The sequence below is a fragment of the Trachypithecus francoisi genome, unplaced genomic scaffold, assembly GCF_009764315.1.
Source record: "Trachypithecus francoisi isolate TF-2019V2 unplaced genomic scaffold, Tfra_2.0 Lachesis_group13, whole genome shotgun sequence".
In the NCBI taxonomy this organism is placed as follows: Eukaryota; Metazoa; Chordata; class Mammalia; order Primates; family Cercopithecidae; genus Trachypithecus; species Trachypithecus francoisi.
Window position 1 is genome coordinate 70,076,434 of NW_022681458.1, and position 63,890 is coordinate 70,140,323.

General features: G+C 45.4%; 1 protein-coding gene and 1 pseudogene across 1 annotated transcript; both read left to right on the forward strand.

Moving 5' to 3' along the window:
• Window positions 1–2,009: 2,009 nt before the first annotated feature.
• On the forward strand, window positions 2,010–2,120 carry LOC117095543 (annotated as a pseudogene).
• A 54,867-nt stretch (window positions 2,121–56,987) lies between these two features.
• Window positions 56,988–60,426, forward strand: DLX2 (distal-less homeobox 2). Its single transcript, XM_033231124.1, has 3 exons — window positions 56,988–57,746; window positions 58,237–58,421; window positions 58,938–60,426. Exons 1-3 carry the CDS (start codon window positions 57,347–57,349, stop codon window positions 59,337–59,339), a joined length of 987 nt encoding a protein of 328 aa, XP_033087015.1. The 5' UTR covers window positions 56,988–57,346; the 3' UTR covers window positions 59,340–60,426.
• Window positions 60,427–63,890: the final 3,464 nt, after the last annotated feature.

The following is a 63,890-nucleotide window of genomic DNA, read 5'->3' on the forward strand; positions in this document are numbered from 1 at the left end:
AATAGGCTGAGTCCTTAATATAATATGACCGGTATCCTCATAAGAGAGGAGAAACAAAGGGACACAGACACACAGGAAGAAGGTAGCCATGTGACAATGGCAGCAGAGATTGGAGTGATGCATTTCCAAGCCAGAGAATGCCAAGCATTGCCAGGAAACACCAGAAACTAGAAGGGGCAAGGAAGGATTCTCCACTGCAGGTTATAGAGGGTTGCCAACACCTTGATTTTGGACTCTAGCCTCCAGAACTGTGAGATAATAAAATTCTATTATTTTAAGCCACCCGATTTGTGGCATTTTGTCACAGCAGCCCTAAGAAAGTGTCCCTCAGACATTTCTTTTCTTTTTCTTTTTTTTTTTTTTTTTTCGAGATGGAGTCTTGCTCTTGTCACCCAGGCTGGAGTGCAATGGCACAATCTCAGCTCACTGCAACCTCTGCCTCCTGGGTTCAAGCGATTCTCCTGCCTCACCCTGAGTAGCTGGGATTACAGGCACTCCCCACCATGCCCGGCTAATTTTTGTATTTTTAGTAGAGATGGGGTTTCGCCATGTTGGCCAGGCTGGTCTCGAACTCCTGACTTTGTGATCTGCCCGCCTCGGCATCCCAGAGTGCTGGGATTACAGGTGTAAGCCAGCATGCCTGGCCCCTCAGACACTAAAAAAAAAAAAAAATTCTTGGGGCTTCTTTGAGAATTCTTATTACTGACCTTGGTTATTCATTCCTAATTTATCTAATTCTGAGATCAGAGAAGCTGACTATTCATATATCTCAGAAAAAAAAAGTAACTAAAATTTGTCGTTAAGTTGATTTTATTTTAATGTGAATGTGCCCCAGTAGCAATGTACTAGCCCCTGAGCCATGGTTTATAAATGTCAGTCCCCCTAAGAATCCTTTGATGAAATCCTCATTCCAGGTCTGAAATGGAAAAAAAGTGAGCCTGGGACATTTTGTTGGACCAAAAAGCAACGAAGTGCTCAAAGACCAACCAAGACGTGTCAAAAGATTACAGGAACCAGCTTGAAAGAGCTCCTGCTACACAAACTTGGAAGAACTGGAGCAGCAAATAGAATAAAAGAACAATGAGGCCGGTCGCGGTGGTTCAAGCCTGTAATCCCAGCACTTTGGGAGGCGGAGACGGGCGGATCACGAGGTCAGGAGATCGAGACCATCCTGGCTAATACGGTGAAACCCCGTCTCTACTAAAAATACAAAAACTAGCCGGGCGAGGTGGCGGGCGCCTGTAGTCCCAGCTACTCGGGGGGCTGAGGCAGGAGAATGGCGGAAACCCGGGAGGCGGAGCTTGCAGTGAGCTGAGATCTGGCCACTGCACTCCAGTCCGGGCGACAGAGCGAGACTCCGCCTCAAAAAAAAAAAAAAAAAAAAAAAAAAAGAATAATGATAGTAATGGATGATAACACAATGAATTGCCTAAAAAAAATCCACAGTCCATGGTGATACTCAAAAGAAAGAGGGAGAAAGAGAGATCTTACAGAAATGTCAACTAATAAATGTGAAAGGAATGATAGTATTAGAAAATGATCATTTTGAGATCACATTTCACATCACATCAAAGCTGTGGAATTTCCTCTCTTCTAGGGGGAGCCTTGTGAAGATAAAGATGATTTAAGCTGGTGGAAGCCATGGATGTGGAACCCACGGATATGGAGTGCCAACTGTATAAATAACTATTTTACCAAGTTTCCTATGAAGATGAACAAGGGAACTGACTTGTCAAAGCAACACCAATGAGTAGAGGCAGAACTGGAATCAGAATCCAAGACCTCTCTTGCACCACCCAGCACATGAGGGCTCTCTCCATGGGCATACTCCTCCCTATCTCCTACTGACCTGCCCTGTGCTGTGGGTAATAGATGAATTGCAGTGGTCCTCACCTTTTTTGGCACCAGGGACCGGTTTCATGGAAGACAATTTTTTCACAGATCAAGGGAGAACAGAGAGTGGCGGGGATGGTTTCAGGATGACTTAAGTACATTACATTTATCATTAGATTCTCATAAGGACTGTGCAACCTGAGCATGATGATTGGGTGATCACATGCATGTGTGAGATCTGCCACCCTTGAACCTTGTTATGACGTTAGCACATTACTCATCTGACCTGAAAAAAAAGAGGAGTGCGCAACCTGGATCCCTCGCATGCGCAGTTCACAATAGGGTTTGCACTCTATGAGAATCTAATGCCACTGCTGATTTAACAGGAGGCAGAGCTCAGGCGGTAATGCTTGCTTGCCCACCACTCAAGCAGCCTGCTTGAGTGCAGCCCAGTTCCTAACAGGCCACAGACCAGTACCGTGGGGACCTCAGGTCTAGTGGACTCCAAGAAGGACATTGGAAGAAGGAAATGGAGGAACGAACAGACTTCAGAATAGTATCAACAAGCCATGGAGTTAGATAATGTGAAAGTCCACTGGTGAGTCTAAGGGATCTCCCTAGATGTATTTCGGAGTAACCGAATGATTATAAGGAAAGCTGTAAACTGGCAAATTGGACTGAGAAAAATCTGCCAAAATGCAGAAATAGGATAGTATAAATCCAAGTGCAAACAGAAGGGCACAGATCATTCTGGAATGTAGGTTCCTGGTTTCAAGTATTCCATCAAGCTTTGTTTCCTGATTTGGAGTTTGGAAACAGAGTCCCTCTAAACTTAGATGGAGTTGAATGCAGCATGAGGACTGGACAGTGAGTTTCCAAAAGGGAGAGAGCACAAAAAAGAGGCACAAACAAGCTGATCCCATGAGGGAGCCAAACACCAGATTTTGCCTCGACCCCCAGGAAACTTGTGAAATCACTGCCTTCTCTTTCCCCTAATTCCATTGATTTCACAACATCTTCTGGGCTTTTGTGTGAAACACTGTGCTTGGTGTTACAGGGATTGAGGGTAACAGGGCGTTGGGGGTGGTTACGAGGTGTTGGGGTGATATACAGAATAAATAAACTGAACGAGGTCCTGCCCTCAAATTTTAGTCTTATAGTAAGAAGTGATTCACACATTGGACTGTGATTTCATGCCCACTGCTCAGTCTCCTGATTGCTCATTCTGCTTCTCAGCTTAGTCCTGGACAGATAAGAGTGTGTAATGTGGGGGAGTCTGTGTCCATAGTCACTCAAAGATAACTCCTGACCGTGGATTCAGAAATGTGCATTATAAACTTTTTTTTTAAATGACCATTTTGGAAACTATGATATTATCAATTCAGGCAGTGGATACTAAAACTGTAAAGGAACCATATATTCACATGGACTCAAAGTATCGCTGCACAAAGGACTTGATAATTGTAAAGGGAGGAGTGGCAAGATATGGCAAACACCTCAATTGAGCGATCACACTCAGTAACATGCTATGTGCCTTCTGGTGTAACAGAAAAAGAGATACACACAATTTCATAAGTAGTGTTTGCACCAAAAATGTTTCCCCAAAGGTAATCGTGAGAAAACAATCAGACAAATACAGAATATGGTACATTCCACAAGACAACTAGCTCGATCTCCTCAAACAAGCCAATGTCATAAAAGAAAAAAAAAGGTAGGGCAACTATTCTATATTAAATGAGACCAAAGCCATAACAACCAAATATAATGCATGAATTTGATCGGATCTCAGATTGAGGGAAAAAAAGTTATAAAAAAGGCATTTGAAAGGAAATTTAATACACATTATACATCAGAATCATTGCTAATTTTCTTAGGTGTGATCATGCTGTCATGGTTAGGGTAATGACATTACTCTCAAGAGATGCACACTAAAATGAAACGTCACAATGTTTGCAATTTTCAAATGTCAACAATTGGTAAATAGAGATGAAGGATGTACAGGTGCTAATTGTATTATCCTTTCAATTTCCCTGCAGGTTTGAAATTTTTCAGATAAAACAGAGAGTGGAGACTTGAATGTGGCCTCAACGTTGCTTTTTTTTCCCTTCATGATGCTGGGTGTGAAAGCATTTTCCATGTCTTCTTAGACTATCTTTTCTTTCAAATAAAAGAAACAACACACACCTGGTCTAAGCCAAAGTATTGTTTCCACTGCCTGCAAGTGTGCAGGGATTTCCTCGTAGCAGCTGTCTCGCTGGGAGCATTTTCTGTTTCGGCACCTCACATGTTTGACATTACCTCATGGATGTAGGGAGCTTTAGGAATATGTCACTGTCTCTTTGAAACTTAAAGATGAATCATTCTCTCAATCTCTAGGGAAAAAGATAATGCCACGGATTCCCTCACTGCTGTATAAGAAGGGGCCATGCCCAGCAGATTCCAGTGATGGCTTCTGAAGTTTATAACAGATGCCAAAGTGTGTTGGGAATACCACTGGGCTAAAAATTGGGAATCTCCTGGGGAAAGTTATTTCACCTTTCAAGGCTTCAGTTACTTCATCTGTGAAAGGGAATGATTGCAATGAATGCTTTTAAAGTTCCCTTTCAGCACTAACGGTTTATCACTGGAGTTTCTGCTTCCCGAGACATAGCATCATGGCCGAAAAGAGAAAGCAAAGGGTCAGTTCTTCTCCTTGAGCACGGTCCTCAAATTCCTAGATGCTCCAACAGGGAAGCAGCACCCTCAGCCCTTCCTCTCGGGGCAAAATAAAAACATTCTTTAAGCCTAATCCACCACTGCACCTGGCCTACACCTACCTTTTTTCTAGAAACAAATGTGTCAGTTGGCAATTAGTGAAGCCTCAGAGGCAAAATTAATTCCACAGGTACTTAGCACACTATATAAAGAGAGGATCAAAGGAGGACCGTCTGTGCAGAATGTGGTTATCTGCTTCCTGTATTCTCTCCAGCTGAGCATTGTCTGTTGGCTACGGGACCCTTTGGAAAACTCTGATAGGGCAAAAGGAAATGAGTTGACAGAAGATTTGGGCAGACATTGCAGAGGAAACGGGCAAACTTTCATTCAGGGTGTAGCCAGAGTGGAAAAAGATGAAAAGTTTAAGATGCCGGTAACAAATGGAGAAGAAAAAACAGATTTTTCTTTCTGGAGGCAGATTTGTTTCCACTTTAAGTTCAACGCCCTTATGCTATAATGGTATTTTCTATCTCTAGAAAAGTCATTTCTACGACTTTTATAATAAATAATGATGCAAAAATATTTAAACTACATTCTTCCCTGGCTAACCATTCAAGTCAAGCAGAGCTCCACAAACTGTGATAGTCTTCAGCATCAAGAAGAACTAACTGCATTCTTTTTTTAATTTATTTTACTTTAAGTTCTGGGATACATGTGCAGAACATGCAGATTTGTTACATAGGTATACATGTGCCAAGGTGATTTGCTGCACCCATCAACCCGTCATCTAGATTTTAAGCCCCAGATGCATTAGGTATTCGTCCTAATTCTCTCCCACCTCTTGCCCCCCACCATCCCCCTACAGGCCCTGGTGTGTGATGTTCCCCTCCCTGTGCCCATGTGTTCTCATTGAAGAAATAATTACATTCGTGTGTGTGTGTGTGTGTGTGTGTGTGCGCGCGTGCGTGTGTGACAGAGTCTCGCTTTGTCACCCAGGCTATGCAGTGGTGCAATCTCGGCTCACTGCAATCTCTGCCTCCCAGGTTCAAGTGATTCTCCTACCTCAGCCTCCCAAGTAGCTGGGACTACAGGCACGTGCCACCACACCCAGCTAATTTTTTGTATTTTTAGTAGAGACAGGGTTTCACCATGTTAGCCAGGATGGTTTCAATCTCCTGACCTCATGATCCACCTGCCTCGGCCTCCCAAAGTGCTGAGATTACAGGCATGAGCCACCATGCCCGGCCGAACTAACTGCATTCTTATGATTTGCTAGTCAAGTTCAGATTTGGCCAGCATGATGACATCCAGAAGTAGGCCTGGTCTACTTCTGAGGACACAGGCCAAATCAAACCCTCCTGTCTTTCCCATGACTTATGCAAGAACACATTTAAACAAAGGAAAAAGAAGAAACATTTCCACTTAAAGAACCCATTAGAATCAATATTGTGAAAATGAACATACTGCCAAAGCAATCTACAAACTCAATGCAATTCCCATCAAAACACCATCATTCTTCACAGAACTAGAAAAAACAATCCTAAAATTCATATGGAACCAGAAAACAGCTCACTTAGCCAAAGCAAGACTAAGCAAAAAGAACAAATCTGTGGGCATCACATTACCTGACTTTAGACTATATTAAAAGGCCATAGTCACCAAAACAGCATGGTACTGGCCTAAAAATAGGCACATAGACCAATGAAACAGAATAGAGAACCCAGAAATAAAGCCAAATACTTATAGCCAACTGATCTTCAACAAAGCAAACAAAAATATAAAGTGGGGAAAGTATACCCTATTCAACAAATGGTGCTGGGATAATTGGCAAGCCACATGCAGAAAAATGAAACTGGATCCTCATGTCTCACCTTCTACAAAAACCAACTGAAGATGGATCAAGGACTTAAATCTAAGACCTGAAACCATAAAAACTCTAGAAGATTACATTGGAAAAACCCTTCTAGACATTGGCTTAGGCAAAGACTTCATGACCAACAACCCAAAAGCAAATGCAACAAAAATAAAGATAAATAGATATGACTTAATTAAACTAAAAAGCTTCTGCACAGCAAAAGAAACAATCATCAGAGTAAACAGACAACCCACAGAGTGGGAGAAAACCTTCACAATCTAAACATCCAACAAAGGACTAATAATCTAGAATCTACAAGGAACTCAACAAATCAGCAAGAAAAGAACAAACAATCCCATCAAAAAGTGGGCTAAGGACATGAATAGACAATTCTCAAAAGAAGATATAGAAATGGCCAACAAGCATATGAAAAATGCTCAACATCACCAATGATCAGGGAAATGCAAATCAAAACGACCATGCAACACCACATTACTCCTACAAGAATAGTCATAATGAAAAAATCAAAAAATCATAGACGTTGGCGTGGATGTGATGAAAAGAGAATACTTTTACACTGCTGGTGGGAATGTAAACTAGTACAACCACTATGGAAAACAGTGTGGAGATTCCTTAAAGAACTAAAAGTAGAACTACCTTTTGATCCAGCAATCCCACTACTGCGTATCTACCCAGAGGAAAAAAAGTCATTACAAAAAAGACACTTGCACATGCATGTTTAGAGCAACACAATTCTCAATTGCAAAAATATGAACCAGCCCAAATGCTCATCACAACAAGTGGATAAAGAAATTGTGGTGTATACGTATACCATGGAATACTATTCAGCCATAAAAAGGAATGAAATAATGGCATTCACAGCAACCTGGATGGAATTGGAGACCATTATTCTAAGTGAAGTAACTCAGGAATGGAAAACCAAACAGTGTATGTTCTCACTCATAAGTGGGAGCTAAGCAATGAGGACACAAAGGCATGAGAATGATACAATGGACTTTGGGGACTCAAGGGAAAGGGTAGGAGGGGGCTGAGGGATACAAGACTACACACTGGATACAGTATACACTACACTGCTCAGGTAACTGGTATACCAAAATCTCAGAAATCACCACTAAATAACTTATTCATGGAACCAGATACTACCTGTTCCTCGAAAACCTATTGAAATAAAAATAAATACATGAATAATAAAGAAAAGAACCCAGTACTCAGGGAGTTCTGACCTTCGCAAGTGAGAGCTAAGGTGATTTACAGTGCCCCTGTTTGCATATTTTCTTACCAGTTAAATTAGATTGATCATGCACTACTCACCTCACAAATTTACTATTGTCAGTGTATTTGTGGTTTTAAAAAAAAAACTTTGGGCACTTTATATACCTAAATAATAGGGGCAATCAGAGATCTATCACAGAAGAAGTCAAAGGGAAAGGCTATTTCCCTTGGATACTTATTGTTAGCCGTATTTATTTAAATCATTTGTTCCGTTTATTCTTTGCCCACCTCTTCCATTCAAATGTAAATTCCATAAAGATGGGAACCGTATCTCTGTTTTTCACCATTGAATCCCCACCCCCTAGCACATAGCACAAATGCAGTAAGTAGTAATGAAGAAGGACATGAAATTTTTAGACATATACAATCAGAAAAAATAAAAGTATGGTATGGTTCTTCATTCTTATGTTTCTTTATTCACATCTTTCTTTATAATGCTGAGCAAATTTTTTTTGGTTTTCTTTACATAGATTATTCCTGAGTATTTTATGAGTTTAAAGAATGTAATCTCTCTATCCCTGTTTCTCCTCTCTCTCTCTCTCTCTCTCTCTCTCTCTCTCTCTCTCATATTTTAAAGTTTATCAATGCTGGCATATGGAAAACATTTTGATTTGAATATATCCTGCTTGCAGCCAACACACTCAATTCTCATTAAATGCAATAGTCGGGGCCAGGCACAGTGGCTCACACCTGTAATCCCAGAAATTTGAGAGGCAGAGGAGGAAGGATCTCTTGAGCCTGGGAGGCTGAAGTAAGCTATGGTCAGGCCACTGCACTCAAGCCTAGGCAACAGAGTAAGATCCTGTTTCTTTTTAAAAATCCAATACTTGGAGTTTCATTTTGCTTGTTTTTTTTTTTTTTTTTTTTTTTTTGAGATGGAATCTCGCTCTGTCACCCAGGCTGGAGTGCAGTGGCACGATCTTGGCTCACTGCAACCTCCACTTCCCAGGTTCAAGCGATTCTCCTGCCTCAGCCTCCTGAGTAGCTAGGACTACAGGCTCCCGCTACCACACCCAGCTAATTTTTTGTATTTTTAGTAGAGAAGGGGTTTCACCATATTGGCCAGGCGGGTCTCGAACTCCTGATCTTGTGATCTGCCCGCCTCAGCCTCCCAAAGTGCTGGGATTACAGGTGTGAGCCACCATGCCCGGCCCTGAATTTTTTTAGTAGGCTACATATAAAATCATGTCATCTGCAAATAATAAAATTTTGTCTTCTCCTTTCCAAAGTTCTAAATCTTATTTCTGTTTCATCTTTAATTGCACTCACTGGCTGCAAACTGGGAAAGACATCAAATGATAATGGAAATGGTGGGTGTTCCATAATCCATTGACGCTTCTAAGAAAAAGGCCTCTGGTGTTTCTCATTCTCATTTTCACAACTAGAGCCCAGAAAGCTTCTCATCTGCTCATTTCCGTTCACTTTACCTTATTACAGACCACTTAAAATAATCCTAATGTAATAATGTAAGTTTTAACAACACCAGGATGGTTAGCCCTCAAAGAAGTTTCCTTTTCCGTCCCTAAACCACAATGCAAGAGCATGCCTTTCCCTCTATTGAATGCACACACACACACAGCCGATGCAGCCTGTCCAACCCCTGCTTTCTTCTGATTCGTGGGCTCTGGGGGGCATGAAGCAATGCTGATGCCTTAAGGGCTCCGGCATATCCGCAGTACTCTGGCTAGGGCAGTGCTGGCAGCTCTGAGAACATCAAGAGCACCCCTGGCATAAATATGTGCATTCCTATGGCAGTGCTGGCAGTCCTGGCAGTGCTACACAAATAAATAGATAGCCACTGTGGGCTTGCCCTAATCAGCATAAGAAGTGAACAGGATATTGAAATGAAATAAAAATAATTACTTCTACTCCTGCCCCGAGACCAAGTCTGGTGAATTCTGGCTCTTTCATTTGGTCCACCCACCCATCCATGCTAGAGGAAATTATTTTGTCTGTTCCCGCTATTTGATTCAAAGCAGGCTGAGACTGCCTTTCTAGAGTCTCAGACCTTCTCCACCTGCTACACACTTCTCCTTCTCTACAGAACCAAGCTCTCCACTAGCTGCCTGCAGGTTATGAAAACCATGATCACAAACACTGGGGACCACTCACCAGGCACAATGGTACCAGGACCTGATGCACCACCTGGGCAGGGGTCCTCCCTAGACAGCCATGTCCTCCCCAGCCCACTGTCCAAGCTTTGGAGCTGTCGGAGCCGTCAGAGCTGCCTGGAGGAAGATTAGTATTGAAGGAAATAAAAATATTAGACCCCAAAATAGACTTATTTGGCATACTTTGAGATGGCTGTTCAGAGGGCCTGCAATCATAAGCAGCCCTGCAAAGCTGTCTTTTGACAGGGTGAGATTTGCATCTGCAAAGAACCTGCATTGATGCAGCCAGGCTCTCTCAGAGGCCTTCCTTTGTCCAGATCTAGGAGAGATGAACTGAGAGTCTGACACCTTTAAAGATCTGAAAGAACATTCACCATCTCTCCACTCTGAAGGCTGCTACCTGTGAGGTTTCACCTGCATAACATGACCACCTTTGCTAGCCAGGCCTTCTCTTCTCCCCCTCCCATAACCTGTTTTGCCAGGATACAAGCCCCCATTCTTTCTATACTTTCAAGAGGATATATAAGCTTCTGAACCCCATTGGGGTTTGGGGTAATCACTCTGTGGTTCTTCCCCATATGAATGTTAATAAATTTGTATGTCCTTTTTTTTTTTTTTTTTTTTGAGACGAAGTCTCGCTCTGTCACCCGGGCTGGAGTGCAGTGGCCGGATCTCAGCTCACTGCAAGCTCCGTCTCCCGGGTTTACGCCATTCTCCTGCCTCAGCCTCCCGAGTAGCTGGGACTACAGGCGCCCGCCACGTCGCCCGGCTAGTTTTTTTTTTTTTTGTATTTTTTAGTAGAGGCAGGGTTTCACCAAGTTAGCTGGGATGATCTCGATTCTCCTGACCTCGTGATCCGCCCGCCTCGGCCTCCCAAAGTGCTGGGATAATAAATTTGTATGTCATTTCTCTTATTAATCTCCTTCTGTGAGTTGATTTTTCAGCAAAACTTCAGAGGGTAAAGGTGAAGTTTTCCCTTGGCCTCTACAGTGTCATCTTCACTGTCCTGAGGATCCAAGACTACTCTCAAGATTTTTCTTGGGTTTTCCCAACTATGGAGATAAGAGAACCGTTAGGGGTAGGAGACCTGGGAGGCAGATGACAACAGCAGTGATTCTTACCTGTCAGCCAGCCTCTGGCACTGTCTCTACAGCCACCACCAATCCCAACCCATGTTGGAATAGCTCAGAGCCCTCCCTCCCGCTTCTTAGCCCTCTCCATGACTACGGACACCCTGGTCTGGCTGGCAAGAGCGGGGAGTGGAGGGGAGGGACAAGAGTCTGCACATGTGTCCATACTGGTACTCAAGGTTTGGGGGCAAAACAGAAGCTGCCTTTGCTTCCACCAGGTTCCCTCCCTGATCCTCTAACCCCTCAATGAAAGTCTGGGCCAAGCTGTACTCCAGCACCAACCCTAACCTCATCCATCCTAATGCTTGTCCCCAAATCTGTTTAATTCCCTGGTTAACTTCATTCTGGGCCCCAGACCTGCCTGAACAGTGCCTGCCCCTAATACCCAACTCAGCAATGCATGCCCTGGCCTTGTGCTAATCATTACTAACTGTAGCTAACATTTATAAATGTACTTTTTCACTTATTTATTTAATCTTTACAGCAATCCTCTGAGGTAGATAATATTATTATTCCCATTTTACAGATAAGAAAACTGAGACTCCAGGAGATTAAGTGACTTGCCCAAGGTCACATAGCTTGTAAACAACAGAATAGATTTGAGCCCAGGGGTCTGCACTCCTAACCTCTAGCCTGTACCAACACTAAAAGTTTTAGTCCCTGCCCTCAAGACAGTGTAAACCCAACCCCCAGCTCTGATGGGAGCCTGAGCTCCTTAATAATCCAACTGAGCCCCACCGCTCTGCCACCCAAAGTCAGAAGGCAGAGTCTGCCCACCTTGCCCCATCAGGGCTCTCTCAGTATACTTTTTCCCCTCCACCAATGACAGAACCTGAGTCGATGAGAGGTCAATACTATGCAGGCTGAGGTGGTCAGCTCGTGGAAGCCTGAGGGAGCCCAAGCAGAAAGCATCCCAGCCACGGACAAAAATGAGCTCCAGACACCCAGGCCCACCTTCCAGGGCTGCAGAGGAGGCCACCCATCAAAAGCATTTCCATGTCTGGAAACACCTGTGAAATCCAAGGCGTGGGCAGTGGAAGAGGGCAGTTGTGAGCAGCACAGAAGACCTGAAGGTGAGACTCCGTGGGAAAGAGGCCTGGCAGAGGCTTTCCTTCCCTCTGCAGGAAGCAGCACTAAACCATTCATTCCCATTCTGGTGGAACTCCTGACATTGACTTCTCTGAGCTGTGTGCCAGCAGTTTCAGGCTACTGTTCCTCAGTTTTCTGGGCCAAATTATCTCTTCCACTTTATGTGGCTTTCCCAGGAGACAGGCTTAATTTTATTTTCAAATGGACTCAATATCCCTCAAGTCTATCCTGTCTCCCTCCCACCCTCGACCCCCATGCTTGCAGATCCCTTTGAAGCACTTCCGAAGGCATTCATCAATGTAAATTATTATCAATAATCAAATGTACAATTTGTTAAGAACTTATAGGAACCAAGCTAACTCATTTAGTTCTTACATTCATAAATTAATTTAGTTCTGCCGCGCGTGGTGCCTCAAGCCTGTAATCCCAGCACTTTGGGAGGCCGAGACGGGCGGATCACGAGGTCAGGAGATCGAGACCATCCTGGCTAACACGGTGAAACTCCGTCTCTACTAAAAAAAAATACAAAAAAACTAGCCGGGCGAGGTGGCAGGCGCCTGTAGTCCCAGCTACTCAGGAGGCTGAGGCAGGAGAATGGCGTAAACCCGGGAGGTGGAGCTTGCAGTGAGCTGAGATCCAGCCACTGCACTCCAGCCTGGGCAACAGAGCGAGACTCTGTCTCAAAAAAAAAAAAAAAAAAAATTAATTTAGTTCTTTGAGGTAGGTAGTGTGCCCCCTTTATGGATGAGCAAGTGAAATCCTAAACTCAATTGCCTTGGGGCAAGCGATTGGCATAAATGTTTTTAGAGGATCAGCATAAGACAATAGTTGACCTCTTTCATTGAGATTATGGTAACTTTGCTTTTGGATAGGCTGGGCAGGCAAAACAAAACTTACCCTCTGGCTTCTCCAGCCTTTGAGCCACCAATTTAAGATCACTAAGTTTAGAAACTCAGCTCAGCCTGGCTATGGGGTCCATTCTCTTAACTCCTAGGCTATCCCACTTCACTATTAGTCCCTTTGTTCCTAGTCAGTCCCCCAGATGTAAATTGAGTTGTGTGGGAAAGAGGTAAAAAGCCAATACTGAAGAACTCTCGGTATAAACTCAAAGGAGAATTCCCACCAAATAACTCAAAAGACAGAACCTGGTAATTTTAAAGTTATGGGATTGGTGGAGGATAGGGGGCTGGAAGGTAGGAGAAAAAACACTACCTAATTCTTTAAATCCCAAGGACAAGCAAAGCTTGCTTTAAAAATTAAAAAAAAAAAAAAAAGCCAAGACATCAGAATAATTCATGTCTATTTGATTGTCTCATTAAGACAATGCTTTCCAACCAGTCAGTGGACAAGTAGGTGGAAGAAAAAACACAAAGAACAGGCTGGGCACGGTGGCTCACGGCTGTAATCCCAACACTTTGGGAGGCCAAGGAGGGCAGATCACGAGGTCAGGAGATGGAGACCATCCTGGTTAACACGGTGAAACCCCGTCTCTACTAAAAATTATACAAAAAAATTAGCAGGGCATGGTGACGGGTGCCTGTAGTCCCAGCTGCTCGGAGGCTGAGGCAACAGAATGGCGTGAACCCAGGAGGCAGAGCTTGCAGTGAGCCCAGATCAAGCCACTGCACTCCAGCCTGAGTGACGGAGCAAGAAACTGTCTCAAAAAAAAAAAAAAAAAAAAAACACACAAAGAACAAACATGAAATACGCTCTAGGGAAATGAGTTCTAACCTGGGGCCATGGAATCTTCAGTGGGTTTCAGGAGGTCCATGCATATCTTGGAAACATTCTAATTTTATATGCACATGCATTTTTCTGGAAAGACTTTTCCATAGCTGTCATCAAAAGGCCCACCACCTGAGAAAATAAAAAATAAAACACTGAAACCACTAAATAAATAAATAAATAAATATCTCCTAATAAATATTATTAGGAGAAATAAATATCTCCTAAATCCAACAGGATTTTCTTAAACCTAACTGCTCCTCCTTCCTGAAAATAGTGGCCTGTCCCCCACTGGCTCGTGGAGGAGCTGAGGGAGTGAGCAATACTAGGCTTGGCAGATCACCTGGAAGTTCCTACCCTACCTGTGCCTGCCAGGTGATGCTGGGCCTCTCTAAAGTTATGAAGACCAAATAGGATCCTGCAGCGCCCTAATTAAGCCAAACGGAATATTCAAAAAGCTGAAAGGAATAGCACATGAAATTTCAACATTTGATCCCCAAGAGAACCCAGCTGAAGTAGCCTGAGAAATAGCTCAGGGAGGGCTGGAATCGCTCAGGGAAACAGATGGAGTTTCTGAAGTTTAGGGAGGAAGAGCGTATTACGTGGATTGGGCTTGCAGGTGTGACCAGCACGGATCAGAGGCACAACTGATTAAAGCTACAGAGATCCTGGAAAGGAACTGAGGGACTGGTCCAAAGTCAGGGAAGAAATGAAAGGCTAGACGAAGTCCTATCATCAACCAACATTGAGAGATGAGGCTTGGACATTTGTACAGAAGATGCCAGAGGGTTGGACAGATGCCAGTGGAGAAAGAGATCACATGACTAGACTCTTAAAGACTGAGAAGTGGGGTTTACATGAATAGAAAATAGAAGAAAGATGTGATTACTGAGAAGAGAAATTGGTTAGCACATGAAGTGTTGGTATTAATACTGAAGGCACATGGTAGATAAATGAACCAGTCAGAGCATGATTTGTGATCTCCCTTGCCATTGGCTTAGGTGTACTGGGGACAACATTCAGAGAGCCATTTGGAGTTGACAAGAGCAGATACTTTTTAGTCTGACCTCTTTTACAGGGTGGGGACTGAAATCGCATAGTGAGTAAGAGATTAGTCAGATGTTTCATTTTATTTGCCTGTTCATGCAACTAAGTGTAGAGTGTGAATTAGATGCTCAATCAATGTTTTAATTGTCTAAACTGAAAATGCAATAAACCCCATTATCTAGCAATCTGTTCATCAGGACTTCATTAACAGGCACACTTGTGCACATACAGTACATGATAATCCTAAAAAATTATACAACTCTAAAGTACCTTCTGAATAAAAAAGATTGAATTCTGTTTATTGTCTATTCATTTATTCATAATATACAGAGTATCTCCCATGTGTTAGGTATATGTATATGTATGTATGTGGGTGTACTCAGATGTTTGTGTGTTTATACATATATACAAATCTGTATGCTTCTGCTCTCAGGGTAGGGGCTTCTGTTCCACTCAGAGGAGACAGGAAATAAAAATCATAGAATCTCAGAGCATAATATATCATTAAATAACTTTAGGTGCATGATTTGAATATTGGTGATCTATACACAGCATATATAGCACTAATCTGCTTGCAAAATATTTGATAACCAGAATGCCTATTCCTTGATATGTCAGATAATATTCACTATGCACAAACTGCTAAGAATGAAAATAAATCAGGGAAGGGGACAGGAAATGTGTGGTACGTAGCCACCATCCTGTCTGGGAGACCTCTCTGAGGTGTATTTGAGTAAAGAACTGAGGAGTGAAGGAGTGGGGAGGCCGCATCTCTGGAGGAAGAGCATGGCAATAATGCAATCTAAGGCTCTGAGGCAGCAGCGCACTGGGAGAGTTCCGGCTCGTGGAGAGGGGTGTGCAAAACTGCACATTTGAAGCTGCTCTACTGATTTAGGTAAGAGACTTTGCCCTAGTTTAAAAAAAAAAAAAAAAAACAGGCACACAGCACATCCTCCTCCCTCTGCTCTCAACAATTGCTGCAGGTAGAAAGGCCTTGGAAATGGAAAGCAAAGAGTGCAGCTGGTTTTGAATTTGAGAAAGTCTGTAAGGGAAGCCAGGATAGGGGTGTGTCACAGAAGAGCACCTCTACAGCCTTCACATTTTTATACAACAGGCATCCAGATGCCTAATTAAACTTGTCAGGGGCCAGGTGCGGTGGCTCACACCTGTAATCCTAGCACTTTAGGAGGCTGAGGCAGGCAGATCACTTGAAGTCAGGAGTTCAAGATCAGGCTGACCAACATGGTGAAACCCCATCTCTACTAAAAATACAAAAGTTAGTTGGGCACGGTGGCGGGCACATGTAATCTCAGCTATTTGGAAGGCTGAGGCAGGAGAATCGCTTGAACCCGGGAGGCGGAGGTTGCAGTGAGCTGAGATCATGCCACTGCACTCCAGCCTGGGCGACAAAGTGAGACTCAATCTTTTAAAAATAAAATATTCTTTAAAAGTCATCAGGGAGCCGGGCGCGGTGGCTCAAGCCTGTAATCCCAGCACTTTGGGAGGCTGAGACGGGCGGATCACGAGGTCAGGAGATCGAGACCATCCTGGCTAACACGATGAAACCCCGTCTCTACTAAAAATACAAAAAACTAGCCGGGCGAGGTGGCGGGCGCCTGTAGTCCCAGCTACTCGGGAGGCTGAGGCAGGAGAATGGTGTAAACCCGGGAGGCGGAGCTTGCAGTGAGCTGAGATCCGGCCACTGCACTCCAGCCCGGGTGACAGAGCAAGACTCCGTCTCAAAAAAAAAAAAAAAAAAAAAAAGTCATCAGGGCCAGGCACACTGGCTTATACCTATAATCCCAGCACTTTGGGAGGCCAAGGCAGGAGACTCAGTTGAGACCGGGAGTTCCTGACCAGCCTGGGCAATGTAGAGAGAACCTGTCTCTCTTTTTTTTTTTTTTTTTTTTGAGACGGAGTCTCGCTCTGTCGCCCGGGCTGGAGTGTAGTGGCTGGATCTCAGCTCACTGCAAGCTCCACCTCCCGGGTTTACGCCATTCTCCTGCCTCAGCCTCCGGAGTAGCTGGGACTACAGGCGCCCGCCACCTCGCCCAGCTAGTTCTTTGTATTTTTTAGTAGAGACGGGGTTTCACCGTGTTAGCCAGGATGGTCTCGATCTCCTGACCTCGTGATCCACCCGTCTCGGCCTCCCAAAGTGCTGGGATTACAGGCTTGAGCCACCGCTGCCTGGCCAAACCTGTCTCTATTTAAAAATTAAAGTTGTCAGCCGGGCACGGTGACTTACACCTGTAATCCCAACACTTTGGGAGGCTGAGGTGGGCTGACCACCTGAGGTCGGGAGTTCGAGACTAGCCTGACCAACATAGTGAAACCCTGCCTCTCCTAAAAATACAAAATTAGCCAAGTGTGGTGGCGCATGCCTGTAATCCCAGCTACTTGGGAGGCTGAGGCAGGAGAATCACTTGAACCCGGGAGGCGGACGTTGTGGTGAGCCAAGATCACGCCATTGCACTCCAGCCTGGGCAACAAGAGCAAAACTCCATCTCAAAAAAAATAAAATAAAATACTTAAAGTTATCAGAGTAGAGACCAAGTTTATATACAAAGGAAAAGTTTGATGCAGAAGTCACAGGAGACAAAGTAACCTAAAAACTGAACCAAATGTAAGTCACAGGTGGTATACAAATGGATGATTAAAGAAGTACAGGCACACCTCAGAGACAGTGCAAGCTCAGTTCCAGACTGCCACAATTACATGAATATCACAATAAAGCAAGTCACACAAATGTTCTGATTTTCCAGTGCACACAAAAGTTATGTTTGTACTATACTGTAGTCTATTAAATGTGCAATGGCATTATATCTTTAAAAATGTACATATCTTAATTTAAAAATTTTTTTGCTAAAAAATGCTACCAATCACCTGACCCTTCAGTGAGTCATAATATTTTTGCTGGTAGAGGGTCTTGCCTTGATGTTGATGGCTGCTGACTGATCAGGGTGGTGGTTACTCAAGGGTGGCATGGTTGTGGCAATTTCTTAAAATGAGACAATACAGTTTTCTGTGTCGATTGACTCTTCCTTTCATGAAAGATTTCTCTGTAGCATGAGGTGCTGTTTGAGAATTTTACTCACAATAGAACTTTCAAAACTGGAGTCAGTCCTCTCAAATCCTCTCATTGCTTTATCAACTGAGTTTATGAAATATTCTCAATCCCATGTTGTCATTTCAACAATGCTGAAATGACAGCATCTTTACCACAAGTAGATTCCATCTCAAGAAACCACTTTCTTTGCTCACCGTAAGAAGCAACTCCAGCTGGGCACAGTGGCTCGTGCCTGTAATGCCAGCACTTTGGGAGGCCGAGATGGGTGGATCACCTGAGGTCAGGAGTTCAAGACCAGCCTGGCCAATATGGTGAAACCTCGTATCTACTAAAAATACAAAAATTAGCTGAGCATGGTGGCGGGCACCTGTAATCCAAGCTACTCGGGAGGCTGAGGCAGGATAATCACTTGAACCCAGGAGATTGCAGTGAGCCGAGATTGTGCCATTGCATCCCAGCCTGAGTGACAAGAGTGAAACTCCACCTCAAAAAAAAAGGGAGCAATTCCTCATCCAGTCAAGTTTGATCATGAAATTGATGAAATTGCAGGAATTGAGTCACATCTACAGGCTCCACTTCTAATTCTAGTTCTCTAGTTCTCTTGCTATTTCCACCACAGCTGCAGTGAAGCCTTGAATCTCTCAAAAGTCATCCATGAGCATTGGAATCAACTTCTCCCAAACCCCTGTTAATGTTGATGTGTTGACCTCCTCCCATGAATCACAAATGTTCTTAATGGCATGTAGTATGGTAAATCCTTTCCAGAAAGTTTCAATTTACTTTGCCCAGATACATCAAAGGAATCACTATCTATGGCAGCTATAGTCTTATGATATGTATTTCTTTTGTTGTTAATTTTTGTTTTTGGGGACTGGGTTTTGCTATGTTACCCAGGCTGGTCTTAAACTCCTGGCCTCAAGCAATCCTCCCACCTCCCCCTCCTGAGTCTCTGGGATTATAGGCACAAGCCACCAAGCCTGACTCCAAATATATTTTTTAAATAAGCGTTGCCAAGGGTGGTGCCTTATATCTGTAATCCCAGCACTTTGGGAGGCTAAGACAGGGAGATTGTTTAAGGCCAGGAGTTCTAGACCAGACCAGCCAACATAGAGAAATTTGTCTCTACAAAAAATAGAAAAACTTACCCAGGAGTGGTGGCACATGCCTGTAGTCCCGACTACTCAGGAGGCTGAGGCAGGGGGATCACTTGAGCCCAGAGTTTGAGGCCATAGTGAGCCCTAATTGTGCCACTGCACTCCAGCCTAGGCAGCAGAGACCTCAACTCAAAAAAAAAAAAAAAAAATTAGCTAGATATGGTAGCATATGCTATAGTCTCAGCTATAGTCTCAGCTACTGGGGAGGCTGGGGCAGAAGGATCACTGAAGCCCAGAGTTCAAGGCTGCAGTAAGCTATGATTGTGCCAGTGCACTCCAGCCTGGGTGACAGAATGAGACTCTCTCTCTAAACAAATGAATAGATAGATAGTAAGACTTGAAAGTCAAAATTACTCCCTGATCCATGGGCTGCAGAATGGATGTTGTGTTAGCAGACAAGAAAACATTAATTTTCTTGTACCTCTCCATCAGAGAGCTCTTTGGTGACCAGGTACATTGTCAATGAGTAATAGTGTTTTGAAAGGAATCTTTTTTTCTAAGCAGTAGGTCTCAACAGTGAGCTTAAAGTATTCAGTAAACCATGCTGTAGACAGATGTGCTGTCATCCAGGCTTTGTTGTCCATTTATACAGCATGGGTAGAGCAGATTTAGCATAATTCCTAAGGGCCCTAGGATTTTCAGAATGGTCAACGAACATTAGCTTCAACTTAGAGTCACCAGCTGCTTTAGCCCCTAACAAGACAGCCTGTCCTTTGAAGCTTTGGAGCCAGTCATTGTCTTCTCTTCTTTAGTTGTAAAAGTCCTAGATGGCATCTCCTTCCAAGGCTGTTTCATCTACATGGAAAATCTTTTGTTTCATGCAGTCACCTCCATCGATGGTCTTAGCTAGATCTTCTGAATAACTTGCTGTAGCTTCTATATCAGCACTTGCCGCTTCACCTTGCACTTTTATGTTATGGAGACAGCTTCTTTCCTTAAAGCTCATGAACCAACCTCTGCTAGCTTCCAAGGTTTCTTCTGCAGCTTCCTCACCTCTCTCAGCCTTCATAGAATTGAACTCTCTGTATTAGGCTTTGGCTTAAGGGAAGGTTGTGGCTGGTTTGATCTTCTATCCAGACCATTCAAACCTCTTCTATGTCAACAAAAAGTGAAGTGTGTTCACTAGAGTAGCACGTTTAATTTCCTTCAAGAACTTTTCCTTTGCATTCACAACCTGGCTAAGAACTTGGTGCAAGAGGCCTAGCTTTTGGCCTGTCTTGACTTTCAACATGACTTCCTCACTAAGCTTAATCATTTCTAGTGTTTGATTTAAGGTGAGAGATATGGCCGGGCGCGGTGGCTCAGGCCTGTAATCCCAGCACTTTGGGAGGCCAAGGCGGGCGGATCACGAGGTCAGGACATCGAGACCATTCTGGCTAACACGGTGAAACCCCGTCTCTACTAAAAAAATTTTTAAAAAAACTAGCCGGGCGAGGTGGCGAGCGCCTACAATCCCAGCTACTCGGGAGGCTGAGGCAGGAGAATGGCGTGAACCCGGGAGGCGGAGCTTGCAGCGAGCTGAGATCCGGCCACTGCACTCCAGACTGGGCGACAGAGCGAGACTCTGTCTCAAAAAAAAAAAAAAAAGGGTGAGAGATATGACCAGGCGTAGTGGCTCATACTGGTTATCCCCAACACTTTGGGACACTGAGGTAGGAGGATCACTTGAGCCCAGCAATTCCAGACCAGCCTGGGAAATGTGGCCAAACCCCATCTCTACAAAAAAAAATTTTTTTTTAATTAGCCAGGCATGGTGGTGCATGCCTGTAGTTCCAGCTACTCAGAAGGCTGAGGCAGGAGGATTATTTGAGCCAGGGAAGTCGAGGTTGCAGTGAGGTGTGACCATGCCACTGCACTCCAGCCTGGGCAACAGAGCAAGACCCTGTCTCAAATAAATAAAATGAGAGATGTGATTCTTCCTTCACTGGAACACTTAGAGGCCATTGTAGGGGCATTAATTGGCCTAATGTTTTTTAACTTCCATTTTAGATTTGGGGGTACATATGAAGGTTTACTACATGGTTAAACATGTGTCTTGGGGGTTTGTTGTACATATTATTACATCATCCAGGTATTAAGCCCAACATCAAATAGTTATCTTCTCTTCTCCTTCCTCCCACCCTCCCCCATCAGGTAGACTCCAGGGTCTATTTTTTCTTTTCTTATGTTCATAAATTCTTATCATTTAGCTCCCACTTATAAGTGAGAACATGTAGTATTTGGTTTTCTGTCCTGAGTTGGTTTGCTAAGGATAATGGCCTCCAGCTCCATCCATGTTCCTGCAAAGGACATGATCTCATTTTTTTATGGCTGCATAGTATTTCATGGTGTATACGTACCACATTTTCTTTAGTGTACCATTGATGGGCATTTAGGTTGATTTCATGTCTTTGCTATTATGAATAGTGCTGCAGTGAACATTCACGTGCATGTGTCTTTATGGTAGAATGATTTATATTCCCCTGGGTATATACCTAGTAATGACATTGCTGGGTCGAATGGTAGTTCTGCTTTTAGCTCTTTGAGGAATCACCATACTGCTTTCCACAATGGTTGAACAGATTTACACTCCCACCAACGTGTATAAGTGTTCCCATTTCTCAGCATCTGTTATTTTTTGAATTTTTAATCACAGAATTGACCTAATTTTAATATTCTTGTGTCTTAGGGAATAGAGGCCTGAGGAGAGGAATAGTGATGGGGAATGGTCAGTGGAGTAGTCAGAATACACACATTTACCAATTAAGTTCAATGTTTATATGGGCATGGTTCTTGGTGCCCCAACCCAATTACAATAGTCACATCAAAGATCACTGACAATAGATTATCATAACAGACACAATAATAATGAAAAAGTTTGGAATGTTATAAGAATTATCAAAATGTGACACGAAGACATGAAGTGAGCACGTGCTGTTGGAGAAATGGTACCAATAGACTTGTTTGATGCCAGCTTGCCACAAACCTTCAGTTTCTAAAAACCGCAATATTCGCAAAGCACAATAAAGTGAAGCACAATAAAACAAGGTGTGCCTGTATTTGTTGGCTGTAGTTAGCCCTTAAAAGAGCACCCATAAAATGCAAGTTACAAGTTTGCATTAGGGCTGATGTTTGCAAACTTGTTCTGTAAAGGACAAGATAATATATATTAGAAAACCATACTACTCAACTCTGCCATGGCAGCCCAAAAACAGATGCTGCATAAATGAATGAGTGATGTCTGTGTTCCAATAAAACTTTACTAATAGACACTGAAGTTTTATTTTTATATAATTTTTATGTGTCACAAAATGTTATTCTTCTTTTGGTTTTTTTTTCAACCATTTGAAAATGTAAACATTATTCTTAGTTCCCAGGCCATAGTTTGCTGACCACAGCCTTAGGGAATGGAATTTAGAAGGTTATAAAGATCTTAGGAGACACCGGGAGCTGTGGCTCATGCCTGTAATCCCAGCACGTTTGGGAGGCCGAGGCGGGCGGATCACTTGAGGCCAGGAATTCGAGACTAGCCTGGCCAACATGGTGAAACACCATCTCTATAAATACAAAAATTAGCTGGGCATGGTGGCCCATGTCTGTAATCCCAGCTACTCAGGAGACTGAAGCAGGAGAATTGCTTGAGCCCGGGATGTGGAGGTTGCAGTGAGAAAAGATTGCGCCACTGTACTCCAGCCTGAGCAACAGAGTGAGACTTCATCTCAAAAATAAAAAATCTTAGGAGAAAAAAAAATGTCGGGCTTCTTGTTCTTAGGCTGCCTGTTGATGTGAGTAAGACATCTTGCAAAACTCCTTGAGGAGGTGTGTGTACATCTCATCACCCTGGTCCTGGTCAGCCAAAGCATATTCAACCCTTGCTTTCTCTCTGACTCATCAAAAAGAGTCCTAACTCCCTTTCCTCAGGCTACCGCGGACTCCTACTGTGTCATGGGGTTTGTTGTACATATTATTACATCATACAGGTATTAAGCCCAGTACCAAATAGTTATCTTTTCTTCTCTTCTCCCTCCTCCCACCCTCCACTAGATGTTAGGCTAATGTTACATCCCTGAGCTAGAAGAACTATCAGAATGGGCTTATTAATGAGCAGTAAGAAGATGTCTTTGATTTGGGATCAGGAAAAAGCCTTAAAATCACCTGACCCATTTTCTATATTTTACAGCTAAAGAAATAGAAGGACAGAGAGAGTAAATGACTTGCCCAAGGCCACTCAGTTTGTTAGAAGCAGACCTGGGACTAGAGTCCACATTTCGGACTTCTAGTTGGAGGCTGCTTCCACTCTATTACCTACATTTGCACTCGTAGGAGAAAGTTAAGGAGCCTGCTACAGAATTTGGGGGGATGGGGAGTTATTATAAATTGAAGACTTTTTTTAAAAACATAGAACATGATTAAAATCCCTTTTTTGGCTGAATGCAGTGGCTCATGCCTGTAATTCCAACACTCGGGAACCTGAGGCAGGAGAATTGCTTGAGCTCAGGAGTTTGAGACTAGCCTGGACAACACAGTGAAGTTCTGTCTCTACAAAATAAAATTTTTTAAAATGCCATTTTTGCATCCACAGAATGTTTTTGTATTGCCAGTCCCGAACTTGGAGTAAAAAGAAAAGAATATTGGGATGCAGAGAGAGAGGGTGAGCTGAGAAGTATTTGCAAAGGACCTTCAAATACACCTATTCACTAAGCATTATTTATATACTACTACTAATAATAATGTGTTCCACAGAGAAATGTTCTATAGCAGTAGTTCTCAAACTGTGGCCCAGGAACCCACAGGGGTGCTAAGACCCTTGCAGAGGCACCATGAGGTCAAAACTATTCTCATACTACTGCTATGTTTGCTTTTCTCACTCCCAATCTCTCAAAAACGTAGCAGAGTTTTCCAGAGATGACATGGTGTGTGCTATGATAACAGAGTACACGCAGAAGTAGATCTAAGAATCCAGCTGTCTTCTATCCAGCAAAACACTGAAGAGATTTGCAAAGATGTAAAACAATGTCACGCTTCTCACTAATTTTTTTTGTTTTGGAAAATATTAGTTTTCTAACACATGTTATTTAAGTTAATATCTAATGGATTAATTGTTCTAATTTTTAAATGAATTAACAAATATTTTTCAGTTTTAATTTCTAATACAGTAAATATCACTAAATAAACAAGTGGCTTTTATGTTTTGTGGCTCCTCACTAATTTTAAGAGTGTAAAGGGGTCCTGACCAAACAGTTTGAAAACCCACTAATCTACCATTTTTCAGCAGTTCTGCTCACATGAAATACAAATTAAATTGAAACTGTTACTGAATTTATAGCAGTTTGTTGTCATTCTGTATTTTCTTAAAGTATACCAAAAGAATCATATAGCTTAAAATGACCTTTATCACCAATGGAAATAAAATTCACATCACGACTGGGATAAAATAAAATAAAATATCTAAAATAGAAAAACTCTACTGGACAAATGGCAAGAAAAGAAAGGAGACTAGTAAAATACAGAAGAGACTTAAAAGATAAATAAGCCAAATGCAATGTAACTACTCCATTTAGACCCTGATTCTAACAAACCAACAATGACAAAGCTCTTAGGAGACATGGATACTGAGAAGATATTTCATCATATTAAAGAGTTATTGTTGGCCAGGTGCGGTGGCTCATGCCTATAATCCCAGCACTTCAAGAGGCTGAGGTGGGAAGATCTCTTGAGCCCAGGAGTTCAAGACCAGACTGGATAATATAATGAGACTTCATCTCTATTTTTAATAAAATAATAATAAGTTTGTAATGAGTTGCTTACTGTTTATTTAGGTGTGATAATGGTATGATGATTGTGTTTTTTAAACACTTACCATTTTAAAAAGATGATTGTTCTTTTTAAAAGAACACTTCCTGAAGTATTATGGATGAAATCATTTAACATTTGTTTTTTTCTGCAAAACAATCCAGTGGAAAGGAGAGTGAGAGAGGTGTAAACAAGATTGGCCATGAAGTGCCTGGGTGCTATGGCTCAAGCCTGTAATCCTACCACTTTGGGAGGCTGAGGGGAGAGGACTGCTTGAGCCCAGGAGTTTGAGACCAGCCTAGGCAACATAGAGCGACCCCGTCTCTACAAAAAAATTCAAAAATTAGTTGAGCGTGGTGGCACGCACCTGTAGTCCCAGCTACTTGAGAGGCTGAGGTGAAAGGATCACTTGAGCCTGGAAGGTCAAGGCTGTCGTGAGCTGTGATAGCACCACTGCACTCCAGCCTGAATGATAAGAAACAGGCTCTGTCTCAACCAAAAAAAAAAGGTTGCCCATGAATGGATAGCTGTCAGATCTCAAAAATTGCTCCATGGGGATTCATTATACCATTCTTTTGTATATGTTTAAATAAGTCCATCATTTAAAAAAATTTAATAGGTCATCATGCCAAAAAAAAGTAGGAAACCACTTCCCTAACTTATTGTTGATTTAGCCATTTACAAATCAATAGACCATATAATTTGGGGGCAGGAAATTTAAATGAGGCCCTCCCTTGTAACTAAAGCATCACATTGGAAGAGAAGAACACACACTGAGCAAGAATCATACCCCAGAAGATTACAGCTCCATAAAAGGCAGGAACAAAAAAAGCCATCCTCCAAGGGGCCTCTTTGGGTGGAACACCAGATCTGTGAAGAGCCTTGAGACCTTGCCCTACCTGCCCCAAGACACCCACCTAGGTATCTACTGGTATCTTACCAAGTACACTAGTACTTACCAAGTGTGCTGTACTTATAAGTACACTCGTTTCCCCTGGGGAGCCACCAGGTTATCATAGTTAACTAGAATTGTGTGGAGCAGGAACAATAAAGAAGATGGACCACTTTACTTGAGCCCGACATCCATCTCTTAGGGCACAGTTCTCAATGACTAAAAGTAACAGCTGCAAACCGAAGAATGATTTATTTTACCTTTACTTTTCTATAGTGATCTTTTTTTTTAATCTATTGAGCAAATACACATTATAATCACTTTGGAAAAGTTTAGAATTAGTTACCAAAATGTAAGATACACAAACTCTATAATCCAGCAATTCCATTCCTAGGTGAATGATGATCCAATGCCCATCAATAATATAATGGATAAATAAGTTGTGACATATTACAATCATATATTGTGAACATGAGCAAACTACAACTATTCATCAAAATGGATGAATCTTATAAACACCAACTTGAGGCCAGGCGCGGTGGCTCACGCCTGTAATTCCAGCACTTTGGGAGGCTGAGGCAGGTGGATCACCTGAAGTCAGGAGTTCAAGACCAGCCTGACCAACACAGTGAAACTCCACCTCTATTAATAATACAAAAATTAGCCGGGCATGGTGGTGCGCGCCTTTAGTTCCAGCTACTCAGGAGGCTGAGGCAGGAAAACCGCTTGAAACCGGGAGATGGAGTTTACAGTGAGCCGAGATTGCGCCACTGCACTCCAGCCTGGGGAACAGAGGGAGACTCCATCTCAAAAAAAGGAAAGAAAGAAAAACAAGGAAATGGTTACCATAAAAATCAGGATAATAGTTACCTGGGATGAGGGGGAGGTTGAGAAGGAGGTGATCAGGATGGGACACATGGAAAAAGATTTTGGGAAAGACAACAATGTTCTGTTTCTTAACCTGTGCAGTGTTTTCATGGTTTTTTGTAATTACATTTCTTCTATAATTATTCATCATGCTTTAAAAGTGTGTCATACACATTTCTCTGTGCTATCTTTTATTATTAATAAGGGTTTAAAATAAGTCCTTTATGGAGGACTATAGAAGTCCTGAAATTGCTGGACTTATGATAAGTGTGTTAATACAGCTTGATTTTTGCATGAATGTATCAGTAGAAAGCCATCTATTCCTGATTTGACAAATTCTCATATGTTATTTTAAGGTTCTTCCGCCAGTTGATTTAAATACAGACTAGCTGTTGAATAAATATATTTACTATTCCAAAATGGTGACATTTGGGTTCCAAAGTTTCACAAGACCATTCTAAGAATGACTTGAAGAGCATCGTATTATAATGAATGTTTGATTTAGGTCATCCCCATTCTGGTAAGCCTTATTATACCAAATAAGCTCATTTCCAGGCCATGAAAAGCAATTCAAAAGAATTTCCACATCCTCAGGATACTAGAAACCAGTACTCTGAAGATCATACTCTAAAAGTTGGCTCAGGCAAATTTCAATATGCAAATGTCTGCTTTTAAATTACACTTCATTAAAATACACTTACCAGTTTAAGTGGAGGCTGATTTTGTAACTGCATTTGGAATTTACACTCTTACTACTTTCAAACAAATGCTATGTAAACATGAAAATTAAGTAATCAAATGATTCTTTGCCCCCCTTCTACAACACTTTTCACTTGAAAATACAAATCCTGAAAACATTCCACTAAGGAAAGAAGTCCCTCGGCTTTGGAAATATGCTTTAACCAAGTGAAAAGCAGACTGCCCTGACCTCATGAAGATCACAGGCACAGGGAAACCTCACAAACGCCCTGGGCAACTCAGCCCAGAAACTCTGCCCAGGCGTAAACAAGCCCTTTGCATTCTCCTGCCTTTACCAGCCAACCCCAGGAGCCTGGCCTGTATTCTCAAGGTTGGCCTCCACTCCTCCTAGCCCTTAAGGTCCTCCCCTCAAGTCCGGCTGTAACAGGGCCTATGGTGTCCCCCAACACTCCTTTCATTGCTGCTCTAGTTTGAGAAAAGGGCAGAATGTGATAAAAGCACAGAATGCAAGGACCAATGGCACCCACCCACCATGTGCAACAGCCCAAACTCCTCACAAGCCTGAGAGGGTAGAGTCATTAGACCTTCATTTTACAAAGAAGAGAATCAAAATCCATAGAACTTGTGAAATCTGCCTGAGGTGACACAGCTGACAGAGTGAGCCCAGCCAAGCCATTGCTGGTGCAAGTGATCTCCCTGTCTCCCTGCAGACTTGGCATCTTAGACTCAGCTCCATTCAGTGGTTCAGAATTGGGGCTTTGGAGCTAGATAATCCTAGTTGGAGTCTCAGACCAATTACCTCCAAGCTGTGTGACCTCAAGTAGATTATTTAACCCCTCTGGCTTCAGTTACCCAAGTCAAAGCTCAATGAATGGTAGCCATTATTATCACTTCTTTCTCAGATGCTAATCTGTAGTGCAAGCCTCTGTTCTCAAACTTTCCTTTGGACCACCTAGGGGAACTTTTTAAACGCAAATTACTCCTGCTCTGCTCTTGAGACCTCTGAGCCTGGTCCAGGAGGCACTATTTAAATGTTTCTTTTGTTTTGTTTTGTTTGAGATAGTCTCACTCTGTCGCCTGGGCTGGAGTGTGATCTCAGCTCACTGCAGCCTTGACCTCTTGGACTCAAGGTCTCTTCCCACCTCTCAGCCTCCTGAGTAGCTGGGATTACAGGCACCTGTCACCACACCCAGCTAATTTCTGTATTTTTTGTAGAGACAGGCTTTCGCCATATTACTCAGGCCGATCTTAAACACCCGTGCTCAAGCTGTCTGCCTGCCTTGGCCTCCCAAAGTGCTGAGATTACAGGCATGTGCCACCGTGACCAGCCTTGAATGTTTTAATAAAAGTCCTGGAGGTTCTTATGCAGAGAGCCAACCATTGACAAACGGCAAGCAAGTGCTTCTATCCTGCGCTTTTACTCCTTTGGAATGAAAGTGTCCACTAGACCATAAATACATTTGTTTCTCTTAGGAAAACTCTAGTTCTAAGAATTTGAAGTATTTCTTCTTAAACAGATTCCACTCCACATTTGTCTTCTACTGGTGACTTTCAAATTTTTTTTTACCATAACCACAATAAGAAATGCACTTTACACAGTGACTAAGAATATGCATGTTTATATATACATACATAAATAAATTTTCCATAAAATAACATCTTCACTATTCACACTTCTATTTTTCATCCCTTTTCTCTTTTAGTGCTGACCACAACGCTTTAATTACATTTCACAACCCAGTAGTGAGTTGCAATCAATAAAGACTCACAGTAAGATGACCCAGATGTTGGAATTAGCAGACAAAGATTTTAAAGAAATCATTCTAACTATATTCAAAGATATAAAGGAAAATACGTGCATAATAAACAGATTTAAAATTTAAGGTTGGGAGTGGTGGCTCACGCCTGTAATCCCAGCACTTTAGGAGGCCAAGGAAGGAGGATCACCTGAGGCCAGGAGTTCAAGATCAGCCTGGCAACACAGTGAGATCCTGTCTCTACAAAAAAAAATTTTAATTAGCCAGGCATGGTGGCATATGCCTATAGTATCAGCTACTTGGAAGGCTGAAGCAGGAGAACTGCTTGAGCCCAGGAGTCTGAGGCTATAGTGAGCTGTGAACACAGCACTGCATTCCAGCCTGGGTGAAAGAGCAAGATACCTTCTCAAAAAAAAAAAAAAAAAAAAAAAAAGATACCCTCTCAAAAAAAAAAAAAAAAAAAAGAAGAGGAAAGAAAATCTAAGCAAAGAAATAGAAGGAATCACATGGAAATCTTAGAACTTAAAACTATAGGCCAAGCATGGTGCCTCATGCCTATAATTCCAGCACTTTGGGAGGCCCAGGTAGGAGGATTGCTGGAGCCCAGGTGTTCAAAACCAGCCTGGTCAACATAGTGAGACCTCATCTCTACAAACATTAGCTGGGCATGGTAGCACATGCCTGTAGTTCCAGCTACTAGGGAGGCTGAGGTGGGTAGATCAGTTGAACCCCAGAGATCGAGGCCACAAGGGGCTGTGATCATGCCATTGCCTTCCAGCATGGGTGACAGAGCGAGATCCTGTCAAAAAAAAAAAAAGACCTGGCACAGTGGCTCACACCTGTAATCCCGGCACTTTGGTAGGCCAAGGCAAGTGGATCACCTGAGGTTGGGAGTTTGAGATCAGCCTGACCAACATGGAGAAACTCTGTCTCTACTAAAAATACAAAATTAGCCGGGCTTGGTGGCACATGCCTGTAATCCCAGCTACTCAGGAGGCTGAGGCAGGACAATTGCTTGAACCCGAGAGGCAGAGGTTGCAGTGAGCTGATATCACGCCATTGCCCTCCAGCTTGGACAACAAGAGTGAAACTTTGTCTCCAAAAATTAAATTAATTAATTAAAATATAAATAATAAAAAGTACATATATGAAATAAAAACCCCACTGAATGGGCAGACTGACATGGCAGAAGAAAGAGTCAGTAAACTAGAAATTACCTAGTTTGAAAAACAGGGAGAAAAAAGGTTAAAAAGTAGAGGCTTGGAGACCTATAGGACAATATCAAGCAATCCACCACACATATAATTGGAGCCCCAGAATGACCAAAGAGAGAAAAGGGAGCTAAAAAAAAAACTGTCCAGAAATGATGGCCAAAAAGTTCCCTAATCTAGTGAACAACATAAATTTACAGTTTTAAGAAGCTCAGCAAATTCAAGCAGGAGAAATAAAAACCACAGGTAGGTATATCACTGCTGAAAACCAAAGATAAAGAGAAAAATCTTTAAAGCAACCAAGGAAAAATGACTCATTACTACAAGAGAACAATGATAGTTTTAATAGACAACTTCTCATCTAAAACAATGGAAGCCAGAGACAGTGGTGTTATATTTAAATCTTTTTTTAAAAAAAAACCATCAACCCAAAATTCTATATTGAGTAAAAATATATTTTAAGAATGAAAGCAAAATAAAGCCATTTTCAGATAAATGACAACTAAAAGAATGCATTGCAGTAGACCTGCACTACAAGAAATGCTAAAGGAAAAAGTTTAGGCTGGAAGAAAATGAAACCAGTTGGAAACTCAGCTCCTCAAGGAGAAATAAAGACTACCAGATGGCCAGGTATGGTTGCTAACACCTGTAATCCCAGCACTTTGGGAAGCCAGGGCAGGAGGATCGCTTGAGCCTAGGAGTTCAAGACCAGACTGGGCAACAAAGCAACATCCTATCCTACAAGAAAGTATTTAATTAGCTGGATATGGTAGTGCATGCCTGTGGTGCCCCCTACTTGGGAGGCTAAGTTTGGAGGATTACTTGAGCCCAGGAGTTCGAGGCTGCAGTGAGCTGTGATCACACCACCGCACTTCAGCCTGGGTGGCAGAATGAGAGTCCATCTCTAAAATAAGAAAAGATCACCAGAAATAATAAATATGTAGGCAAATGTAAAAGATTATCTTTTCTTTCTCTTAATTTATTTAAATACATATAACTATTTAAGGCAAAATTGTAACAAAGTATTGTGGTAGCTACAGCATTCTCATACATAATACATGTGACAACTACAGCATAAAGCAGGAGTCAACAAACTTTTTCTGTAAATAGTAAGACAGGAAATATTTTAGGCTCTATAAACCATGTGGTCTCTGTTACAGCTCCTCAACTATGCCATCACAGCCATAGAAAATACATAAGTGAATGTGTGTTGTTATGTTGCAATAAAACAAAAGCAGGTTCAGGCAAGATTTGACTCACAAGTAAAGAGTTTGCCAACCCCTGGCATAAAGGATTGGGGGTAAATAAAACTGTATGGTTCCAAATTTTTATATTTAATATGAAGTGGTACCATAATTCCAGGTAGACTGTAAAAAGTTAAGGACATAATATTATAATCCCTAGAGCAACTATTCAAAATAAAAATGCAAAGAATAACAGAAAAGCCAATATAGAAAAGTAAAATGGGACCAGGCACAGTTGCTCACACCTATAATTCTAACACATTGAAAAGCCAAGGTGAGAGGATTTCTTGAGTCTAGGAGTTCAGACCAGCTTGGGCAACATAGCAAGACCTCCGTCTATACAAAAAAGAAAAAAAATAGCTAGGCATGGTGGCATGCACCTATAGTCCTAGCTACTCAGGAGGCTGAGACAAGAGGATCCCTTGAGCCCAGAAGCGTGAAGATGCAGTGAGCTATCATCACACCAAGGCACTCCAGCCTGGGTGACAGAGTGAGACCATGTCTTCAAAAATAAATAAATAAATAAATAAATAAAATGTAATTTTAAGAAAACACCCAATTGACTCCAGAAAAAATAGCAAAGGAAAAACAGAGGAACAAAAACAAACCAATGAAACAAACAGAAAACAAATAGACATAAATCCACATCTATTGATATTTATATTAAATCTAAATGGACCAAATTTGGCAGAGGATATCAGACTAAATGAAAAAAACAAGACCCAACTATATGCTTTCTACAAGAGACATACTTGTGCCAGTTACCAATTTATTGCCTCTCAGCCCCAAATTCACCTTTCATTGCAGGTCCTGTAAAAATGGAGCTAGGTTCTTCAGATATTTTCCCTTTGCCATCTAGCAAAATACCAAGTTTTGTCAGTAGAGGGCACTGGAGAAACACTGCAGGAAGAAAGGATTTTCTTTCCTGATTTTGCAGTGCTCTCTCAACAGATAACCTGCAGCACTTTCAGCTTCTCTAGTGCCCAACTCCTGAAGTTCACAGTGGTCAGAAGTAAACAGAAGCCAGCAACTTCTCCCATACCCTCTCAGGCAGTTTCATAGCAGAAAATCCCTCTAGCAAAACTCACTCTGCATTAACGACTTTCACCAGTACCCTAAAAAATAAGTGGCAAGTTTTGGAGGGTAGATTTCCAGCAAGTTCTGGGTTTTTTTTTTGTTTGTTTGTTTATTATTTATTTATTTAGAAACAGAGTCTCACTCTATCGCCTGGGATGGAGTGCAGTGGCGTCATCTGGGCTCACTGCAACCTCTGCCTCCCAGGTTCAAACGATTCTGCTGCCTTAGCCTCCCAAGTAGCTGGATTACAGGTGCCCGCCATCATGCCCAATTGATTTTTCTATTTTTAGTAGAGATGGGTTTTCACCATGTTGACCAGGCTGGTCTCGAACTCCTGACCTCAGGTGATCCACCCACCTTGGCTTTCCAAAGTGTTGGGATTACAAGTATGAGCTGCCATGCCTGGCCACAGCAAGTTCCGTTAATATGGCATCACATTGGCTTCTCTGCCATTCAATGAGCCACCCTCTTCAACAAGGTCTAGCTCTCAGCTTGGCAAGAAGGGCATGAGAGATAGTAGGGAGGAAGGGCATTCTTCTCTGGGCAACCTATCTCAGCCTTAAGGATAGTGGCTGCTCCTTATATCTGCTATTTCTGTATTCTTTAGAGTTTTCTTTACTACCAGCCAATCTATCATTATTTCAATCCCGTTTTATTTAATAATTATTTATATTAAGTGTTCCCACTTCAAATTGCTGTATCATTTCTGTCTCTTGATTAGACCCTCACTGATTTGACCTTTGAATATAAAGACAGATAGATCAAAAGAAAAAGATGTAAAAAGATATACCCTGCAAACAATAAGCATGAAAAAACTGGACTGGCTATCTTATGATCATACAGTCTTCAAGATAGAGTATGCCAGAGATACAGTGGGACATTACACAATGATTAAACACTTATCAGGGGCCGGGCACGGTGGCTCAAGCCTGTAATCCCAGCACTTTGGGAGGCCGAGACGGGCGGATCATGAGGTCAGGAGTTCGAGACCATCCTGGCTAACACGGTGAAACCCCGTCTCTACTAAAAAATACAAAAAGCTAGCCGGGCGAGGTGGCTGGCGCCTGTAGTCCCAGCTACTCGGGAGGCTGAGGCAGGAGAACGGCGTAAACCCGGGAGGCGGAGCTTGCAGTGAGCTGAGATCCGGCCACTGCACTCCAGTCGGGGTGACAGAGTGAGACTCCGTCTCAAACAAAAAAAAAAGACTTATCAGGAAGACATGGATGTACTTAAAAACAGAACTCCAAGATACATAAAGAAAAACTGATAGAATTAAATGAAAAAACTAACAAATCTAAAGTCATCATTGAAGATTTTAATATCTTTTTCTCAGTAATTGATAGAACAATCCAAAAAAATAGTAAAGACATAGAAATTTTCTTTTTCTTTTTTCTTTTTTTTTTTTTTGAGATGGAGTTTTACTCTTATCACCCAGGTTGGAGTACAATGGTGCCATCTTGGCTCACTGCAACCTCCGCCTCCTAGGTTCAAGCGATTCTCCTGCCTCAGCTTCCTGAGTAGCTGGGATTTTTTTTATAGGTGTCTGCCACCACACCCAGCTAATTTTTTTTTTTTTTTTTTTTTGGAGACAGAGTCTCACTCTGTCGCCCAGGCTGGAGTGCAGTGGCCAGATCTCAGCTCACTGCAAGCTCCGCCTCCCAGGTTCACGCCATTCTCCTGCCTCAGCCTCCCAAGTAGCTGGGACTACAGGTGCCCGCAGCCACGCCAGGCTAGCTTTTTGTATTTTTTTTAGTAGAGACGGGGTTTCACCGTGTTAGCCAGGATGGTCTCGATCTCTTGACCTCGTGATCCGCCCGTCTCAGCCTCCCAAAGTGCTGGGATTACAGGCTTGAGCCACCGCGCCCGGCCTAATTTTTATATTTTTAGTAGAGATGGAGTTTCATTATGTTGGCCAGGATGGTCTTGAACTCACCTCAGATGATCCACCTGCCTCGACCTCCCAAAGTGCTGGGATTACAGGCATGAGCCACCACGCCTGGCCAACAACATACTTCTAAATAACAATAGGTCAAAGAGTAAATTGCAAGGAAAATTTTAAACATTTCAAAGTGAATGATAATGAAAATACAACATATCGAATATATGGAATACAGATAATCAGTGATTAGGCCAGAGGTTCCCCAAATTTGTTGGTTCACAATGTCTTCCTTCATTGTCTCAGTAAGTTTTTACAGTTTCCCTGGCCCAAAAAAAAAAACCACACAAGAGTTACATTTATTAAGTACAGTCATATGTTGCTTAATGAAGGGAATACATTCTAAGAAAGGCATCGTTGGACGATTTCATAATTGTGCAAACATCACAGAGTGTACTTACACAAACCTAGATGGTATGGTCTACTACACACCTAGGCTATATAATAGGGCCTATTACTCGTAGGCTACAAATCTGTATAGCATGTTACTATACTGAATACTGTAGGCAATGAGAACACAATGGTAAGTATTTGTGTATGTGAATATATCTAAACATAGAGGCCAGGAGCAGTGACTCATGCCTGTAATCCCAGCACTTTGGCAGGCTGAGTCAGACAGATCACCTGAGGTCAGGAATTTGAGACCAGCGTGGCCAACATGGTGAAACCCCGTCTCTACAAAAAATACAAAAAATTAGCCAGATGTGGTGGCAGGCGCCTGTAATCCCAGCTACTTGGGAGGCTGAGGCAGGAGAATGGCATGAACCCAGGAGGCGGAGCTTGCAGTGAGTTGAGATCACACCACTGCACTCCAGCCTGGGCGACAGAGCGAGATTCCATCTCAAAAAAAAAAGAAAAAAAGAAAAGATGGTAAAAATACGGCATAAAAAATTTAAAATGGTATACCTGTATAGATCACTTACCATGAATGAAGCTTGCAGGACTTGAAAGTTGCTCAGGGTGTCAGTCAGTGAATGTGAAGGCCTAGGACATTACTGTACACTACAGTAGACTTTATAAACACTGGACACTTCGGCTACATTAAATATATTTAAAATTTTTTCTTCAATAATAAATTAACCTTCACTTACTGTTAACGTTTTTCTTTTTCTTTTCTTTTCTTTTTTTTTTTTTGAGACAGAGTCTTACTCTGTCACCCAGGCTGGAGTGCAGTGGCACAATCTCAGCTTACTGCAACCTCCACCTCCCAGGTTCAAGCAATTCTAATTCCTCAGCCCCCAGAATCGGTGAGACTACAGGCACCTGCCACCATACCCTGCTAATTTTTGTATTTTTAGTAGAGATGGGGTTTTGCCATGTTGGCCAGGCTGGTCTTGAACTCCTGGCCTCAAGTGATCTATGCGCCTCGGCCTCCCAAAGTGCTGGGATTATAGGCATGAGCCAACACACCCACCCTACTATCACTTTTTTACTTTATAAACTTTTAAAGTTTTCTCTAACTTTTTTACTCTTTTGTAATAACACTTATCTTAAAACATACATCGTATAGCTGTACAAAAATATTTTTTTCTTTATATCCTTATTCTATAAGGTTTTTTTTTTTTCTTTGAGATGGAGTCTCGCTCTCCGCCCAGGCTGGAGTGCAATGGCATGATCTCGGCTCACTGTAGCCTTTGCCTCCTGGGTTCAAGCTATTTCCGCTGCTAATTTTTGTATTTTTAGTAGAGACGGGGTTTCACCATGTTGGCAAGGCTGGACTTGAATTCCTGACTTCAAGTCATCTGCCTACCTCAGCCACCCAAATTACTGGGATTACAGGCATAAGCCATGGCATCCGGCCTGTTTTTTTTCTATTTTAAAAAATTTTCACTATTTCTTTTTACTGTTTAAACTTTTGTTACAAACTAAGACACAAACACACGTATCAGCCTAGCCTTATAGGGGGTCAGGATCACCAATATCACTGTCTTCCACCTCTACATCTTGTCCCACTGGAAGGTCTTCAGGGTCAATTACATGCACAGATCTGTCATTCCCTATCATAACAATGCCTTCTTCTGAAATGCTTCCTGAAGGACCTGCCTGAGGCTCTTACTGGGGTGGTGTCACTCTTTTTAGAAATACGTTCATGGTGATTTGCTTGATTTCTTTCTTTCTCTCTCTCTCTCTCTTTCTTTCTGTTTTTTTTTTTTTTAATTGTAGATTTGCTTGTAAGCAGGTAACATACCATGGACATTCCTCTCTCTTAATGAAAACCTTTCCATGTTAGGGTCTATGTTTTCAAACTTTTTTTTTTTTTTTTTGAGATGGAGTCTCGTTCTTGCCCCCCAGGCTGGAGTGCAGTGGTGTGATCTGGGCTCATTGCAACCTCCTCTTCCTGGGTTCAAGCGATTCTCCTGCCTCAGCCTCCCGAGTAACTGAAATCTCTTACACGCACCTGCCACCACTTCCAACTAATTTTTATATTTTTAGTAGAGATGGAGTTTCACCATGCTGGTCAGGCTAGTCTCGAACACCTGACCTCAAGTGATCCACCCACCTTGGCCTCCCAAAGTGCTGGGATTATAGGCGTGAGCCACTGCGCCCAGCCTGTTTTCAAACTTTTTAAGGAGCTTTTTGAGGTCTGCAAAAGCTTCTGCTAAACCCTTCACTGTGAATTTTCTTGGCAGTTCTTGTTTTATATTTCCTACGGTTTCCTTTTCTCTTGCCTCTTATTCAGCTACATGTTCTTGTTCCATTTCCAACAACTCTTCATTAGTCAATTCTTCAGGAACCACCTCTAGGAGCTCCTCAATGTTGTCATCCTCATTCAAACCTAGGCTAAAGTTGTTTGCCATCTTAACCACAGCCTTGCTGATTTTGCAGCCTCCCCATCCTTGGCAAATCCTTTAAAGCCATGGACAAATCTCTTAAGTCTCTTCTTCCAGATGCCATCCATACACTCCTTGGTGACATCACCCAAGCCCAAGCAAGATTCTTCTTAATGCAGTCATAGATGTTGTAATCCTTCCAGAATTGCATCATTGTTTTCTCAAGGTCTTCTTCAGTTGCAGCAATAGCCTGAAAGAAGGTCCTCCTCAGGTAGTGGGCTTTAAAAGCTGCTATAACTGGCCGGGCATGGCGACTCACCTCTGTAATCCCAGCACTGTGGGAGGCCAAGACAGGCATATCACGAGGTCAGGAGTACAACACCAGCCTGGCCAACATGGCGAAACCCTGTCTCTACTGAAAATACAAAAATTAGCCAGGCGTGGTGGCGCACGCCTGTAATCCCAGCTACTCAGGTGGCTGAGGCAGGAGAATTGCTTGAACCAAGGAGGCGGAGGTTGCAGTGAGCCAAGACGGCACCACTGCACTCCAGCCTGGGCGACAGAGTGAGACTCCATCTCAAAAAAAAAAAAAAGAAAAAAAAAAAAGCAAGCTGCTATAATTCCTTGATCCATTGGATCAAAGAGGTGGTATGTGGAGAGAGAAACACCATTTTGATGTTGGGATGGAGAGCGCAAATAAAAGGAGGATGTGCAGGAGCATTATCAGCAGTAAACAATAGCTCACGCCTATAATCCCAGCACTTTTGAAGGCTGGGGCAGGAGTTCAAGATCAACCTGGCCAACATGGTGAGACTCCGTCTCTACAAAAAACCACAAAAATTAGCCGGGTGTGGTGGCTTGCACTTGTCATTCCAGCTACCCAGGAGGCTGGGGTGGGAAAATTGCTTGAGCCCAAGAGGTGGAGGTTGCAGCGAGCCAAGATCATACCACTGCACTCCAGCCTGGGTGACAGAGAAAGATCTTGTCTCAAAAACAAAATAAACTAAAAAACAATAAGCAGAAGCTTGGAAAGTTCATAATCCTCCAAACAGAACTTCTCCATTCTACTGGCATAGTAATTCAGGAGAGAATCCTGGAAGAGGATTCATGACTATTGAGTAATGCAGTACACTGGCCTGTGGGAGCTTATTGATATGCTGGAAGGTCCTGGGGCTCTCCCTGTGTCAGATCACACACAAAGGGTTTCAATTTGTAGCCTGCAACATTGTCCCCATGCAAGACTGTTATCCTGTGCTCAAAAGCCTTGAAACCTGGTATTACCTTGACCTTTGTCCTTGCGGATGAAAGTCCTGTTAGGCATCCGTTCCAGAAGAGTTCTCTCTATATTCAAAGTCTGCCCTGGCAAGTATTTTCCTCTGCAATCAGTTTATCTGAAGTCTCCAAAAATTCTTCAGCTGTCTTCACATCAGCACTCACAGACTCGCCACTCACTTTCACATTATGTAATGGATAACAATTCTGAAATTGTTTAAACCACCCAGAGCAAACAGTAAATTCAACATCGTAGTCAGGTCCAGGCTTTTCTTTGATCACTGCAAACAAACTTTTTGCTTTGGCTGTGTTGGTCATGGTGCTGAGAGGGATGTGCTTCTGTGCTTCTGTGTATGGCCTTCAATCCAGGTCATTAGAAGTATCTCCATATCTGATATAGGACCCTTCTCAAATTTAACAGCTTCCATCATTTAGTTATTCTATTTTTTTTTTTTTTGGGGGGGGGGACGGAATCTCGCTCTGTGGCCCAGGCTGGAGTGCAGTGGCCAGATCTCAGCTCACTACAAGCTCTGCCTCCCAGGTTTACGCCATTCTTCTGCCTCAGCCTCCCGAGTAGCTGGGACTACAGGCGCCCGCCACCTCGCCCGGCTAGTTTTTTGTATTTTTTAGTAGAGACGTGGTTTAACCATGTTAGCCAGGATGGTCTCGATCTCCTGACCTCGTGATCCGTCCATCTCGGCCTCCCAAAGTGCTGGGATTACAGGCTTGAGCCACCCCGTCCGGCCTAGTTATTCTTATTCTTCAAAATCATAGCTGTGGTGGAATGGGACATGCCTGCCTGATATACAAACATTATCACTGACTTTTCACTTTTGTGGTTCTTAATCACTTTTTTTTTTTTTTTGAGATGGAGTTTCATTCTTGTTGCCCAGGCTGGAGTACAATGGCGCGATCTGGGCTCACCGCAACCTCTGCTTCACAGGTTCGGGTGATTCGCAGGCCTCAGCCTTCCCTAGTAGCTGGAATTAAACAGGCCCAGCTAATTTTGTGTTTTTAGTAGAGACGGGGTTTCTCCATGTTGGTCAGGCTGGTCCCAAACTCCCGACCTCAGGTGATCCGCCCGCCTTGGCCTCCCAAAGTGCTGGGATTACAGGCAAGAGCCACCGCACCCGGCCGGTTCTTAATCATCACTTTTAATCTTTTTTTTTTTTTCTTTTTTTTTTGAGACAGAGTCTTACTCTGTCGCCCACACTGGAGTGCAGTGGCAAGATCTCACTGCATCTCACCGCAAGCTCCGCCTCTCAGCTCCAGGGTTCATGCCATTCTCCTGGCTCAGCTTCCCACCTCTCCAACTCCAATAGCTGGGCCTGCAGGCATCCACCACCATGCCCAGCTAATTTTGTTTTTGTATTTTTAGTAGAGACAGGATTTCACCCTGTTAGCCAGATGGTCTCGGTCTCCTGACCTCGTGATCTGCCCGCCTCAGCCTCCCAAAGCTCTGGGATTACAGGCGTGAGCCACTGCGCCCGGCCCAATCACTTTCAATCTTTTTCTGGGTCGATCACACAATGTGGCTCTTACTAACAACATTAGCCATGATTTTTGAATGCTAAGGGCTGTAATGAACAAAACACAAGATTAATCGTGTATGTTGCCTATTGTTGACCAAAACATTGTTATGTGGCACATGACTGTAGTTATAGCCAAACAATTTAATAAGTATCTAAATCCTAACAACTTACTAGCCATTTGAAAACAAGAATACAGAGTTGAAAGAATAGATAATATTCATATTTCATCACAGTTAAATAACAGAATTGCATCATTATGGAATGTGTGTACCTGTTGAGCCCTGTACTACTTCTCAAACCTTGGAACCAGATTGGATACCACCACCCTTATTCCCTGCTCCACATTGATTTTCACATGCTACTTGCCTTTAACATAGTTGTGCTGAATATGATGTCATCAAAAAGGCTGTTTTGTAATCTCCTATTGAAACTATGAATTACCTCAAGCTATATAGTTTTAGTTTGTATGGTATCATTGTATTTTCCTTGAATTTTGAAAACATCCCATGCCACCCCTGTGAGTTTGCTGCAGTGCCCCAGACACTTTGGCTCAGATTGAGAGGGAAATGTATAGAACAGAATGTAGATATTGGAAGAACAGTATGAGAAGATAATTATAGTCAAATGTAGCAAGTAAGTACACGCTACCAGGATTTGGAGAAGCATTATAGAGAAAGTCTAAATTGCTTTGAGTAGACTATAAGTAGAATTCTGGAAACTGAAGACACAACCAATAAAAATTCTAAAGAAATTAAGGAAGCGGCTACTGAAAACTGGAGGAAGGGTGGATTATTTTGTGTAGTGGCAGAAAGCCAAAGAGAAAGTGTCTGTATCCTGATGACATTATCTCAGTCACTGGACCCAGCTTTGCTTGAATCCAGATGAACCCCTAGACAATAAATTCTATATTCTGCTTAAACAGATTTAAATTATGTTTTTAATACTTATAACTGATCATTAATGAAATCTGTATTAAATAAATAACCTGCTACTTGGGAGGCTGAGGCAGGAGGATTGCTTGAGCCCTGGAGGTGGAGGTTGCAGTGAGCCAAGATTGTGCCATTGCATTCCAGCCTGGGTGACAGAGTAAGACGCCATCTCAAAAATAAATAAATAAATAAATAAATAACCTATTGTGGGTTTTTTTGTTTTGCGTTTTGGGGTTTTTTGTTTTTGTTTTTGTTTTTCTTGAGACGGAGTCTCACTCTGCCACCCAGGCTGGAGTGCAGAAGCACAATCCCGGCTCACTACAACCTCTGCCTCCCGGGTTCAAGTGATTTTCCTGCCTCAGCCTCCTGAGTAGCTGGGATTACAGGCACACGCCACCACACCTGGCTAATTTTTGTATTTTTAGTAGAGACAGGGTTTCACTCACCATGTTGGTCAGGCTGGTCTCAAACTCCTAACCTTGTGATCCGCTCACCTCGGCCTCCCAAAGTGCTGGGATTACAGGCGTGAGCCACTGCACCCGGCAGAAATAATCTATTGTTGAAAATGGGAAACAAGTTCTTTGTTGAGCATTTGCTGTTGCCTTTAATAATAATAAACTGCTGTAAATTATACAAAGACAGAATCCACTGAATGTATCAATGTTCAAAGAGAATATGAGACTACCTCCTATATAAAGGAGCTGTATATAATAAAGATAATTATAGATAAATGTAGCAAGTAGGTATAAGCTATATAAAGGATAAGGAGGTATATATATACACACACACGAAGGTAGTCTCATATATCACATATATATGTACACACACACACATATATATGAAGGTAGTCTCATATATCATATATATATATATATTATAGACATAGAATCTTGCTATGTTGCCCAGGCTGGAATGCAGTGGCACAAAGCACAATCATAGCTTACTGTAGCCTCGAACTCTTGGACTCAAAGTATCCTCCTGTCTCAGTCTCCCAAGTAGCTGAAACTATAGACATGCTGCTTTAACCAACTAGAAGATCCTTTTGAGTTCACCCTGCCTGTTGTATCTTGTGCTATGCAAAGTTCTCCTCTGAGCAATTTGCCATATCTTTATTTTTTACTGTACACCATAACATCCTGTGGAATTTACTGGCTCAAATTTTATTATTAACACAAATATGAATGCTAAAATCATATGACACAACTGTTATAAAGTAGTCACCCAAATGATCCAGGGCATACTTATATTAATTTTTTGTTGTTGAAGCAAAAACCTGGAATATAATTCTTGCAAAAACAGTGTGGCCCCAGGTATCTCCAGGCCCCAATTTGAGAAACACTGCTGTTAGTGATAGAAAGCCATTTAACCACTTAAACTGTGACATCATTATCATGTCAGGCAGAGTAATGCTGAACATACTCCAATCTTTCCTGAATTAGTCAAGACTCATTATTCTAAATATTGACAATTTTCAGGTTCTATCAGAACCTCATCAAGGTGTGTCAGGATAGTCTCTCTATGCTAATTGCCCCAAATTGCTGCATTAGGGGGCCATATATCAGCATTCGATAGTTTCTTTTATGTTTATTTCTAACCATCAATTTCCTTTTATCTTGCTTTCTTTTTATCTTGAGAAACAATATCTTAAACTTCTATAATATGTATTTCCTAATAATTTGTGAGAATTAAAACTTAGTGATTTATTGCATTAGCATCTGTCATTTAATTGCTCAATAAATATTAGATAATTACTTACATATAAGCCAAATTTATCTCCAGATGGACCTGTCTACTAAGAGCTAAATGATACTTGATATTTCTGCTTGGAAATCTCATAAGCACTGTAGCAGATTGATTGTAAAAATGTCCCAATTCTTTATCTCCCCCTATAACCACGCTCTTTGCCATGTGACTTTGCTGCTCTTTCCACCAAGAGGTAGCATCTGCTTAGGGTGAGTAACTATCCCAGTTTGCCCAGGACTGAGGGATTTCCTGGCACATAGGACTAGAGTGCTGAAACCAGCAAAATCGTGAGCAAACCAGGATGAGTTTGTCCCTCCGAGTCCACTTCCCCTTTTGAATCTGGGCTGACCTCATGGCCTGCTTTGGTCAGTAGAATACAGTGGAAGTGACAATGTGCAAGTCCCAAGCGTGGATCTCAAAAGGTATCTTATATTTCTCCTCTTGCTCAGATCCCTGCCACTGCAGGCCACCTGCAGATTAGCCCGCTACTTGATGAGATGGCCCAGTGACCCTTGTTACCTCAGCCAACAGCCAACCAACTGCCAGCCATGTGAGTGAGGCCATTCCAAACAAGCCAGCGTCCAATTCAGTCAGCCCTCCACAAACACATAAGCAAGCTCAGACATACAAACAATAAGAAATACTTATTGTTTGGCCGGGCGCGGTGGCTCAAGCCTGTAATCCCAGCACTTTGGGAGGCCGAGACGGGCGGATCACGAGGTTAGGAGATCGAGACCATCCTGGCTAACATGGTGAAACCCTGTCTCTACTAAAAAAAAAATACAAAAAACTAGCCGGGCAAGGTGGTGGGCCCCTGTAGTCCCAGCTACTCGGGAGGCTGAGGCAGGAGAATGGCATAAACCCGGGAGGCGGAGCTTGCAGTGAGCTGAGATCCAGCCACTGCACTCCAGCCTGGGCAACAGAGCGAGACTCCGTCTCAAAAAAAAAAAAAAAAAAAAAGAAATACTTATTGTTTGAAGTAACTGAGTTTTGGGGTAACTTGTGACACAGAAGTAGCTAACTGATAGAGATACCTCAAACTCAGCATTAAAGCTAAACACATATCCCAGAGAAATGAAGACTTGTGTTAACACAAACACATATACACAAGTGTTTATAATGGCTTTATTCATAATAATCAAAATCTGGAAACAATCCAGATGTCCTTCAATGGGTAAATGGTTAAACAAACAGTGGGATATAATATCACAGAATACTACTCAACAATAAAAAAGGATAAATTATTGTTACGTACAATAATCTGGACAAATCTCCAGAAAATTATGTTCTCTGAGTAAAAAGAAAAAAAAACCCAATCTCAAAAGCTTTCATACTATAAGATTCTACTGATACAACATTATTGAAATGATAAATTATAGGAATAGAGAATAGATTAGTCAATATCCTTGTTGTAGGCCAAATACGGTGGCGCATGTCTATAGTCCCTGTTACTGGGGAGGCTGGGTCAAGGGGATCACTTGAACCCAGGAATTGTGGTCCAATCTGGGCAACATAGCAAGACTCCATCTCCTGGAAAAAAAAAAAAAAAACTTTGTTGATTTGCACTATAACTTAACACAACCACTGTGGGAATTGAGGAAAGGATACAAAGGATCACTCTTTATCATGTCTTACAACTACATGTGAATCTATGATTATCTCAAAACTAAAAGTTTAATTTTAATTTTTTTTGAGATGGAGTCTCACTCTGTTGCCCAGGCTAGGGGGCAGTGGCACAATCTCAGCTTACCACAACCTCTGCCTCCCAGGTTCAAGGGATTCTCCTGCCTCAGCCTCCTGAGTAGCTGGGACTACAGGCGCAAGCCACCATGCCCAGCTAATTTTTCTATTTTTAGTAGAGATGGGGTTTCACTATGTTGGCCAGGCTGGTCTCGAACTCCTGACATTGTGATCTACCCACCTCTGCCTCCCAAATTGCTGGGATTACAGGTGTGAGCCACCGCGCCTGGCCAAATTTTTTTAGCCTTTAGAATTTTCTATTATTCTTGGGCCAAAAATCTATTAGGTCCTATATGATATATTCCCTGCCTAACTTGCCAGCCCCACTGTACATGTTCTCCTCATTCACTGTGGTCCGGCCCAGCTCACCTTCTTCCAGGTTTTCAAATGTCCCTTTCAGACTCAGAACTTTACACATGCTATTTCTTCTTTCTACAATGCCTTTCTCTCAACTATTTACCTAGCTAACTCTCATTTACCCTTTAAGTCTTCTATATGTCATTTTTTCCCTTCAGTCACCCACTATGTGATGGGGATATTTCATACAATAAATACATGGTTCATACCAACAGAGTTTACAGTATTCGGTCATCTGGGTACAGGTTACTTTTGATGTTTATTTCCCTTTTGTTATCCCAAGACTTAAGTAAAACTTTGTTTAAACATCTCAGGATTCCAGCAGCTATTATTTGGATTATGACAGAGTATCAAAAGTATAATAGAGATAAGAGTGAAACCCTTTACTGAGTTCAACCAGGGAAGGTAATTGCATAGTAAGAAATGTCCAGCTGGGCACAGTGGCTCATGCCTGTAATCCCAGGACTTTGGGAGCCTGAAGTGGCGGATCGCCTGAGGTCAGTAGTTCTAGACCAGCCTGGCCAACATGGAGAAACCCTGTCTCTACTAAAAATACAAAAACTAGCCAGGCATGGTGGTGCGCACCTGTAATTCCAGCTACTTGGGGTGCTGAGGCAGGAGAACCGCTTGAACCAAGGAGGCAGAGGTCGCAATCAGTCATCCAAAATCACACCACTGCACTCCAGCCTGGGTGACAGAACAAGACTCCATCTCAAAAAAAAAAAAAAAAGAAAAAAGAAAAAAGAAATGCCCAAGGCCAGGTGCAGTGGCTCACACCTGTAATCTGAGCACTTTGGGAAGCCAAGGCAGGCAGATCACTTGAGATCAGGAGTTCAAGGCCAGCCTGGCCAACATGGCGAAACCCCAACTCTACTAAAAATACAAAATTTAGCCAGGCATGGTGGTGCATGCCTGTAGTCCCAGCTACTCTACTGGGGAGGCTGAGGCAGGAGAATTACTTGAATCTGGGAAGTGGAGGTTGCAGTGAACCAAGATCGCACCACTGCACTCCAGCCTGGGCGACAGAGCAAGACTCTGCCTCAAAAAAAAAAAAAAAAGAAATGCCCAAGATTAAACTACAAGGAGACAACAGTCAGGGCTGTAAAGTCTAGCTGCCCCTTCCTTCACAGCTGTCACACACACATAGCACTTTTTGTATACTAATATGTGCAATTTGTTAGCTTTACTATGAATTGGGTCAATGTAAATGAAGACCCTAAATGACCACTGGGTGTCATCACTGTCTTACACAAGACTTGGTGTGGCTCCTTAGTATTCAGTCTTTTCTGGAATGTGGTGATCAATTGTGCTCAGTTCTAAATGAAACCAAAGCACATCATCAATTCAGAACTTAGCTATGTAGTAACACCAGCAAGGAGTACACAACTGAGGACTGGGAAATAGGCAAAAACAATGTCTTGAAATGGCCCAAAATGACATTCCAAAGTTCATTCACTGAAGTTTGCATACTTTCCTCCAATGAAAGCCATTTGGGCCTTTTCAGTGTGAAGTTTCCTTTGTTTTTTGCTTTTTTTTTTCTTTTTCCTATTGGAAGTTATTTCATTATTAGTACCTCTTGTCTTTGTGCTGCCTTTGCCCTTGTTCATTCCATTATCCTAGGCACTGTCGTCCAAAAAAGACTAAAGTAGAAAGTTGGCTTATCACCCCATGACAACTCCTAAGCATAATAAGCATGTGCCCAAGGCAAGAGTGACACTGACATGGAGGGGAGGGTCCCATGTGGCAGGGTGACAAAATTTCTGCAATCCGTCACCTTTAAAAGGAAATGCATATGACTGGGGCTTAGATCTGCCAGAACCCCAGTAATGATCATTTAAAGACTTATGTTCCTAAGGATAACAACCAGCTGTACTAACCTCTTTCTATTCATGGACTGAATGCACCTAGGAATCAAATGGTTTCAGGTCTGTGCTTGGCTTCCCATTCATCTGATTTTCACAGATAAAGGATGTTCTGGACTTTTTCCTGTAATTTTTTCCTAATGAAGTCATTGCATCCTGACTTCAAGGTCATTGTATTAGTTATAGTAGCTAAGCTGCCATATATATATACACACACACACACACGTGGCACATATATATACATACATATGTATACTTAAACGTCAGTATCTTAAAATATAAGAAAAGTCAGTATCTTAAAATATAAGAAGTTTGTTTCTTGGTCAGATAACCTTCCAAACGAGTGATGAAGACTCCCCTAGGCGGTGAGTCCCCTAGGGCTTCTAGGAGCCTCTGGGGCCATGTCATCTGCATAGCTGAAGCTGGTTCCAGATAGCAGAAGGCAAAAGAGAGCAGAGAGGAGTCTCAACTCTGTCTAAAAGGTCCTGTCCCGGGAGAGGCACACATGGCTTCCACTCATGTCCCATTGTCTTGGATTGAATGACATGGTCACACATAAGTGCAAGGGGGGCTAGGGAGTGGTTTAGCCGCATTCCCAAAAAATCTGATTTGGAGAGACAACACTTGATCCATTCCACAACTATCCATCAGTAGTCCAAATGAAGTTTTGTTTGATTAAACATTAAACTGAGGCACAGAGAAGTTAAATAACCTTCCCTAATTTATACAGTTAGCAAGTAGCCAAGTTAGGATTTGAGCCTAGAGCCCATACTTTTAACCACTGTATATATTAACTCTAAAAGTATTAACATCTAAAAGTATTGGCATCTATAGGCCAGGTGTGGTGGCTCACGCCTGTAATCCCAGCACTTTGGGAGGCCAAGGTGGGTAGATCTCGAGGTCAGGAGATTGAGACCATCCTGGCTAACATGGTGAAACCCTGTCTCCACTAAAAATACAAAAACATTAGCCGGGTGTGGTGGCAGGTGCCTGTAGTCCCAGCTACTAGGGAGGCTGAGGCAGGAGAATGGTGTGAACCTGGGAGGCAGAGCTTGCAGTGAGCCGAGATCGTGCCACTGCACTCCAGCCTGGGTGACAGAGAGAGACTCCGTCTCGAAAAAAATAAAGTATTGGCATCTATGATCATGACCTGAAGGCCCAGAAGGCATAAAAAAAAAGAGTCACATATTTGACCATACAAAACTTAAAATCTCTGAACTGGAAAAGAGGATAAACAAAAGTAAAAGAGAAGCAATTAACTTGGAATTAATATTGACTATAAACACAATAATGAGTTAATCTCCAAAATATGTAATGATTTCCTGTAAATCAATTTTTTAAAAACAGAAAAATGGGCAGAGAACAGAAATAGGTAATTCACAGAAGAAAATCAAGAAAATCAAATGCCTATATAAAAACACAAGCCAAGCATGCAATGGCACATGCCTGTAGTCCCAGCTACTCCGGAGGCTGAGGCAGGAGGAGGATCATTTGAGCCCAGTAGTTCAGGATCAGTCTGGACAAAATATAGCAGAACACCCCCCCAATAAAAAAAGAAAAAAAGAAAAAACACCCACACTCTACTAATGTAAAGGCTTTGCAAGTTAAAATATGGCACTATTTTAAGCCTATCATATTCAAAAAATACTAAAGATTCCTAATATTCTTGGTGAGAGTGCTGAGAAATGAGTATAGAGCTTAAATTGCTTGTTTTTTCAGGGGAGCTTAGTGGTAGCTATTAAAATGTTGACACACAATTCAGTTACTAGGATTCTAGTTTACAAATGTAATTGAACACGTGGGTAAAGCTCTCCAGAAGACATTCACTCATGTGTTGTTTGTAAATATTGGAAATCATCTAGATGACAAGGCAAAGAAGATAGTCAAATAAGTGATGATACCTTCCTCACACATTCTCCTTAAGAAGAAAATGATTGCTCTGTAACTACTGACATAGAAAGAAAAGATTTCTAAAAAATAAAAATGCTGGCCAGGTGCAGTGGCTCACACCTGTAATCACAGCACTTTGGGAGGCCGAGGCCTGCGGATCACTTGAGATCAGGAGTTGGAGACCAGCCTCACCAACATGGTGAAACCCCATCTCTACTAAAAACACAAAAATTAGCTGGGCATGGTGGCACGCACCTGTAATCCCAGCTACTCCGGAGGCTGAGGCAGGGAAATCACTTGAACTTGGAAGGCAGAGGTTGCAGTGAGCCAAGATGCACCATTGCACTCCAGCCTGGGCAACAAGAGGGTAACTCCTTCTCAAAAGAAAATAAATAAATAAAAGAAATAGAAATACAAATACAAACGCTTACGTGTTTACACATTGGAAACATGCATAGGGTTTTATGCATTTGAAAACGCGTGCACAAGTACATGCAAACAATCGGACATACGGCAAACGGTAACTGAGCCTATAGCGCCTAGGGTCAGTTCCCTGTGAATAACCTGCAAGGTTCTTCCCTCTGCTTCCCTCTCCATTTTCAAAGAAGCGAGCAGAAGCAGCCCAGGTGTAGCACACAGGGAGACTATGGAGAAGCTTGCCACGGCGGGACTTTGCCCCGCTTACTGAATGGGGCAGTCCTTTGGAAGGCCAAACGGGTTACTTACGAGTAGCGTTTGGTCTTCCAAAATTCAGTGCTGCAGGAGGGCCCTGCACTTCCCCATCCACAGCGCCTGACCACTTCACAACGCCCCTGGACCACCCACTGCCGCCTCGGAGGCCCACGCCCAAATCCCCTGGCCTGGTCTGGTCCACTGGATCCCGGAAACAGCGTCTGCCTTCACCTTGGCTGCCGCCAGGACAAGGCCTGCTTAGGCACGAGTGAGAAAAGTGGGCCTACACCCTCTCCGCCTGGGCCTCCCTCCGCAGTTTAAAACCCATTCAGCTGAGGCCCGAGAATGCCGAGTCTCGCGGTAAACCTGGAGGCGATGAACATACAACGGTGTATTTCCAGGCAATAATCCCACGAGGAAGAGCTCAGTATCACCCGCATTCCACAGATGCAAACGACGAAGCACAGAAATATTCAGTCCTTTCCCCCAAGGCCACAAAGTCTGGCTCCCGAGCACACGTGTCAGCACATCCTCTTCACATCCATAGAAGGTGGCACAACCCTTTTGTTCTAAGACGAGGCAGTGGAAAGAAAGACTTTGTCAAAGAGAAGGGAATTTTGTGTCCAAGGGTACTCTCTGAGTTCCAGACGTTTCCTTCCTAGTTCTCCCGTTTGGTGGTTGTGGTGATAGTGGTGGTGGTGGTGGTGGTGGTGTGTGTGTGTGTGTGTGTGTGTGTGTGTTTTGCTTTAACCACTGAATAGACACTAAAGTGAAAAGGGCCTAACTAGGATCTAAGGCCTGCGAGGCTCTGAAATTTCCAGAGGCATGCTGCACTGACAACGCAACTCTGAGAACACCTAGGGCCGGCACAGGGGTTCACCCCTGCGGCTCTTAGGGGAGGAGTTGTGGTTTCAGCCTGACAGCTGGAGCCAATCAACACCGGACACGAGGAAGACCCGAAGTCCAACACCCCTGCGGCGTTCCCCTCCCGGCTACCCTTACTCCCCTCTTTCAGTCCCCTCCCCCGACCCCCCCACCCCACGCACATCCCCCTCCCGGCACCCCCCCCAACACCGGGCACAAATAGTCCTCAGTTCAGGGGCGGGAAACCCCGCAGATTTTTTTTTTTTTCATTTTTTTTGAAATGTTAAGTTCCAGGGTACATGTGCAGGATGCGCAAGTTTGTTACATAGGTAAATGTGTGCCATGGTGGTTTGCTGCACCTGTCAACCTATCACCTAGGTGTTAAGTCCAGCGTACATTAGCTATTTTTCCCGATGCTCTCCCTACCCCTGCTCCCCACCCCCACCCCCACCCCGACAGGCCCCAGTGTATGTCGTTCCCCTCCCTGTGTCCATGTGTTCTCTGAGATTGTTTTCTTTCGGATTGAGAACAAACCTTGTTGCACTGTTCTCATATGTCAATGTGAGTGCTGCCGAAAGTGCAAAGTGAACATCTCAGCGGTCTAAGCTTTTGTTCCTGGAGGTGGCGGGGGCGGTGGGGAAAGGAGGAGGGACCTGGACACTGAGATGTGGCAGCTTTTCACCATCTAAGGAGAATAGGTTTCTCTCGCCCTTGGAAGCTCAACCACCGGTGGCCTGCCTTCGGGACCTGTGCGCTGGGATCCCACAGTTAGGCCACCGGATCAGTGTGCCTCAGAACCTGGGCCACCCTTTGCCCCATACAGGGCGCCCTCCCGGATCAAGGGCCCCAGCTGTCACTCTCTTTGCTTTAATCGTTGAACAGACAATAAAGTGAAATGGACCCGACTAGAGTCTGTTAGTTCTGGAAGGCAACAGGTGAAACTGGGTCTGAAAGCACCAGAAGCCCTTCGCCGCGGAAAGGCCACGGCTGAAAGCGTCGAGCATCCGATGATTCAGGTTCAAGCCCCTGGGGTTTACTTACACCCCAGCAGGGAGCAAAGATAACTCCGGGCGGAATCCCAGCAGGAACAAAAATCGGGTCCCCAAGCTCGGATTTACGTGCCAAGCCAGGGGGCACCCGCCACCCGCCCTCTCCGCGGAGGCTCGAGTCTGTTCGGGAATCTTCCCGGGGCTACCCTCTGCGCAGCCAGGCGCGCCTCCTCCTCTCCCAGGGGAACCTCCCTTCCAGGACGCTCCTTGGGGAGGAAGGGGCGCGGTCGCCCTCAGGACGGCCAAGGCCCCTTCCCGTCTGTTCCGTGGAGCTGGCAGCACCAGGCCCGGGAGAGATAAGTGTGGTACGGTACCGCCTTCTCTCGCGTCCCCTGGCCAGAAACAGCCCAGAACGACAGCGGCCTTGCCTCTGTGGCCCAGATCTGAGTTCGAGGTCGGACACTGCTGCGCGTCCTTAAGCATGTGATTGGCTCTAGGCCTTGGTTTCCTCAATGTGAGTGATATTGTACCCACCCCACAGGGCGATTCCCAGGAGTCAGTGAGATGCCGGAGGTAAAGGGCTTGGCAGAACCCTGGGCGCTCAGTAAATACACGAGGGCAATCGTTCTCTGCACTAGACTGCACGCTGCTGGAGGACAGTGCCTGGAGGCAGGTGGAAGAGGAATGGCTGACTGAGACTCTCAAGCTCGGGAGCCAGGAGGGAGTGTCGAGCCAAAGATGTGGGCTGGGAGCGGGCGCTCACGCCTGTAATCCCAGCCCCAGCACATTCGGAGGCCGAGGTTGCAGGATCGCTTGAGCCAGGAGTTTGGGACCAGCTTGAGCAACATAGTGAGACCCCGTCTCTACAAAATAAAAAAATTATCTGGGCATGGTGGTATATGCCTGTGGTCCCAGCTACTCTGGAGGCTGAGGCAGGAGGATCCCTTGAGCACAGGAATTCGAGGCTGCAGTGAGTTGTGATCGCGCCACTGCACTCCAACCTGAGTGAGAGAGTGAAACTCTGACTCTTAAAAATAATAATAATAGGCGGGCGCGGTGGCTCAGGCCTGTAATCTCAGCACTTTGGGAGTCCAGGATGGGAGGATCATCTGAGGTCAGAAGTTCGAGATCAGCCTGACCAACATGGAGAACCCCTGTCTCTACTAAAAATACCAAACAAACAAACAAACAAGCAAAAAACAAAAAAACAGGGCGTGATGGGGCATGCCTGTAATCCCAGCTACTGGGGAGACTGAGGCAGGAGAATCGCCTCAGGTGCAGAGACTGCGGTGAGCTGAGATCGCGCCATTGCACTCCAGCCTGGGCAACAAGGGCAAAACACCGTCTCAAAATAATAAGATAATAATAAATTTTCAAATGGTGGAAACCTGAGACAACCTCTAAGCCGGGGAGCTGTGGCAGCGGAGACCAGAGGACCCATCCATTCCCTGCACAGGCCGAGTCTTTGCCCCCCAAGAGTGATTCCATTGTGTCCCCTCGCCAGGTCCATGCAGGAAAAGAAAAAATGTGACATCTCAGGACGCAGATCGCGAGTCAGGGGTCCCGTCTGCCTACCGATCCCAGGGGCTGCGGAGAGCTGATGGCTCCCGGAGTCCCTTGAGGCTGTCCTTGGAGCCGCAGGGAAAATCATGCTGAGGAGACCAGCAATGCGAAAGGATCCGGCCAGAGCTGTCCCAAGAAGCTGCAATTAGCCAATGAAGTGAGAACAAAAGCACTGCGGTTTGGTCGCAAAGGCTGAGCTGGGAGGTTCTCATAACCAAATCGCCTCCCTCTTCCAACGTCCTTGAGTTTTAGGACAAACCCCAAAGGAATTCGAAAGCATAGGTTCCTAGAGCTACTACTTCGGGGGCGAAAACACAAAGGTACCGAAACTGGCATTGCTTCTTGGAACAGAGGCCCGGAAACCCGCATCTCCGGGACCCTCGACGAGACTGTGAGGAGTAGGAGCAGCAGCGCCTGCGGCCCCCAACCCCAGGTGGGGGAAGGAGAGTGAAAATGGGCCTGGCCCCGCCACGCACTGAGGGCACCGGGGCGCCCACCCCCGCTCCCTGCCGTCAGGAGGCATCCTCTCCCCAATAATACCCAATTGCGCTGGCTTTCTGTGCAGCGGGGGACACCCGATAGCCCTGCAGAGGCAAAGCGCGGGGCTAGGCGAAGGCTGGAATCCTGCCCCAGGTTAGCAGTGGGGCAAGGGGCTGAGAGCAAAGCGCAGACCTGTCCTCTCCAGCTCGCCGTCTTATGGAGACCTGGAGCTGCTCAACTAAGGCTTACTACATAAATACCCTTGTGATTTGTGCTATGGCAACAGAGAAAGGCGGCTGCCTGGCAAGGAGGGAGGGGGACCCAACTCAAAAGAAGTCGTTTCCGTTCTCAAGCCTCAGTGTTCTTCTGTACAATGAGAATGATGATTCCATCCCTGCCTGGCGCAGGGGTTGGCGTTAGGCTCCTACGAGGGGAGACGCCGCAGGGCAGCGACAGCCTGGGACAAGCGTTCCAAAGCAGAAGAAAGTCTCAGCGATGGGATTGGAACACGCAAGGCCAGAGTAGAAACTTCACGCTCCCCTTATTTATCCCCACCATTTTCTAGGTTCCTGCGGAGCAAAAGAATGCTGAAATCAGAGAAATCCGAAAAACGGAGAAGGGGAAAGAAGGTGCCCTGGGGGCAGAAGAGGTAGCTGACTGCCCTCAAGCACCAGTGTTCCCCCAAACTCGTTTTAAGCCTCCCCTTCTCTTTTTTTTTTTTTTTTTTGAGACGGAGTCTGGCTCTGTCGCCCAGGCTGGAGTGCAGTGGCCGGATCTCAGCTCACTGCAAGCTCTGCCTCCCGGGTTCAAGCGATTCTCCTGCCTCAGCCTCCCGAGTAGCTGGGACTACAGGCACCTGCCACCTCGCCCGGCTAGTTTTTTGTATTTTTTAGTACAGACGGGGTTTCACCGTGTTAGTCAGGATGGTCTCGATCTCCTGACCTCGTGATCCGCCCGTCTCGGCCTCCCAAAGTGCTGGGATTACAGGCTTGAGCCACTGCGCCCGGCCATTAAGCCTCCCCTTCACTCAGATCACTAAGGAGATGGGCGTCACTCTGACTGTAGACAAAACTGTCAATTCCCTTGCCACTGCTTCCCTGACTTTAGACCAAAGTAAGCAAACTGTTTGGACATTGTGATGCAGTAATCGGATAATTTGGCTAAACCCAGATTTGTGTTCAAATTATCAGAACTCATACCTCAAGTCTCTACTTGATTCTCCAAATGCAGTCGTGGGTTCTCCCTCCTTCTCCCCCTCCCTCACACTCTCCCCGCTTGCTCATTGCCTCTGGTCTCTTCTTTGCCCTCTCTTTCCCCCACCTACGCAATCCCTTGTTTTCCAGATAAAGCGGGACTCCAGTCATTTCCTTCCAGAAAGATACCATTTTCCAGATCTCAGCTGATATAGACTTTGGGCTGCTAATTAATGGAAGTTACTGAATAAATAAAATACAACAAATTTGCCACCATGAAAAAGCCTGGAGAACATGTTTAGGGTGGGAACAAAGAACAGAGAGAAAAAGATATGGTTGAATTTTTTTTTTTTTTTTTTTTAGACGGAGTCTCGCTCTGTTGCCCAGGCTGCAGTGCAAAGGCATGATCTCGGCTCACTGCAACCTCTGCCTCCCAGGCTCAAGCGATTCTCCTGCCACAGCCTCCCAAGAAGCTGGGATTACAGGCACCTACCAGCACGCCCAGCTAATTTTTGTATTTTTAATAGAGATGGGGTTTCATTATGTTCGCCAGGCTGGTCTCGAACTCCTGATCTCAGGTGATTTGCCCACCTCAGCCTCCCAAAATGCTGGGATTACAGGCGTGAGCCACCACGCCTGGCAGGAGGTTGGATTTTTAAAAATCTCTTTTTCAGGGAATTTTTTTCTATATTAGGTCAAAGCAGCCCCCACTGTAGTGACAGAAAGAAAGAGTTGGAATTTGAAGTCAAAACACCAAAAGGCGGGGGGATCACGAGGTCAGGAGTTCAAGACCAGCCTGATCAATATAGTGAAACCCTGTCTCTACTAAATATATGAAAATTAGCCCCGGGTGGTGGCGCGCGCCTGTAATCTCAGCTACTTAGGAGGCTGAGGCAGGAGAATCGCTTGAACCCAGGAGGTGGAGGTTGCAGTGAGCCAAGATCGCACCACTGCACTCCAGCCTGGGTGACAAAGTGAGACTCCGTCTCAAAAAAACAAAAACAAACGAACAAAAAAAAAACCAAAAGGCAATCATGTTTCAGTATCAAGAGGTTAGTTTTGCAGCTGAGGCCCACAAAGTAGGCAGAGAGCCGCATAGCAATGCAGGTGGGTGGGGGTGAGCTCCACCTCCAACCTTTTCTCATAAGCTGGCTCTTTCCATCTAGGGGCCTTCCTTAACCAAAAAAAAAGCTGAGAACTAAATCCAGGTAGACTTGAAGGCGCATTACCTATCTCATTATTCCTCTGCGTGAATGCTGGAGTTTTAATTACACACTTGCTTTTTCTAGGGAAGAAGACCAAATATCATATTTTTGAAGGTATCAACTTGTTTTCTACCAGACAGTTGTTGTAACAAGTTCTTTCAGCGACATGTTAGGTCTTTAGGAAAGGGTGCTTCAGATGGTGCGCACTAGCACAATTTTGTGGCTTTTAATTACTATTTTGTTCTTTTGGGGGGTTTCAGAGGCTGGCGCCTGGGCGTGATTAGACCGTCTACCCCGCCCCCGTAACCTCGCACGCTGCCCACCAGGTGGCGCCACAAAGCAAGCGCTGCCGCAGGAACTCCGGACTTGGGAGTCCAGCAAGTCATGCCGTCCATCACCGTCGGGCCAAGGTTTCCCACTACAAGATTATAGAGACAGAGGAAGTTACCATTTCCAACTTTCTAAAAAACAGGAGAATGAAAAGAAAAAATTGCAATGATAGAGTATAACAGGGTCCCAAAATGCAAAACTGTAAAATAGGATTAAATTCAATAAACCAGATAAAACTTTTTATATTTGTTGTAAATTTACAGAGAAGTGATAAATCTAGTATCTACTTGATAAATCTATAATCTCACCTATTATCCTATTTCCTTTTTCGCAAGAGCATCGAATTTTCAAGGCCAACTGGTGAACCTTTTCACCCGAAGGAGGAAGTCCTCGGGATGGCTTTCAGGGTGTCATTTACTTATCAAACATATATAATTACTCAGAGCCTCGCATGTCGGGAAAGTACCAGGGAAACTGGTTTCAAATATACTATTAGCAATAATACCTTTAAGTTTATGTAGCTTCTCTTTCAAGCAACAAAGAAAACCCGTTTTAATATTATCTAATTAATTGTCCTAATATCCCTGCGGATTGGTTAGGAAGCGGGCATTACACGTGGTTTGTGGATAATTAAATCAATTGACTATGTCAAGTGCCCAGTGGCTAACAAGAGTAAGTGCCAGACACTTCGAGGAAAAGTGGAGATAGAGCTAGCTGGACTCTGGGCACCGATGTACTTTAATGTGTTTGAAAACTGACCTCGGACATGAAAGTACGAATCACTGGAACTGGCACTTGCACACAGAATGGGATGGGGGACCCCACTTCTTCCTCTGAGACAAAACGCCAGTCTGTCTCCACGCCTTCTGTCTTCCTGCTGCGGGCCACCCTGACTCCCCGCTACCTCGACCCCTTGCCTCGCTGCTCACATTCAGCGGCAGTCTGTTTGCACCCGGGGCCGCTGCAGCAGCCGCAGCGGCAGCCGCAGCCGCAGCCACAGCGTCCACCGTGTGACGCCCGCCCCCTGGCCGGGCGTTCCCGGAGCTCCGCGGCCGTTTGCTTCTGATTGGCTGTTGCTAGGTGACGTCGCCAGCGCTCACGTGACGAGTGTTAAATGCCCACGCTGCAAGAGCCCGCCTGGCAGACAATCGTAAAGCCGCTCAGGGCCGCTCACCTGCTCCCGCCCCCCGGATCCCCGACCTGGCCCAGCCACCCCTGCCCCCTTCACTGCCCGCCCCCCCGCCCGAGTCGGCGCTCGCGCTGGGCAAGGAGCCGAGTGGGCCCAGAGGCCGAAAGAGGATGCGACCAGCAGCTGTCCCGAGCAGCTCACAGTGATCGCCTCCCCGGAGGAGGAGGCGCCTAGACGGTTGACTCCTTTCTTGTTTCCCCCCAACCACCCCCGTAATTATATTGGCTGCTGGAGGGGACCGGGAGAGACGGAGGAGGCGCCTGGCCTCCCCCGCACGCCCGCCACCTCTGCTCTTTCCCGTCCGGGGCCAGGATGACTGGAGTCTTTGACAGTCTAGTGGCTGATATGCACTCGACCCAGATCGCCGCCTCCAGCACGTACCACCAGCACCAGCAGCCCCCGAGCGGCGGCGGCGCCGGCCCGGGTGGCAACAACAGCAGCAGCAGCAGCCTCCACAAGCCCCAGGAGTCGCCCACCCTTCCGGTGTCCACGGCCACCGACAGCAGCTACTACACCAACCAGCAGCACCCGGCGGGCGGCGGCGGCGGCGGAGGCTCGCCCTTCGCGCACATGGGTTCTTACCAGTACCAAGCCAGCGGTCTCAACAATGTCCCTTACTCCGCCAAGGGCAGCTACGACCTGGGCTACACCGCCGCCTACACCTCCTACGCTCCCTATGGAACCAGTTCGTCCCCAGCCAACAACGAGCCTGGTATGCATAACGCTGGAGTCAAGAGTGCCGAGTCGGTCTAGTTAATGGGATGGATGGGTAAACGTGTTTCGGGGGGGGGCGTCGAAAGCCCTGGATTTTCACGCTGCCTGCTCACCGCCCGCTTGTGCCCTTTACCCTCCCCAGCCTCCAATCTGCCGCAGGTCGCCCGTTACCTCCCTCTCTCCGTTGGTGGGACCTGGTGGCCTCAAGGGCCAAGTGGGCATGCTCCGCCTGCCTCATAAGGGCATCTCCTTGCCACCTGCTTCTTTCTCTTGGGTGTGCACTTGTCTCCCCCTTCCCTGGAGGGTTCAGCTCCCGGGGTCGGTGGCGGCTCCGATTCGCAAGCTGCGAAGTTGCGCCTGCCCGTGGCGCCACAGTTCAGTGCACCCACCTCCTGGCTCAAGCCAAGTCCCCTCTCCGGGCCTTCTAGGAGCGCGGGAACTCCAGGACCCCTGGGTTGCGCGGCTCTCATGATTCCGTATCATTGCAGAGAAGGAGGATCTTGAGCCTGAAATCCGGATAGTGAACGGGAAGCCAAAGAAAGTTCGGAAACCCCGCACCATCTACTCCAGTTTCCAGCTGGCGGCTCTTCAGCGGCGTTTCCAAAAGACTCAATACCTGGCCTTGCCGGAGCGAGCCGAGCTGGCGGCATCTCTGGGCCTCACCCAGACTCAGGTGGGGCTCGCGCCCTGCGGGGGCGAGGAGAGCGCGGGCCTGAGATGGCTGGGAAGCAGGCGGGTTCAGGACAATGCTTTTAAAAGTTCATTTTAAGTACTTTTAAGGATTTCCAGGCCTATGCCTCGAGCGGCCCTAAGTAAGCTTCTAGGCCCAAAGCTGGAAACCCCCAAGGGGCCGCCGCGTGGGAGGGAAGGAAAGGGACCGGGTGGACAGAAACCCCGTGCCTCTCGCTACTGATTAAGCGGGTGAAATAACTGGCCCTCCTCACCCTCCCGCTGTCACCGTCATCACAGTGCACGTACACCAGCAGCCCTGGCCTTTTGGCAAGTACCTCCCCAGGGAGCAGGAACCCGCTGAGTCTCAAAGGCCGCCGCGCGTGATCCGCTTCCAAGGCGCTAGCTGCCCACCTCTAGCCGGCGGTTTTTCTCTGCTTTTTTTTTTTTTCTCCTCTTTGAACCCCTACTGCCCCAAGACTAGATTCGTCCACTAATGCTCAGGTCTTTTTCCTCAAAGGTTAAAATCTGGTTCCAGAACCGCCGGTCCAAGTTCAAGAAGATGTGGAAAAGTGGTGAGATTCCCTCGGAGCAGCACCCTGGGGCCAGCGCTTCTCCACCTTGTGCTTCGCCGCCAATCTCGGCGCCCGCCTCCTGGGACTTCGCTGCGCCGCAGCGGATGGCGGGCGGCGGCGGTCCGGGCAGTGGCGGCAGCGGCGCCGGCAGCTCAGGCTCCAGCCCGAGCAGCGCGGCCTCGGCTTTTCTGGGCAACTACCCATGGTACCACCAGGCCTCGGGAACCGCCTCACACCTGCAGGCCACGGCGCCGCTGCTGCACCCCACTCAGACCCCGCAGCCGCATCACCACCACCACCATCACGGCGGCGGGGGCGCCCCGGTGAGCGCGGGAACGATTTTCTAACCCCAGGGAGAACTCGCCAGAGACTGAGAGCAGAGACCAGTGATCCTCAGTGCTTACCCCGAGCCGGGGTTCTCTCCTCCCGGCCCGCTGCCTCCACCCACCTCTCCTGGAGACTGCGACCTGCAGTGGCCCGTCCCAGGCCCTGCTCCCTCCCGGGGCCACCAAGCGGGCCTTTCTCCCGGGGGAACCGGACAGCAGCTTGGCGAAGGCCTCCCTAAAAGGCCGCGTTTCTGACCTGAGCCCCGGGTCTCGGCCGTTTCGAGCCCCGCTTCTGACTTGCCTTCCCCTCCCCTCCGGGTGAGCCTGTCTGGCGCCTTCCTCGCCCCGGGCTGAGAGCTGGGTCTCGGGAGATGGACGCCTCCCAGGCGCGCGAGGCTTCCTGGGCGCTCTGAGGCTTCTTTCTCCTCGCCCGCTCCTGGGCTCAGCTCGGACGCTGCAGTTATTGACCTCCCGGTCCCGCCTGCCCGCCCTCCCCCACGTGGCCCCTTGACCCTTGGCCACTTTACTCCCTGCAGTTCCCAGCCCTCGGAGCCCCCATCCTTCTCTTCCCCCACCGTGCTCCCCAAGGAGCGCTCCCTCAGCTCTCTCCTCATCCATCACCAGTGGAGTTTTTTTATTTTTATTTTTTTAAAAGTTTAGGTGCCTTTGCGGATGACCTCATTTTGATGTTGAAAAAACTGATTTTTTAATATGTGAACACTGCAAAAATGTGTTTAAATTATCTTTTTTAAAACCTATTCAGGATTATTAGCCTGGACTTGGACACAGAGTTTGTAAATAAAGGTGTCTGTGCAGATTTTCCCACTGATTTATTTGTATAAAAATATCCATCTTTTCAGACTTTTTTGTAAACCCCCAGTTGTGAAAACTGCAGTTTAGCAGTGACTTCGGCAACCCCTCCTTTTTATTTTTTCCTTTAAAAACGTTTCAGTTAAGCTACTGATTTGGATTTGTTTTATCGTATCCTAAAGTCTTTGTTGTTGAAATGAAAGGTATTTTGGGGTTATTTATTATGAAAACAACATGCTCTTAATGTTGATTTTACAATATGAAGAGATTATTTAAATAAATTATTGTTTTCACTGGATGTGTGCGCTTTTTTCTTGGTGCCAGGGTCCGGTCAGTCATGTGCTCAGAGCTCAAGCCGCTGCACAGGCCGGGAAGCCAGCCGGCCGAGAGCTACGTTTACATCTTTCCGAGGCTGCGACACCGCGAGGTGTGGCAAGGAGAGGACAGGCACGCTGGGCGTGGGGCCGCACCGGGGGTTTCACGCCCCGCCCCCTCCCGAGTCCCAGCGAGGGTTTCTCCAGCGGCGGCGCGTCGACTCACTCAGCTCGGAGCCGCTCCAGCCTCCGCCTGCCCGGACCCTCCGGCGCTGGCGCCACCGCCCCCGCGCCCGCCTGGATGGCCAGGGTAGGCATCCAAGCCGCCGCAGGGCACCTCCCATCAGGGACCTGAGCAACCTGAGGGTCGGACCCCTACTTTGAACCTTCCCCTCCGATTGTCCCACGGCACTTCGGGACTGAACTGAGAGCTCTGTGAGTCACCCTCGTGAGGCATGGTTGGCTGCTCTGGAATGCAAGGCGACCCCAAAGGCACGGGGCTGTGCTCGCGCGCGCGAACACACAATCACACACTGAGCACATCTATACTAACACACACTTACCTATGCTGATACACACTCTCACAGTCACACTCATGCTCAAATATTCTCAGGCGCACACAAAATGACACATACTCTAACACCGTCACATCACACTCATACTCCATCACACTTTTACACACAACACTGACACACGAACTCATGCACACTCGGATTCACACCTTTACACACTGATAGAGAAACTCACATAGGCACACTCATGTATACAGTCACAGACATTTATATACACTGGTATGAGAGTGGCATCTTTCCACTTCATACTCTTGGAGGGGAAAATGTCCACACACCATTGGGCTCTGCTTTCTACCTTGGGCCCCACACAACCAGCTTCTAAACTTTGGCGGTGACTCTACTTTCTGGCATTCCCTACAAAGGCCCGGGGTTAATGAAGGCCTGAACTAAAAGTCCCTTTCCCTGAAAGTGCTAGGGCCCACAGGTGGAAGCTTCCTGGCTTCAATCACTGACTGTGTGACCTTGGGGAACCCATTTAAATCATCCTGTGTTACAGTTTGCAGATCTGTAAGACATTAACAGCTATAGCTTGGAGTTGTGAGCATTTAATGAGGCAACAATGTAACAGTGCCTGGCACATGGTAACAACTAACTTTTATCTATTTAATGTTTAGTATTACTGTTTTATCACAGTGCACCCAGAGAGAGGTATGAAACCCACAGTTACCCAGAGGCTTTCCAACTTCACTTTGTGTGGAAAAGCAGCATCCTGGAGCTGGGAGAGCTCCCTCCTACCTGGAGTTTGAACCTCAGCCATGCCCTCTGAAGGGACTCTCTGCTACTGCAGAGGGGCTGGATACCAGCCAGAGCCCCGCCTGCCAGGTCCAGGCTTCCTCTCCTCTAGGATGAGGCCATCTGTGTTGTGTGTCTTCAACTTATCTGCCAAAACCAGATACAGGGCGGAGGTGACTTTCTGGGCTCAGTGGCATCATCCTGAGGAGAATCATGACTTTTCTGGGCAGATTGCTTTTGGGCCTCCTCTGAGTCTGGTTTACAAAGGTGCGGTCCAGAGAGTTGCAGCTTTGGAAAAAGCAGGGAGGCTACACAATCCAGTGTCCCATTGCATTTTTTGCATTGTTTTCCCAGGCTAGGGAGGCCTGGGTTGAAGCCCACTGACCTGTGATCCTGGGTTTCCCTAAGCAACAGCTGCCTGGCAGACCCCCATCCCTGTCCACCACCCCTACCCCAGCTCCAAATTCTGTGGGTTTTTTTTTTTTTTTAGTGCCACTAACTGGTGCCAGCCTTCCTCCTGAGGCTAACTGTGCCCTCCCCTCCTTTGCGCGCACTCCCCTCCCTCCTCCCGAAACCAGCGGGGAGAGACGGGCAGTAAATTGGCTGGTGTCGAGGATCTGCAGCAGACAAGATGATTAAGAGGCCTACGCTGGAGCGCCCGGGGCAGGGAATGTCAGCCCAAGTTGGAATCACGCAACAGGCCTTGGCATGAGCCAAGCCTGGGAGCCGGGAGGGCGGGCGCCTTCAGCTCCGGGGTGGGCTGAGGCCCCACAGACTGGCCGGAGTCACCTAACCCGGCACCCAGCGACGGAGGGGTCGGTCTGGGCCACGACGAGCCTTCCACCAGGGAGCCTGCGAAGCCGAGAGCAGGAGGGTGAAGGGGCCAGAGGAAGAGGGTGTTTCCGCAGACGAGGAGAGGGGCAAAGAGAAGGGTTGGCAAGGACGCGCCCAGGTCCCAGAAATGAGGGGGAGAAAAGGGGGAGAAGTGGGCGAGGGAGGAAACAAAGCCTGGCTCCTGGAGGCGGGGGCCGGCTCCAGCCCCGCCGGGGGCGACGCGCTGGCAAGCCTTTCTCACAGTCTCCTGGCCCGCCCGGAGACGCGGAGTCCTGTGATCAGCCCGCCGCCGCGCAGACACGCTCCCCCCGTGCTCTACTGAGCTCCCCAAAGCGCGAGTGAAAAATGGAAATGGGAAGCAGCGATCTCGGCTCTCTACACTGGGAAACTAGCAGTGCTCAGAACACACATAAATCTCCATTGTAATCTCCTTCCAATTGCTCGCGTGAAATATCAGGCCAGAGACAGGATATGACAAGCGCTGGGAAGCAGGGGGAGGGAAGCCGAAGAGTGAGGGGTGCACGGCCCTCTCCGCTCCACCCTCTGGCAGGGCTCTCCCAACTCAGACAGAGCGCGGGCACTGAGCTCCAGGGCCAACTGCCTGCCGCCCAGGTGCTCCCGCGCCCCCCGCCCCTTCAGTCCCCTTCTCCCCCCAACCCCCGTGCACGCTCTGCCCACAGCCACCTCGTCCCAGCGCGGTACTTTGCTGGGCGCAGACCCCCCTCCGGCTGCGCCGAATTCCCTCCGCCGGCCCTGAGACTCCGGGATGGGAAGGGCAGAAAAGAGAGATAATGGATCCCAGGCCTCACCAGCCCTGCTGCAATGTGGGACCGTTTAGGAGGCTTCCCCTAGGCCTTCTTTCAGAATCACTTGTGAAAATTGTGATTATCCGCCCTGTGTAACGATCCCAGACTGATGAGGCGAATTTGGGAGAAATATCAGGTTTGGTGGAGGCAGAGAGCGGGGGAAGACTGGAACTTTGTTTACGAACAGTTCAGTGGTAGAAGCAAGGGGCAGAAAAGGCGGGTAGAAAGAGAAGCTCCAAAGTGGTCCCCTGCGCCCAAGAGAACAATGTCGGGGAGGAAGACGCCCTGTCCCCTCTCAAAAAGTCGTTCTTACGGACAGTAAAACTCGAGTGCAACTCCCCCACTCCTGGTGTCCCCTGCAGTCGCTCAAAAGTCACAAGCCCGCTTCTTTCCCTCCATGGAACAGCGACCACCAGTGGCTTTAACCTGTTTAGGGTCGAAGACTCCTTTGAGAATTAAGCTACAGATCCTCTCCTCCTCCAAAAATACAGACAGGTCCCTTCC

What these genes read in the sequence shown, in the direction of transcription:
- DLX2 (XM_033231124.1), top strand. Translation starts at nt 57,347, where the DNA reads ATGACTGGAGTCTTTGACAGTCTAGTGGCTGATATGCACTCGACCCAG. An exon ending in CCCAGCCAACAACGAGCCTG is followed by an intron (nt 57,747 to 58,236) that starts GTATGCATAACG and finishes GTATCATTGCAG; the next exon opens with AGAAGGAGGATCTTGAGCCT. An exon ending in TGGGCCTCACCCAGACTCAG is followed by an intron (nt 58,422 to 58,937) that starts GTGGGGCTCGCG and finishes TTTTCCTCAAAG; the next exon opens with GTTAAAATCTGGTTCCAGAA.